Source organism: Apteryx mantelli, chromosome 4, assembly GCF_036417845.1.
Source record: "Apteryx mantelli isolate bAptMan1 chromosome 4, bAptMan1.hap1, whole genome shotgun sequence".
In the NCBI taxonomy this organism is placed as follows: domain Eukaryota; kingdom Metazoa; phylum Chordata; class Aves; order Apterygiformes; family Apterygidae; genus Apteryx; species Apteryx mantelli.
This window is the reverse complement of record NC_089981.1, coordinates 19,614,657-19,675,604: the sequence shown is the minus strand read 5'-3', so window position 1 is coordinate 19,675,604 and position 60,948 is coordinate 19,614,657. Positions and strand designations below refer to the sequence as shown.

General features: G+C 48.3%; 6 protein-coding genes and 1 pseudogene across 6 annotated transcripts; 5 read left to right on the top strand and 2 right to left on the bottom strand.

The window, feature by feature from the left end:
* Window positions 1–6,133: 6,133 nt before the first annotated feature.
* On the top strand, window positions 6,134–7,069 carry LOC136991838 (olfactory receptor 5G9-like). The gene has a single exon (XM_067295294.1). The coding sequence runs from the start codon at window positions 6,134–6,136 to the stop codon at window positions 7,067–7,069; it is 936 nt and encodes a 311-aa protein (XP_067151395.1).
* A 4,507-nt stretch (window positions 7,070–11,576) lies between these two features.
* Window positions 11,577–12,512, top strand: LOC136991837 (olfactory receptor 5J3-like). The gene has a single exon (XM_067295293.1). It carries the CDS (start codon window positions 11,577–11,579, stop codon window positions 12,510–12,512), a length of 936 nt encoding a protein of 311 aa, XP_067151394.1.
* Window positions 12,513–25,434: 12,922 nt separating this feature from the next.
* On the top strand, window positions 25,435–26,370 carry LOC136991836 (olfactory receptor 5G9-like). Its single transcript, XM_067295292.1, has one exon. It carries the CDS (start codon window positions 25,435–25,437, stop codon window positions 26,368–26,370), a length of 936 nt encoding a protein of 311 aa, XP_067151393.1.
* Window positions 26,371–30,875: 4,505 nt separating this feature from the next.
* LOC136991835 (olfactory receptor 8D1-like) lies at window positions 30,876–31,811 on the top strand. Its single transcript, XM_067295291.1, has one exon. It carries the CDS (start codon window positions 30,876–30,878, stop codon window positions 31,809–31,811), a length of 936 nt encoding a protein of 311 aa, XP_067151392.1.
* Window positions 31,812–36,316: 4,505 nt separating this feature from the next.
* On the top strand, window positions 36,317–37,252 carry LOC136991834 (olfactory receptor 5J3-like). Its single transcript, XM_067295290.1, has one exon. It carries the CDS (start codon window positions 36,317–36,319, stop codon window positions 37,250–37,252), a length of 936 nt encoding a protein of 311 aa, XP_067151391.1.
* Window positions 37,253–47,030: 9,778 nt separating this feature from the next.
* Window positions 47,031–47,928, bottom strand: LOC136991833 (olfactory receptor 2B2-like). The gene is given in 2 exon segments (XM_067295289.1): window positions 47,031–47,471; window positions 47,473–47,928. Coding segments are annotated over 2 exon segments (801 nt in total). The 5' UTR covers window positions 47,833–47,928.
* A 10,171-nt stretch (window positions 47,929–58,099) lies between these two features.
* On the bottom strand, window positions 58,100–59,056 carry LOC136991832 (olfactory receptor 5AR1-like; annotated as a pseudogene).
* Window positions 59,057–60,948: the final 1,892 nt, after the last annotated feature.

Genomic DNA, 60,948 nt, shown 5'->3' with positions numbered 1-60,948 from the left:
CTCTGCTGGCAGACCTGCAGTCCTGGCAGGCAAGTCTGAGCCAGCAGTGTGCCCTGGCAGCGAGTGGAGCCTAGAGCATCCTGGGCCACGTGCACAGGAGCACAGCCAGGATGTGGAGGGCTGTGCTTATCCCCCTTTACTTGGCACTTCTTAGGCCATGTTTGGGTACCCTCTCCAGGTTTGGCCTCCCACAGCAAGAACGGTGTCAACAAACCTGAGCAAGTCTAGCAGGGACACCAAGACAGTCGGGGGTCTGAAGCACCCCACCTGTGAGAAGCAGCTGAGGGAAAAGTGCTTACTTAGCCTGGAGACCAGAAGGCCTTGGGAGGACCTAAGAGCAGCCTCACAGTGCCTACACACAGATTATCAAGAAGCCAAAGCCAGGCTCTGCTGAGGCGCACAGCAGAGAGATGAGGGACAGTGGTCATAAACCGAAATGGGGAGGTTTGACTGGATAGAAGACTGTTTTTCCCCCCAGAGGACAGTCGGGCACTGGAAGAGGGCCCAGCAAGGCTGTGCAGCCTCCATCCTTGGAGATTTTTCAAGCCTTGACTGGAGAGGGCCCTGCGCAATGTGATGTGAATTCAGTGTTGATCCTGCATTAAGGAGGAGGTTGGACTAGAGGCCTCCTGAGGTCCCTTCCCACCTGAGTCCATGATTAGTCTGATTCAGTGATCACCTACGAAGGGGCTGAAGAGCCAGGACCTTTGTGCAGGCCTCCCTGGATAGTGTGTGATGTGGAGACAGTAATGCTAAACTAGGCAACATGTTGAATGAGACATCCTGGGTTTTTCCAAGCATCCTTAAAATACCACCGCTGCTCTCTAGTGGCATGAGTGCAGCAGAGCAGCTCCTGAACATGTCTTAATGGTGGCACATGGTATGTTTTAGGTTGGACAAGGCTTTTCTTTCACAGGTGCTCTCAGGCAACTCATATGCATCCCTTCCCCAGCTGTTTGCAGCCACTGTCCATTCCCATCTGCAAGTGTATCACTGCCACCAGGGAGCCAAAGCATACTGCCTGAGAGTCCTCCTCAGCTGAGCTGAGGGTTAGATATCTGCCCTGCTTCCCACACTGAGGCCACAGGCACACAGAAGAGGAAGGAAGGAAGGAAGGAAGGAATGCTGCAGAAGAAAAGCACTAGCTGAAATGCCACTTGTGACGCTGGCAGGGCCGTACAGCCAGCCCTGCATTGGCATCCATCAGAAGAAAGGTTGCAGAAGGCAGCGATCTGCTTGGAGGATGAAAGTGGTCTCCCATGGCCAAGAGCATCTTGTGGGGAGCAGCCCCAGAGGAGATGAAGGGCTATGTGCTTGGCACCCGGTTCTCCAGCTGTGGTAGGGCTCCGGTGTGGGGCTGCCCCCGGGCCCTGGAGCAGTGATCAGGTGGCTCCCGTGGCCAGAGGTGCTCCACTAGTTGTGGTGTGTTAAGGGAGTCCCCAGACTGAGCTGGGCTGGGGCACACTGCTTCTGGAGAGAACACATATCTCCATTTTGCCCTCTATGTTCTCCACAGGTTGAACTATCAGTGGAGAACTGGACAAACTGTGGAGTGTGAGGTGCTGTGGGGAAAGCCAAGCTTGATCCTCTTAGAAATGAATGCATTTGTGAGCAGAAAGAAGCTCAGGTAAACTAGCCCAGAGGTAGGTGTTACCACCAGAGTTGGAGGTAAATCCCAGAAAGAAAGACTTAGTAACAACAAATGTAAACTCACTGAGTGTGAACTCAGAGACTCGGTAAAACAGTGTCCTGGTTGGGATTCACCCGCCTAACTGCAGGTGTTGAAAAGTTGTTTCTGTAAGTCTGGCCTTGCTGTCCAGGTGTCCTTAATCCTGTACAGTGAGAAATAGGTGCTTCTGATGAGTGATATGTCCTGCAGAGGTGTCCAAAGCTAGCCTGAGTCCTTGAAAAGACTAAGTAAAGAAGCTGATATGGCACCCTGCTGCGCAATTGTATGAGGAAGGGCAATATGAAACTGCAAGTTGTCTTCAAACTGGAGAAGGGAGAATGGTAGCAGATTGATTTCTGTATTTTGCTATGCTTTTTCTTTAACAGGTGCACGTTCAATTCAAGCAAAAATATTACACAAATAAAAGTAAATTTAATGTGACTGGCCATGACAGAGATGAACAGATTTCCTTCAATTGAGCCAGTAGTAAGAAGTTACTTGCATGTGTTTCTCCAGAAACACAGGAAGAAGTTGTTCTTCTGATTTACATCCTTCCACAGAAATGCATTGTCTCGTGTCTAGTTCTTCCCTGCAAAGTTAAGTGCATCAGTATAATGACTTATCGTCTGCAGGCATTATTTCTGATATGTTTGGGGGATTTGCCAAAACATTAGCTGCAGAGAGAAATCTCTGCATGATGCAAGCCCAGGTCCTCAGGGGAAGCTCGCTCTGTTTACCAGGTGCCCTGGAGAACCTCTGATAACTTATCCCATGAGTATGGGATGAGTGGGACATCATTCTGGTTTCACAGAGACCGACAGAGCCTATATTTGGACTTCCGCTCAGTCCTCACTGAGTGGGAGTCTGCCAATAGCTCGGGGAGACCACTGAACGGAGCAAACGTGAGTGAATTTCCGAGACAAAGAGATGCTGGATGGTGATGTGTTGACTGTCCTCATATGTCTCTGAGAAGAACTGGATAACTTTGTGCCTGGAGAAAATCCTCTGTCAGCACCTGGCTGATGATCCTACCTGCCTGTAGTTTCACTGGGACGGAGGAGAACTGTGAAGAACTGCAGGAGCGCCAATGTAAGGTAGGAAAATTTTTTTTGTCAGCTTGTCTTGCCTGTGGCACACTTTCAAAACGAACGCTGGCCAAATACCTCACCATTATTATTCACTTTTCAAAGTTTGTCTGAATCATTACAGTTTGTCTGTATCCAGATAAGAGGCACGACAGTTGGAGATTTCAGGTTCTGCTGAAAACTCTGGAAGACTAATGTATGTTAAGAGGATGAGGTCCTGCGAGCGGGGCGATTTTGGATCATAATTGTTGGAAATGCCTGTTCAGGTGTCAATGCCTGCCTCTGAACACCATTCCCTTAATCATGGGGATCTGAAAAACAGAGTATGTACTGACAAAAGGCACAGTATGCAAACATACTCCTCAGGTATACTTCACTGCATCCCACCAGGAGTTGCAGGAGGAGAGATGCACAAATGAGTGAGAGAACAAGCACGCCTACTGTAATGTACAAGAAGAGATTTGGGGGACTGATGAGACAGGATACCCCAAACCTAGCAGGTCCCCCTTGCCTCACCCAAACACACAACTATCCCTGGGTTGGTTACACTTACTTTTCACCACGGGATGACACGTCTGTAGAAGAGCATCTTCCCCACCAGTGCTACCCGGAGTCCAGGGGACAATGTACCGGGAAGCAGAGAGCACACCGACATCCAGGGCACACTTGGACACAGCTCTGCTAGGTGCTGGTGGTGTTTCAAGAGTGTGTCCCAGGCTGTTGTCAGGTCCAAGCTCACCTCACATCTGTATTGTTCCTGCATTATGGAAACAAGTCCAGATGGGTTTGGGAGGAACAGCAGAGGAACTTGCTAGAAGGAGAGTTTGAGCCCATACTCCCCACTTGCTTGGGCAGGTAGCTGTGTCAGGCAAGGAATGAGCACACCTGCCCAGGAAAAGCTTCTGCCTTGGCCTCCTCAGGATGTTGCTGACACCCGGGGGAAAGTTGGCTGGGCTCAAGAGCCCCGGCATGCATGGTGGAACAGGGCTTTGCCGGCAGCTCTGCTGCAGGTAGCTGGCCATGACCAGTGCTCCTGTGCAGACAGTACTGGACCCCGTCATGAAGGTGCAAAAGAGAATGTAGCTTTCTGTCACTCATGGCTGCTCCATCCTCCTGTTTCCTCCCCCCCACAAATTAAGTTGTCCTTATCTTTTTCAGGACCTTCACTTGAGGCTCACGTGGTATAACATCTGGAGTACTGTGTCCATTTCTGGGCTCCTTAGTAGAAGAGAGACATGGAAGTATCGGAGAGAGTCCAGCAAAGGGCTACAAAGATCATTAGGGGACTGGAGCTTCTCTCTTAGGAGAAAAGGCTGCGAGAGCTGGGCCTGTTCAGCCTGGAGAAGAGAAGACCGAGAGGGGATCTTATCAAGGTATACAAATATCTTAAGGGAGGGTGTCAAGACGATGGGGCCAGACTGTTTTCAGTGGTGCCCAATGACAGGACAAGAGGCAACGGGCACAAACTGAAACACAGGAAGTTCCATCTGACCGTGAGAAAAAACTTCTTCACTGTGAGGGTGACAGAGCACTGGAACAGGTTGCCCAGAGAGGTTGTGGAGTCTCCTTCTCTGGAGATATTCAAAAGCCGCCTGGACGCGATCCTGTGCAACGTGACCTAGGTGACCCTGCTTGAGCAGGGGGGGTTGGACTAGATGATCTCCAGAGGTCCCCTCCAGCCTCCACCAGTCTGTGATTCTGTGATGAAGGCCACCCGTTCTCACTAGGTATTCTTCAGCAGCACTCTTGTTTCAATGGTTATATGCACTCAGTGATATCCTAGATCACTCCTTCTTTGCCCTATGTGCAGATCTCTGTCCTGTGCGGAATCTTCACTGACTCTTGGGCATCCAACCTTTGTAAGTTTAGCTCTACACGGGTGTCTACTTTCCCTTTAAAAGCAGGAAGTGAGCAGCTACAGGTGATGATTTACCCCAAATGGCTAAGACCTTTCTTTGGAGGGGATGAACTGCTCTGCAAAAGTGCCTGACTCCAATTTATTTTAGCAAGCAACTCCTCAGGTAAGGGGAGAGCTTTGCAATGAAGAGGTTAGTGGAAGTGTAAGGCAAGCATTGTATCATGCCCTGCGTTGGAGGAACATGTAGGCATTCTGTTACCCATTGGAAAATCCTTTCTAAAGCCTATGAAAATGACAGCTTAAGGCATGCCTTAGTATTCTGAAACGGCATTTGAAGGGTACTACTACTACTAGAGAAGTAGTTTGCCATTGTATAATTAAGCTGAGAGTAGTCTCGCTTGACTGAGCACAGAAGTTTCTAATTAGATATGTTTCATCACATCTATATTATTTAACGACAGTTGGTTCTGGACTTCTAACGTAACAATAGATATTTTAGATGTCTGCTTGAGCACTTTCACATCAGCTGTGCAAAAGAGACCAAACCCCTGAACTGGAAAGGAAATGATTAAGGGGAGATTTACCTTAAGATTTACGCACCTTGGCAACCTTTGTCAAAAGGTCTTGCGTCAAAGGGTTAAAAGTGAAAGCGTCTAGCTGAAGGAGTTGTTTGGCGTGCACGATGGCGTGCAGGGAGGCAGCTGGCCTTGGGCTCCTTTTCGACATCTACCGAGCAAGCCTCAAAGCCCGAGCATTTCATTTAAACCTCTCCCATAGTCAAGCTACCCTCAGAGGATAAGTCTTCTTAATCTAAGAGAAATAGTTCGTAATAGGTCAGAAGAGCCAATCCTCTACACCGCCAGGAAAGCCAGAGGGCCACTTTGGCTCCAGCTTGTCTATAGTGTGGTAGTCCAATGAATCTCACTTCTAATGAAGGAAACAAGACCAGAAGGAGAGACTCTGCCTAGTCTGTAGAGAGATAAAGAGGCCAGTTTCCACCCTGAAAGCACAGGTGTCTTTCCCCAGAACTTTAAGTTCCAGGATGCCCTTCCGCTTTGTGATAGGACCTTGTTTTAACTGGAGCCTTGAGAGGGATCTGCTTAGGCACTGTAGCTGCTGCATCAAAATACAGGAAAACATGAACAAGGGTGCATGATCCCCAGCTGTCATCATTATATTTATGAAACATCTCATGAGCCCCCCAGAATCTGCATGTAGATACTGGATTTGTGCCTGGAAGGGAATCAGGGGTCACAGAACAGGTTGTGACACCCTGCTTTCTTTGTTGGATGCTTATGGAAAAGAATTTCTAAGAACTGCTGCGTTTTTTTCTTCTTCTTCCAAAGAGGTTACTGTCACTGCAAGAGAATAATCAGCAGTTCTTTTACTTTTTTCCTTTTCCATTTAACCTCAAAGGCAGTGTCATCTTTTCACATTGATATTTTGAAGTGGAAATTGCATCCAGCATTGTTTTCACCCTCTTCCTTCCAGGTCTCTCTGCAGCGATTAAGGACAGTACAGATGGCAGATGAGAACTGCACCAGGGTGACCCACTTCACCCTCACAGGACTCACAGAGCACCCACACCTGAAGCCCTTCCTCTTTGCCCTCTTCCTGGGCACCTACATGCTGACCCTAGTGGGAAACCTCGGCATCATCGTGCTGGTCAGGGTCAGCCCCCAGCTCCACACCCCCATGTACTTTTTCCTCAGTAACTTGTCCTTCTTAGACATTTGCTATTCCTGCACCATCAGCCCCAAAATGCTGTTGGACCTTTCAGAAAAACACAAAGCCATTTCTTTTGCTGGCTGCCTCATGCAGTTTTACTTCTATGCTGTTTTTGCCACGGCTGAGATCTATCTTCTGGCTGCCATGGCGTATGACCGCTACGTGGCCATCTGCAGCCCCCTGCTCTACAGGGTCGTCATGTCTCCTGGACTCTGCACGTGCCTGGTTGCTGGGTGCTACCTCGCTGGGCTGCTGAATGCCACCATACACACGAGCGGCTTGCTCCAGCTCTCCTTCTGTGGCCCTCACATCATCAATGACTTCTACTGTGATGGGCCCCCATTGTTTGTTCTCTCCTCCACTGACACATGGCTCAACGAGGTTGTGATGTTTGTGTTTGTGGGCTCCAACATGATCACCACCAACCTGCTGATCATCGCCTCCTACACCCGCATTGCGGTGACCATCGTGAGGATGCGCTCTGCTGCAGGCAGGCGCAAAGCCTGCTCCACCTGTGCCTCCCACCTAGCAACTGTCATGATGCTCTATGTGAGTTTTATCCTCATGTATCTACGGCCCAGCTGTAGTTCCGCAGTTGATGAAGATAAGTTGGCTTCAGTTTTCTCTGCAGTAGTGATCCCTTTTTCAAATCCTCTGATTTACAGCCTGAGAAACAAGGAGGTGAAGGCTGCTCTGAGGAGACTTCTGAGGAGGAGAATGTGCCCATGAAGATGAGTTGTTTTTTTTAAACCTTCATGCCTCTGTCTTATTCCTGCTAGGTGTCTTCCATGTTCAGTCAGGTGTGACCAGGTTGTGATCCCATCTAAAGTGTTCATAGGAGCAGGGCAGAGTGACTTTTCAGTGGGCTGGTGACCTTCATACTCAACATCTCACTCAGCAGCCTAAAAGTAAAGAGGAGGTAGCTTCTCCTCCTCCTCCTGCTCAGGGACACTGTTTCCCAAAGCACTGATCAGTACTACTGAGGATGTGTGCCTTCTTTAGCAAGTACGTAAGGGAGATGCAATGCATCATCTGAATTGCTACATGAGCTTACTTCCTGACTTCACAGCCACCACTAGTCTCCAGGGTCAACCATGCGGCCTCCACATTTCTTTGTGGTGATTGTTGTAGCCCTGAAGGATGCAGCTGGCATTGAGGAAAGGAACTTCTGGCTGCCAGGTGGGACTGCTCCTGCTCCTTCTGTCCCTAGAGAACATAACTTGGGGCACTTGCTCCTGAGAAGCAGCTTTGGGACTCAAAGACGCATGTGAAAACCAGCAGGGATTTTGCAGAGGGAAAGCCTGAGCTCCGTGTGAGCGATCAGAGATGACACGTCGTACTGGTGCTGCTGGTTGCAGCTGCCCAAGGCCCATGATGTGACTGCTGCTCTCCACTGATGGCCAGAGCTGTTGGCCGTGTGTGGCAGGAAGGCTTTTCTGCCCTGCGATTAGCTTCCATCACAGGCAGGACTGCAAAGTTGGACCTCTCCAGGAGGAGAGGGAAGAGAGTCTGATGGCACTGCTGTGGTGGGCTATAATTTATTAGGGAGAGCAACAGAGAGTTGTTCTTTCCTTCTCCAGGGCCCTGAAAGTGATGGTGGAACAGCCTGGAACAGCATTTGGGACAGGTTGCCCAGAGAGGTTGTGCAGTCTCCTTCCTTGGAGAGGTTCAAAAGCCATCTAGGCACAATCCTGGGCAGCGGGCTCTAGGTGACCCTGCTTGAGCAGCAGGGTTGGACCAGATGATCTCCAGAGGTCCCTTCCAACCTCAACCACTCTGTGATTCTGTGGGGGAGGTGATAACAACCCCTCCATCCTTTTTAGCAACAACTTTGCTTGTTTGTATTTTCCTTTCCAAGAGGTATCGTTGGACAGCGGACTTAGCCCACATACCTTCAGGCAGGCTTGTAGAGCAAAGGGGAATGCGTAATCCAAGCTGAATAGCCTGGAAAGGCATCAAAGCACCTGTGCCTTTCTTCGAGCACCTTTGGAAAACACTGGGCTATGTCACATTCCCAGAGCCAAGGAGAAAATCCCCTAAGCTTTTGGAAAAGGCGTGGCTACTGCCAAGTAACTAAAAGCCACAGCCTGACTTGTGCTTACACATGTGGTAGTACAGCAAGGTGCCAGGGCAGGACCTAGAGCGCTGGCACAGATCACCCAGGCTGCTTAAGTGGTCTGACACCTTCCCTGGCACAACTTTGGACCCTTCCTCCCACCCCAGCAGGATGAGCTCAGCTTGGGCGGTGGCATATGCTGGGACTGTTTGCTGTCGGTGGTTTGGAGCAGGCTGTGCTGTTTTGGCCTGCTCCCTCCGGCACAGTCCTGCACCATCCCAGGAGACCCAGCGCGGCTGCCCTCTGTCTGCATGCACTGCTGCCATGCCCCTGCCTGTGCTCTGCATATTGGGCCCATGCTATGAAACCCACCGTAGCTGGCTTTGTGAAGCCAGGCCACAGGCAGAACTATTCAAAATGGTCTATTCAAAGTGCCCAGGAGGGTATGCGTGGTGCTGGGAGGGGATGGTTGGCCTTGATGCAGGTGCAGGCAGCATAGGTGTTGGGGGCGGCTGACTGGAGAAAATCTCCCTTTTACCTGTGCAGAGGTACCATCTGCTGGAGGAAGGCGGCCAACTAACGATGGCCATGCAGTGATACGATCAGCTGAAAAAAAAAGGTGAATGGGGCCTCCATGCAGGTCCAGGACACGGACTGCCCTTTTGGTCCATTCTGCGCAGAGCTGAGCTGGATGTTCATCTGGGCAATAATTGCAAGAGTGCATAATCCCGGCCTAGGAGTCATGAGCCCATCAACTGCTCCTCCTCCTGCTCGGTCGTCATGGTCAGGGCTGAGCACTCAGCCCTGGTGTTGAGGGAAATTCCCCTGTCCCTGCTGTTGCTTTTGTCCTGTCCATAGCTCCAGTGAGCGTCAGGTTGCTTTGTAATGGTTGGTGCCTGGGGAAGGGAGAGGCATGGGCGTATTCTGCAGTGACACTGACCAGGCTGTAGAGAGTCAGGAGGTGTGTTCTGGGTGATGGGGGGAGAGGAGGAAAGAGGGAATCAGTCATGTCTTTGGCAGGGAGGGTCCTACAAATGCTGCTGGAGACAAAGCGGCGATGGCTGGGAAGCGCCTCTGCGTGGAGTCCTGCAATGTTGTTGTTCAGGTTACCTCCCACCTACACATGGCGTGGATGCGGCCACCCCCATCACATGTTTTCTGAAAAAGGCCAGCCCTGACAGGACATATACATAGCCATGTGCAGGCACATTGCCTTCCCAGACACCTTCCTCTCCCTGGCCCAGGCAGAGGAGGTGGCACCGTTTGTACTTCAAGCCCTCCAGACCTTGACTTTGAATCTCATTGCTGTTCCAAAGTGAGGTTTGCCACTGAAGGGAGTGACCAGCCCTGCACAAACATCTCTCTCTGCAGCCTGGTTAAGTATTATGTTGTGTAAGGCAAGAGCAGATGTTGCTTGGGTTGCTCATAGCCCACTGCCTGGCTCTGAGCGTGGACCCAAGGTCCTGCAGGAAGGCTGCGAGACCTTTTCTTTGCCCTGCTCAAAAACACTGCTGAAGAGCCGTAAGAGAGTCCATAAGCTAAAGCTGCATGAACGAAAACACGGACAGCAGTCAAACTTTTGAGATGGTGATGCTCTATTCAGGGGCCTAAGAGGAAGAATACTGACCTGAAATGTTACAAAACCTTGAGGGGAAAATCAGAAGAGCTGCCAGGAGGATGAAGGCTCAGCCCCTTCCCAGGGGTGAAAGATGCTGCATCTTCCCAGCCTGGCTGATGCCCACCTGGCCAGCAGCCTCAGTGGGATGGGGCAGGAGCACAGCAATGCTTACCTCAGTAGCCTGCTGGTCTGAGCTATCATCTTGTGTGTGCCTTAGCTAATAAATACTTGCTGTCTACTCTTAAGCTGTGTGTAACCTGCTTGCAGAGTCTTTGTGTGCATGGCAAAAGATGACCAAGCAAAACCAGCCCAGTAGAACATGGGTTATACTCATGCAAGGAACTGGTCGGCAGGACAGAAAAGCAAAGAGGAAATCTCCTGGATGCTGTTGGAGATTGAATCTCGGAATAAGAAAGCCCGTTCCCCGCTCAGCCTCTCAGGTGATACCCCCAGGAAGTCCTAGGCAGAGTGAAGAGAAATGAGGGGAACGAGCAGGAAAACCAGGGTCTGTGTGTGGGAGCGAGTGAAAGGCCTCAGAAGGGATCCCTTCCTCCTCTGCTGCCCAGTTACCTTTGGTGTCTCCAAGTCATAAGGTGAGCAACATGCATGCAGTTCAGCACGTCGAAGGGATAAGGCCGATGTGCCATGCGAACATTTTCTCTCCCTGAGAAGGAGTTTCTCTGAGTTTTAGATTTTGATATTACACTCAGTCTAAGGGGAAATGGCAGCTACCATGGGAAATGCAGAGGTGTTACTTAATTGCTTCTCCTCCTGCTGAGCTCCTGATGTGCTCCAGGGAGGCTGACCCAAGGCTACAAGTGTCTCATGTCCCTGTGCAGCATGCGCTAAAGCTTGAGGAGATGTTGCTGCTGCCCAGGTGTGTCCGGGAATCTTGTCTTTCACTCCACAGTCTCTTTACTCTGTTCCTGCTGCCATGGCTCTTGCTGAAATCCCGACACCGAGGTGGAAGTGGCAGCTGCAACATGCTTAGAGGAAACTCAGCACACGTTAACTAAAGCTTGTGTCTGCCTTTCACTCTACCTTGAAGTTCATTGAACTCTGATTCCTGCAACCAGTGAAAGGGACTGCAGGATAGAGTGCCTGGGGACCTGCACAGGTAAAGCTGCCTAACAAGACAAAGCAAGGGAAACCTCAGCAATGTTGAGCCTGCGAGAGAGAAAAACCAGGGGGAAGGGAGGTGATGTGTGTGCTGAGAAAACCTAGGGCTGTCCTCAAGGGTGTGAATCATCTCTTCCTAAGCTAGACAGCTGGAATATGTTGGAGGAATACACACTCAGGAGAGCCTATTTCTCTCACCTTGGATTAAAAAGACAGCCTGGACAATTAGGGCAGATGAATCGCTGTCAGTTTGTCAGATTACACTTGTGTTCACCAGAAGACATTTGCATGTATGGATTGTCCACGCCTTCTGCTCACGCTGCCTCAGATACTGAGAGAGCTTTCTCAAGGTGGACAACAGTGAGGATGTTAACACAAATTTCTCTCACTTCTTTGCTCTGTCTTCCTTCCACGTCTCTCTGCAGCAATTAAGGACAGTACAGATGGCAGATGAGAACTGCACCAGGGTGACACACTTCACCCTCACAGGACTCACAGAGCACCCACAGCTGAAGCCTGTCCTCTTTGCCCTCTTCCTGGGCACCTACATGCTGACCCTAGTGGGAAACCTCAGCATCATCGTGCTGGTCAGGGTCAGCCCCCAGCTCCACACCCCCATGTACTTTTTCCTCAGTAACTTGTCCTTCTTAGACATTTGCTATTCCTGCACCATCAGCCCCAAAATGCTGTTGGACCTTTCAGAAAAACACAAAGCCATTTCTTTTGCTGGCTGCCTCATGCAGTTTTACTTCTATGCTGTTTTTGCCACGACTGAGATTTACCTTTTGGCTGCCATGGCGTATGACCGCTATGTGGCCATCTGCAGCCCCCTGCTCTATGGGATCATCATGTCTCCTGGACTCTGCACGTGCCTGGTCACCGGGTCCTACCTTGCGGGGATGCTGAATGCCATCATACACACAAGCACCTTGCTCCAGCTCTCCTTCTGTGGCCCTCACGTCATCAATAACTTCTACTGTGATGGGCCCCCATTGCTTGTTCTCTCCTCCACTGACACATGGCTCAACGAGGTTGTGATGATTGTGTTTGTGGGCTTCAACATGACCACCACCAACCTGCTCAGCATCGCCTCCTATGCCCGCATTGCAGTGACCATTGTGAGGATGCGCTCTGCTGAAGGCAGGCGCAAAGCCTGCTCCACCTGTGCCTCCCACCTAGCAGCCATCACCATCTTCTACGTATCTGCTGCTTTCAATTACATGCAACCCAGTTCAATGAACTCCACGGAGAGCAAGAAAATTTCATCCATCTTTTATAGCATTATAGTCCCCATGCTGAACCCCTTGATTTACAGTCTGAGGAACAAGGAGGTGAAGCATGCCACAATCAATATTATCAGGAGGAAAGTGTACTTCTGAAAGGCATTCTCATTTTATATGGTTTTCCTTAGTTTTTCTTCTTTGGAAAGAGAATGTTTCACGCATGTTTCTGAGATTGCTGCTTCCAAAACTGTTTGAAACCTCACAGATCAGGACTGGAGAATTAATTAGCCATCCCTCAGACTGATTGTGCCCACTGACATAGCTACATCTTTCTTGTCTGAAGAACAAGCTTCTTCTCCAGTTACTCTATTCCCCACACTGTCACAGTTATACTGCCACTGTGCAAAACGGCAAAAGGTGAGTTTATGAGCTGGAGATGGTGATGCTGTGGATCTGCACACAAAATCACAGAAGGGTTAAGGTTGGAAGGGACCTCTGCAGCTGTCTAGTCCAAGCCCTCTGCTTAGAGCAGGATCAGCTACAGTGGGTTGCTCAGGACTGTGTGCAGTCGGGCTTTGAATAGCTGCAAGGATGCAGACTCCACAACCTCTCTGGGCACCCTGTTCCAGTGTGTGACCACCCTCACCATCAACACTTTTTTCTTATGTTTAAATAGCATTGCCTGTATTTCATTTTGTCTTTTCACTGCGCACCACCGAGAAGAGTCTGGCTCCATCTTCCCTACCTCCCCCCATCAGGTATTTCTATACATTGACAAGATCCCCCTTGAGCTTTCTCCTCTCAAAGCTGAACAGTCCCAGCTCTCTCAGCCTCTCCTCACAGCAAAGATGCTCCAGTCCCTTAATCACCTTCACAGCCCTTTGCTGGACTCGTTCTAGGAGCTCCATGTCTCTCTTGTACTGGGGAGCCCAGACCTGGACACAGCACTCCAGGCTTTATGGGAGAAATGTCTTTTCACAGGCCCTCTTAAAGTATAGGAACGTTGAAATTCCCCTCAAAGCTTTTTCATCTGCTTTGCACCATCTCTTTTAGCCTGTTAGCCAAAACTATTTGTTTCTATTTTCCAATTTTGTCAAGCAGTCTCACCATGTTTCCAGAATGCCTATGCTGAGTGAACGGGAGTTTGAAGGTACAGTGTTCAATGAAGACTATTTAAAAGCTGTGATATAATGTAAACCTCAATGAATGATGAACAAGCTTATGTTACATTTCTATATCTGAATAGTTTGAGGCTGAATCATGAAGTGTTGTGCTATCTGATTTGCTGACCACCACTATCCTCCTAGGATATTAAAGGTATAACTTCATATCCTTGGACTGACTATACTCTTCTGTATGTATAAAGAACACATTAAATGAGCCTTTCAAATTCATATTCTGAGTCTTCCCTTAAAGTAAGTTTTTTTCTCTAGATTATATTGAGAGCCAGAGGCACCTTTCCATTTCCTGCGCTCAGCATGGAATATGAAACCGTGGCTGAGTACAAAACTGGGGGTTCTGAGCTGAAGTTAATGATTTCTTTATTTCCTCCTGCGCACTGCTTTCTCTATAGGTATGCTGACTTTCACTTGCCATCTTCCTGCCCAGCACCTTCTTGTGCGTGGCTTCTTTGAGAGCCCCTCGGGGTGCAGGTCCCTGCCTTGTGCTCTGTGTTTCTTGACTCTCCCCATGCCCACGCTGGTTAGCTCTGGATCACATTGCGGAGTGGTCCTGCAGCATGCGCCATACACCCCTGCTACAGAACACAGAGCTGGAAATCATGTGCTGACCTCAATCACCACCAAGGAAATCAAAGCTTTTTAAAATTGTCAAGCAGAGAAACCGAGGGGACGGTTGTTTGTCCCCCTGCAAGGCTCACACCACTTCCCTTTTCCTTCTCCGTCCCTTGGCTGTGGTGGTGCAGGCATCACTCTGGACTCAGGTGCCAACCTGTGTGTCCTGAATGCTGGCGGGCCCTCCGCATGCAGCTGCTGGGGGAACTGGTCCCCATTATCCTGTCAGGGCTTGAGGGCTCACCTGCATCCTTGCCGAGACCGACAGAGGCATCGCTGGCAGACCCTGCCTCGCGGACAGGGGAACATCGCCTGCCCCTGGTAGCACTGCCCGTGCACCAAGCGTGTGGCTCAGCTGGACACACGCTACCTTGCCATCTGATGGGTAGGGCCTGATGACCCAACTTGAAGGGACTACATAATCTCTGCTGACTCAGGCAGACGGTGCAATGCCATGAAGTTCTCTAAGAGAAACCATGTGCTAATGTCCCCTTTGAGTCTGAGGTGGGAGGTTATCGACTCCCTGAAGGCTGCCAAGATGTGGGCCTGCATGAATAGCTGAATTCACTTGGACTAGCAGTGCTTTCATATCATTCAGCGTTTTTTAACATGTTAACCAATTTAATAGCACATCCATTTGAAGTGTGGTTAAGCAGCTGCACATCTCAGAGAGATGCAAGGCTGCACCAGCAGTCAGCCCTGTGTTGGAGAGGACTATGGTTTGACATGCATTGAAGAGGGAGGGGCAGGAATCGCAGGCGGGAAAAGCCTGGCATTGCTGCACATCAAGGCCTGCTTTTGCTGATAGAGCTGGCCGTGGAGGAGGCCACCTCACAGACTTCAGTCCCTCAAGCAGCAGAAAGCAACTAAGAACCACCAGCACAGTTAGCATCCATGAGCTGGGGTAGTAGCACTGTTTGAGTCAGGGCCCTGAAAGCAATAATAGGCCTTGATGGCCCTGAAGAGCCTCACCTGGACCTCCACCCAGCCCATAGCCTAGGACCTCATTTAAGCTCAGCCCAGGGGTTTGAGCCCTTCTCTGAGATGTTTGGTAGGCATGACTGGCTCCTGCCTTGTCTCTTGGATTGGCCTCAGACCTGCACTGCAGGTAGCTTCCCTCCTAGATGGACCCTTGGAACATACATTGTGGCTGGTCTCTGGACCTGCCTGGTCTCCTTTTGCTCCTGATGGGAGGCCCTGGATGGACTCCGCACCTGCTTCTTCACTTGTGGTGCCTGGGGCTGCTGATGGGCCCTATTACTGGCCCCTGATGCTTGCTTCTAGTGTGTTGGGGGTCTCCTTCATGCTGAGTTTTCTAGCTCTCCATGCTGCAGCCCCTGTGAGGCCCCAAGCACCTGCTGCAAGGTGCTAGGTGACTTCTGCCAACCCTTGGTGGCCAGGGGAAGCTGCCTTCTCAGCTGCTGGTGGCAAGCTGCATGGACTTGGACCTCTGGTGGTAACCTCCGTACCAAAGGAGTGGAGGACTGGCGAGGCATATGCCAACGTACTGACCCGTAAGCTCCCTAACCACAGGCTTCAGGGCCGAGGTAGTTGTGACAAACCAAACAGCTTTAGAAGTGCTCGTTGCCATTAACAAAGAAGAAAGTTTCCTTCTTGATAGTCTCTCTGAGGTTGTCCCGCAGTGGCTTGTTAGGAAGAATGAGGTAAGGTGAGTGTGAGCTCTCCAAGAAGGTTTCAGGGTCATTAGGGACTTTCTTCCTAATGCCCAGAAGGGCTTGTTAAGCTGATGACTCCTGGAAGGCTGGCTGGCTGGCCCCCAGAGTGAGCTGCTTGTTTTGGGAAGCAGAACAGTGCCATTTGTGGCAGAAATAGATTTAACCTAGCCTAGCGGCCTAGCGTAGCCTAGGTGATGAGAGCTTGGAGTTCAGGCCAGCCGAGAGGCTTCCAGTGGGTCAAGCTTCAACTCTTCCCTCTGCCTGCTGGTGGACAAGGCCTCTCATTTGGTCTCCTTAAAGAATAAGGCATCTCTGGTTCTCACTACACGTACAGTTCATATGCATTTGTTGGCATTTGCTAATCAGATGCTTCATCTTTGCCTGTTTTTCACTCCATAGAAAATCAAATAAAAACTTGAGAAGTCCTTTAGATATTGTGGGAGCCTGGGTTGGTCAAGGAGAGGCTCGTGTCTAGCTCTGGCTGTGCTCCCCCTTTTCTGCCTTACCCTGTATTTGTACATAGCTGCTAAAGGCCTCATCTGTCCTAGGGGCTTTGACTGTTTCAGGGGAGTCTGTGGGAGATGTGGGTTTCTCCAGTACCTAGGCCAGTACATAAGTACGAAGGACAGGCTGAAAAGCACCAGCTTGTTGGTGCGGGTGTGCGAGGAGGAGCAGGGGATCACTGTGGGGATATCGCAGAAGAAGTGACTGATCACACTGGGCTTGCAGAAGCGTATCTGGAAAGCAAGGCTGCTATGTGTCACGGCATTCACGATCCCCACCATGTAAGGGCCAACTATCAGCTGGGCACAGATTTTGGGTACATGATGACAGTGTAGAGCAGAGGTTTGGAAATGGCCACGTATTGGCCACGTAGCGGTCCTAGGCCATCGCTGCCAGGAGGTGACACTTGGTAGGCACAAAGAGGCTGAAGAACCACATGTGCGTGGCTCACTGCAGAAGTGAAATGGCTTTCTGCTGAGCAAAGAAATTGGCCAGCACCTGGGGGGTGACCACGGAGGAGCAGCAGAGGTCTACAAGGGACAGGTGACTGAGGAAGAAGTACGTGGGGGTGTGAAGTTGAGGGTCAACCCCAATTAGAAAGATCATCCCAAGATTCCCCACTAATGTGATGACGTAGCTCACCAGGAAAACCAAGAAAAGGGGAATCTGTGTGGAGGGTCATGACAGGGTTAAGTTGGAGGAAAGTTGCACACCGTGGGAAAAGGGGAACAGGGGAAACTGTTGCTAGCTCGAACAAAGAAGGGTCTGAACAGGGGCAAGTATACCCAAGGACACTGGTGCAGCTGGGAATGATACATCTTGAGAAAGTACAGATAAACCAGCAAAAGCCAGTGGGAACCAAGGCTAAGAACAAGTCAGTGTTTCTCCAACAAAGAAGCAAACAAGACATGATCACTGCGTGCGTGATTGGTGCAATGATTGGCTACCTGTGACATAATCTGCATAATGATTGGCTTAGCAAAGTGTATCTGTGAGTTGCTGAAGTAGCTAACTTTTTAGTATAAATATGTGTCAGAATAAACAATAAATGTCTCAGGACGCAAACCTTCCTGAGTCCGTGCCATTCATCTGCCACAAATCTGCAGTTCCAGGCAGTCTGAAAAACCCTCAGGAATGAACTCTATTGCTTCTGCGCAGTTTTCTACCATCCCTTCTTCCCAGCCTGAGTGAAGAAAGAAAAAGCCAGGAGAGGGGCTAGTGTTAGATAGCTCGGTAGCCATGCCCTGGTAGTCCTAGGAGATAATCTCATGGGGCTGGTGATTGCTTTTGGGCAATGCTTGTGGGCAGCTCTAGCAAATCCTTCTTTTCAGGAGCTAATCCAGCTCCGTTCAGGCATTAGTTGCTTGCCACTTCCTTTCTTACTGCAGAGTTCAAATCAGCTGTGCTGTGCTGGGTGGTCAAAATGTCTCCTTGTCAGATGGTGTCCAGAACCGATAAATGATGTTTAGAAAAAGGTCGTTTATTGGGGAGAGAGGTGCCCGCCTGCCCGGGGAGAGGCTCTGGAGGAAGGAAGGGGGGCTGCTGGCTCTGGGAGGGACTGAGCATGCATTTGGGGAGACGGCTGGCTCAGGGGGAGCTGGCTGGGGGTGGCAGGGAAGCAGACTTGAAGCTCCAGGAAAAGAGGAAGCCTTTCCAAGGTCTCTGGAGAGCCTGAGGGATCTGTGGACTCCAAGAAGGTGTGAAATCTACCTGGAGTGGAGACACGGGCTGGTAGAAGGCGTTTGCCCTGCAAGACTGCTATGATGGGCACTAAAGGTGTGTTCAAGCCCTCCCTCACCCAGCGCGGCTCGACTCCCCCAGCCACCTAGTTTGCTTGTTTCACATCAGTATCTTTGCACTCCTACAGAGAAAAGCTTTCAGGACTGGAGCCTTTGGTGTCCATCACTGTGCTCTTTCCAGGCGAGAGCAGGGAAGATGGCAGTCCCAACTCAAGGCTCGCGGTTATTCATATTGTTCCTTGTGAGTTCGCAATCAGTCTCAACTTACAGTTTAGAAAATCTGTGCTAGTGGAGACCTTGAGAGATCACCTAAGCCATCCCCTGACCTAGGACCAGTGCAGCCTGGCAGATGCTCTCCTGCGGCTTGAGGGCTCAGCCAGCTGCCCCAGCAACATCGCTGCACAGTCACAGGCTGATCACCAGTTGGGAGCTTCCCTGTTACAGGCGATGAAGCCCTCCTTGCCATTTGGAATAAGAAATCAAGAGTAGGAGTAGAATTTCTGCCTTCTCTTCCTTTGAATGGGCAGCTTCAGTGTTGCCTTACCCTGCCTGTTGCGCAGGGTGAGGCACCCCACCAAACACGTGCTGGGCCAAGCAGCTGCAGAGCTACCCTGATCTTCAGCTTTTCACTGGCGCGATTTCTCATGGAAACCCAAAGTCCTTTTGGTCTGCTTGCCCCACTGTCCTCTGACCACGAGGAACCTCTTTTGTCCCAAATCCTCTCCCTGGGAGAAGAGAGTTATCCTGGCACTATGCATCTCTTAAAAAAAAAAAAAAAAAGTTCCTGTGTGTTTTGAAAGGATGGTCCTTTCAGTTAAGCTTACTGTGCTGGGGGACATGATTATCGCCTTGTTTTCACTTCTGTGTAATAGAGGAGCACATTGCTGGGGAATGGTGGACTCTGTGATGCTGGACCAATACCTCTGCTTTGCAAGTGTCCCAGCGACCTCAGTTTTGATTGCAAGGTCTGTTCTGCCTTAGCTTATCCTCAGGGTAGTGGGAAGAATGCTAGGGGACTTGGTTCCTTTCCATCTGTACACATATACATATGTACATTTGCCTCTCTTTATATGTATATATATATGTGTGTGTGTGTGTGTGTGTAATCAAGACGAAACACTGAAAAGTGCATTTCTATTGGACGCAGCATGAAGTTTATTCGTTTGCAATTTACTTAAGCCATTTAAAATAAAGATCAATCTTTAAATGAAAGGTGCCTTTTCATAATGCAGATGAAAAGGTCCAAGCGTATGTGCCAAGATGGTATACTTCCACGTCCGACAAAAAACATTGCTTTCTGAACTGGTCAAAATGTTTCTGTTTAATGCCTTCTCTATCCCTCCTGGGATGGCATTCATTGTGCATTTTAGTGCCCTGAGGGCAGCAAGGGGGCATAATAGCCCTGAGGAGCCTCACCTGGAGCCCCACTCACACCACCCCTTGCCCATGGCCCAGGAGCCCTGTTTAAGCTCAGCCCAGGGCCTTCAGCTTCTTCCTGAGCTATGCTGTAGGTGTGCTTGTCTCCAGCCTGGTCTCTGACTCCTGGGTGGACCTCAGACCTGCACCATAGGTCGCCTCTGGATGGGCCCCAGACCTGGCTCCTTGCTTGCCGTGCCTGGGGCTGTCAAGGGAGCCTGTTGCCAGCCCCAGGCTCTGCCTGCTGGGTCTGTGCCTGTGGGTCTGTGTCCCCATGGGGAGGTCCTGCCTTTGCTGAGGTCCCAGCTGGCTCTTGCTGCTCCCCAAAGTTTTGTCCTGGAGCTGTCCTGTTTTAGATTGTTGTTAATGCATGGAGGAGATGGAGTGCACCGTCGTCAAGTGTGTGGGTGATGCCAAACTGTGGGGCTGGACCAGCTGATATGCTTGTGGGCAGGGTGGCTGTGCAGAGGGACCTGGGCAGGCTGGGGGAATGGGCCACTGGGAACCTCATGAACTTCAGCAGGGACAAATGATAAGTGCTGTGCCTGTGACAGACTGGTGTGTGCTGGGGAGCATCTCTGCTGGGAGACCTGCAGTCCTGGCAGGCAAGCCTGAGCCAGCAGTGTGCCCTGGCAGCGAGTGGAGCCTAGAGCATCCTGGGCCACGTGCACAGGAGCACAGCCAGGATGTGGAGGGCTGTGGTTATCCCCCTTTACTTGGCACTTCTTAGGCCATGTTTGGGTACCCCCTCCAGGTTTGGCCTCCCACAGCAAGAACGGTGTCAACAAACCTGAGCAAGTCTAGCAGGGACCCCCAAGACAGTCGGGGTCTGAGGCACCCCACCTGTGAGAAGAAGCTGATGGAAAAGTGCTAACTTAGCCTGGAGACCAGAAGGCCTTGGGAGGACCTAAGAGCAGCCTCACAGTGCCTACACGCAGGTTATCAAGAAGCCAAAGCCAGGCTCTGCTGAGGCGCACAGCAGAGAGATGAGGGACAGTGGTCATAAACCGAAATGGGGAGGTTTGACTGGATGGAAGACCGTTTTCCCCCCAGAGGACAGTCGGGCACTGGAAGAGGGCCCAGCAAGGCTGTGCAGCCTCCATCCTTGGAGATTTTTCAAGCCTTGACTGGAGAAGGCCCTGTGCAATGTGATGTGAATTCAGTGTTGAAAACCTGCATTAAGGAGGAGGTTGGACTAGAGGCCTCCTGAGGTCCCTTCCCACCCGAGTCCGTGATTAGTCTGATTCAGTGATCACCTACGAAGGGGCTGAAGAGCCAGGACCTTTGTGCAGGCCTCCCTGGATAGTATGTGATGTGGAATCAGTAATGCTAAACTAGCCAACATGTTGAATGAGACGTCCTGGGATTTTCCAAGCATCCTTAAAGTACCACCACTGCTCTCCATGAGTGCATGAGAGCAGCATGAGTGCAGCAGAGCAGCTCCTGAACATGTCTTAATGGTGGCACATGGCATGTTTTAGGTTGGACACCTTTTCTTGTGAGCAGAGGGAACCTCAGGTAAACTAGCCCAGAGGTAGGTGTTGCCTCCAGAATTGGAGGTAAATCCCAGAAAGAAAGACTGTGCTTTTTCTTTAACAGGTGCACGTTCAATTCAAGCAAAAATATTACACAAATAAAAGTAAATTTAACGTGACTGGCCATGACAGAGATGAACAGATTTCCTTCAATTGAGCCAGTAGTAAGAAGTTACTTGGATGTGTTTCTCCAGAAACACAGGAAGAAGTAGTTCTGATTTACATCCTTCCACAGAAATGCATTGTCTCGTGTCTAGTTCTTCCCTGCAAAGTTAAGTGCATCAGTATAATGACTTATCGTCTGCAGGCATTATTTCTGATATGTTTGGGGGATTTGCCAAAACATTAGCTGCAGAGAGAAATCTCTGCATGATGCAAGCCCAGGTCCTCAGGGGAAGCTCGCTCTGTTTACCAGGTGCCCTGGAGAACCTCTGATAACTTATCCCATGAGTATGGGATGAGTGGGACATCATTCTGGTTTCACAGAGACCGACAGAGCCTATATTTGGACTTCCGCTCAGTCCTCACTGAGTGGGAGTCTGCCAATAGCTCGGGGAGACCACTGAACGGAGCAAACGTGAGTGAATTTCTGAGACAAAGAGATGCTGGATGGCGACGTGTTGACTATCCTCATATGTCTCTGAGAAGAATTGGATAACTTTGTGCCTGGAGAAAATCCTCCATCAGCACCTGGCTGATGATCCTACCTGCCTGTAGTTTCACTGGGACAGAGGAGAACTGTGAAGAACTGCAGGAGCACCAATGTAAGGTAGGAAAATTAAGGCTCTTGGTAAGGAACTACTGATAAAGAATGCAGCAAAGATGCAAACGAAGAGGTGGGAAATGGCAGGGCACATGGAATAATGCTTTTACACATGGTGTCGGATTAACCTTACTAGACCTGTGCTGCTCACTAGAATTCACGAGCAGGAAGAATGTCATAGTGGACAAGCAACACGGCTAAGGGGGATTCTTAGTTTAGCACTGTGTTTAAGTCAGGTGCTAAAGTTAATTTTTTCCACGTCCCAGAATAAGGCAGAACCTTTGTCAGCTTGTTTCGCCCGTGGCACGCTTTCAAAATGAGCGCTGGCCAAATAGCCCACCATTACTATTCACTTTTGAAAGTTTGTCTGAATCATTACAGTTTGTCTGTATGCAGGTAAGAGGCATGGCAGTTGGAGATTTCCGGTTCTGCTGAAAACTGTGGAAGACTAATGTATGTTAAGAGGATGAGGTCCTGCGGGTGGGGCGATTTTGGATCATAATTGTTGGAAATGCCTGTTCAGGTGTCAATGCCTGCCCCTGAGCACCATTCCCTTAATCATGGGGATCTCAAAAACAGAGTATGTACTGACAAAAGGCATAGTATGCAAACATACTCCTCAAGTGTACTTCACTGCATCCCACCAGGAGCTGCAGGAGGAGAGATGCACAAATGAATGGGAGAACAAGCACGCCTACTGTAACGTGCAAGAAGGGATTTGGGGGACTGATGAGACAGGATACCCCAAACCTAGCAGGTCCCCCTTGCCTCACCCAAACACACAACTATCCCTGGGTTGGTTACACTTACTTTTCACCACGGGATGACACGTCTGTAGAAGAGCATCTTCCCCACCAGTGCTACCCGGAGTCCAGGAGACAAAGTACCGGGAAGCAGAGAGCACACCGACATCCAGGGCACACTTGGACACTGCTCTGCTAGGTCCTGGTGGTGTTACAAGAGTGTGTCCCAGGCTGTTGTCAGGTCCAAGCTCGCCTCACATCTGTATTGTTCCTGCATTATGGAAACAAGTCCAGATGGGTTTGGGAGGAACAGCAGAGGAACTTGCTAGAAGGAGAGTTTGAGCCCATACTCCCCACTAGCTTGGGCAGGTAGCTGTGTCAGGCAAGGAATGAGCACACCTGCCCAGGAAAAGCTTCTGCCTTGGCCTCCTCAGGATGTTGCTGACACCCAGGGGAAAGTTGGCTGGGCTCAAGAGCCCCGGCATGCATGGTGGAACGGGGCTTTGCCGGCAGCTCTGCTGCAGGTAGCTGGCCATGACCAGCGCTCCTGTAGACAGTGCAGACAATCCTGGACCCCAGCAGGAAGGTGCAAAAGAGAATGTAGCTTTCTGTCACTCATGGCTGCTCCATCCTCCTGTTTCCTCCCCCCCACAAATTAAGTTGTCCTTATCTTTTTCAGGACCTTCACTTGAGGCTCACGTGATATAACATCTGGAGTACTGTGTCCATTTCTGGGCTCCTTAGTAGAAGAGAGACATGGAAGTATCAGAGAGAGTCCAGCAAAGGGCTATGAAGATCATTAGGGGGGGACTGGAGCTTCTCTCTTAGGAGAAAAGGCTGCGAGAGCTGGGCCTGCTCAGCCTGGAGAAGAGAAGACCGAGAGGGGATCTTATCAAGGTATACAAATATCTGAAGGGAGGGTGTCAAGACGATGGGGCCAGACTGTTTTCAGTGGTGCCCAGTGACAGGACAAGAGGCAACGGGCACAAACTGAAACACAGGAAGTTCCATCTGACCGTGAGAAAAAACTTCTTCACTGTGAGGGTGACAGAGCACTGGAACAGGTTGCCCAGAGAGGTTGTGGAGTCTCCTTCTCTGGAGATATTCAAAAGCCGCCTGGACGCGATCCTGTGCAACGTGCTCTAGGTGACCCTGCTTGAGCAGGGGCGTTGGACTAGATGATCTCCAGAGGTCCCCTCCAGCCTCCACCAGTCTGTGATTCTGTGATGAAGGCCACCTGTTCTCACTAGGTATTCTTCAGCAGCACTGTTGTTTCAATGGTTATATGCACTCAGTGATATCCTAGATCGCTCCTTCCTTTGCCCTATGTGCAGGTCTCTGTCCTGTGCGGAATCTTCACTGACTCTTGGGCATCCAACCTTTGTAAGTTTAGCTCTACACGGGTGTCTACTTTCCCTTTAAAAGCAGGAAGTGAGCAGCTACAGGTGATGATTTACCCCAAATGGCTAAGACCTTTCTTTGGAGGGGATGAACTGCTCTGCAAAAGTGCCTGACTCCAATTTATTTTAGCAAGCACCTCCTCAGGTAAGGGGAGAGCTTTGCAATGAAGAGGTTAGTGGAAGTGTAAGGCAAGCATTGTATCATGCCCTGCGTTGGAGGAACATGTAGGCATTCTGTTACCCATTGGAAAATCCTTTCTAAAGCCTGTGAAAATGACAGCTTAAGGCATGCCTTAGTATTCTGAAAGGGCATTTGAAGGGTACTACTACTACTAGAGAAGTAGTTTGCCATTGTATAATTAAGCTGAGAGTAGTCTCACTTGACCGAGCACAGAAGTTTCTAATTAGGTATGTTTCATCACATCTATATTATTTAACGACAGTTGGTTCTGGACTTCTAACGTAACAACAGATATTTTAGATGTCTGCTTGAGCACTTTCACATCAGCTGTGCAAAAGAGACCAAACCCCTGAACTGGAAAGGAAATGATTAAGGGGAGATTTGCCTTAAGATTTACCCACCTTGGCAACCTTTGTCAAAAGGTCTTGCGTCAAAAGGTTAAAAGTGAAAGCGTCTAGCTGAAGGAGTTGTTTGGCGTGCACGATGGCGTGCAGGGAGGCAGCTGGCCTTGGGCTCCTTTTCGACATCTACGGAGCAAGCCTCAAAGCCTGAGCATTTCATTTAAACCTCTCCCATAGTCAAGCTACCCTCAGAGGATAAGGCTTCTTAATCTAAGAGAAATAGTTCGTAATAGGTCAGAAGAGCCAATCCTCTACACTGCCAGGAAAACCAGAGGGCCACTTTGGCTGTAGCTTGCCTGTAGTGTGGTAGTCCAAAGAGACATGAATCTCACTTCTAATGAAGGAAACGACCAGAAGGAAAGACTCTGCCTAGTCTGTAGACAGATAAAGAGAGGCCAGTTTCCACCCTGAAAGCACAGGTGTCTTTCCCCAGAACTTTAAGTTCCAAGATGCCCTTCCGCTTTGTGATAGGACCTTATTTTAACTGGGGCCTTGAGAGGGATCTGCTTAGGCACTGTAGCTGCTGCATCAAAATACAGGAAAAATGAACAAGGGTGCATGATCCCCAGCTGTCATCATTATATTTATGAAACATCTCATGAGCCCCCCAGAATCTGCATGTAGATACTGGATTTGTGCCTGGAAGGGAATCAGGGGTCACAGAACAGGTTGTGACACCCTGCTTTCTTTGTTGAATGCTTATGGAAAAGAATTTCTAAGAACTGCTGATTTTTTTTTCTTCTTCCAGAGAGGTTACTGTCACTGCAAGAGAATAATCAGCAGTTCTTTTACATTTTTTCCTTTTCCATTTAAACTCAAAGGCAGTGTCATCTTTTCACATTGATATTTATGAAGTGGAAATTGCATCCAGCATTGTTTTCACCCTCTTCCTTCCAGGTCTCTCTGCAGCGATTAAGGACAGTACAGATGGCAGATGAGAACTGCACCAGGGTGACCCACTTCACCCTCACAGGACTCACAGAGCACCCACACCTGAAGCCCTTCCTCTTTGCCCTCTTCCTGGGCACCTACATGCTGACCCTAGTGGGAAACCTCGGCATCATCGTGCTGGTCAGGGTCAGCCCCCAGCTCCACACCCCCATGTACTTTTTCCTCAGTAACTTGTCCTTCTTAGACATTTGCTATTCCTGCACCATCAGCCCCAAAATGCTGTTGGACCTTTCAGAAAAACACAAAGCCATTTCTTTTGCTGGCTGCCTCATGCAGTTTTACTTCTATGCTGTTTTTGCCACGGCTGAGATCTATCTTCTGGCTGCCATGGCGTATGACCGCTACGTGGCCATCTGCAGCCCCCTGCTCTACAGGGTCGTCATGTCTCCTGGACTCTGCACGTGCCTGGTTGCTGGGTGCTACCTCGCTGGGCTGCTGAATGCCACCATACACACGAGCGGCTTGCTCCAGCTCTCCTTCTGTGGCCCTCACATCATCAATGACTTCTACTGTGATGGGCCCCCATTGTTTGTTCTCTCCTCCACTGACACATGGCTCAACGAGGTTGTGATGTTTGTGTTTGTGGGCTCCAACATGATCACCACCAACCTGCTGATCATCGCCTCCTACACCCGCATTGCGGTGACCATCGTGAGGATGCGCTCTGCTGCAGGCAGGCGCAAAGCCTGCTCCACCTGTGCCTCCCACCTAGCAACTGTCATGATGCTCTATGTGAGTTTTATCCTCATGTATCTACGGCCCAGCTGTAGTTCCGCAGTTGATGAAGATAAGTTGGCTTCAGTTTTCTCTGCAGTAGTGATCCCTTTTTCAAATCCTCTGATTTACAGCCTGAGAAACAAGGAGGTGAAGGCTGCTCTGAGGAGACTTCTGAGGAGGAGAATGTGCCCATGAAGATGAGTTGTTTTTTTTAAACCTTCATGCCTCTGTCTTATTCCTGCTAGGTGTCTTCCATGTTCAGTCAGGTGTGACCAGGTTGTGATCCCATCTAAAGTGTTCATAGGAGCAGGGCAGAGTGACTTTTCAGTGGGCTGGTGACCTTCATACTCAACATCTCACTCAGCAGCCTAAAAGTAAAGAGGAGGTAGCTTCTCCTCCTCCTCCTGCTCAGGGACACTGTTTCCCAAAGCACTGATCAGTACTACTGAGGATGTGTGCCTTCTTTAGCAAGTACGTAAGGGAGATGCAATGCATCATCTGAATTGCTACATGAGCTTACTTCCTGACTTCACAGCCACCACTAGTCTCCAGGGTCAACCATGCGGCCTCCACATTTCTTTGTGGTGATTGTTGTAGCCCTGAAGGATGCAGCTGGCATTGAGGAAAGGAACTTCTGGCTGCCAGGTGGGACTGCTCCTGCTCCTTCTGTCCCTAGAGAACATAACTTGGGGCACTTGCTCCTGAGAAGCAGCTTTGGGACTCAAAGACGCATGTGAAAACCAGCAGGGATTTTGCAGAGGGAAAGCCTGAGCTCCACGTGAGCGATCAGAGATGACACGTCGTACTGGTGCTGCTGGTTGCAGCTGCCCAAGGCCCATGATGTGACTGCTGCTCTCCACTGATGGCCAGAGCTGTTGGCCGTGTGTGGCAGGAAGGCTTTTCTGCCCTGCGATTAGCTTCCATCACAGGCAGGACTGCAAAGTTGGACCTCTCCAGGAGGAGAGGGAAGAGAGTCTGATGGCACTGCTGTGGTGGGCTATAATTTATTAGGGAGAGCAACAGAGAGTTGTTCTTTCCTTCTCCAGGGCCCTGAAAGTGATGGTGGAACAGCCTGGAACAGCATTTGGGACAGGTTGCCCAGAGAGGTTGTGCAGTCTCCTTCCTTGGAGAGGTTCAAAAGCCATCTAGGCACAATCCTGGGCAGCGGGCTCTAGGTGACCCTGCTTGAGCAGCAGGGTTGGACCAGATGATCTCCAGAGGTCCCTTCCAACCTCAACCACTCTGTGATTCTGTGGGGGAGGTGATAACAACCCCTCCATCCTTTTTAGCAACAACTTTGCTTGTTTGTATTTTCCTTTCCAAGAGGTATCGTTGGACAGCGGACTTAGCCCACATACCTTCAGGCAGGCTTGTAGAGCAAAGGGGAATGCGTAATCCAAGCTGAATAGCCTGGAAAGGCATCAAAGCACCTGTGCCTTTCTTCGAGCACCTTTGGAAAACACTGGGCTATGTCACATTCCCAGAGCCAAGGAGAAAATCCCCTAAGCTTTTGGAAAAGGCGTGGCTACTGCCAAGTAACTAAAAGCCACAGCCTGACTTGTGCTTACACATGTGGTAGTACAGCAAGGTGCCAGGGCAGGACCTAGAGCGCTGGCACAGATCACCCAGGCTGCTTAAGTGGTCTGACACCTTCCCTGGCACAACTTTGGACCCTTCCTCCCACCCCAGCAGGATGAGCTCAGCTTGGGCGGTGGCATATGCTGGGACTGTTTGCTGTCGGTGGTTTGGAGCAGGCTGTGCTGTTTTGGCCTGCTCCCTCCGGCACAGTCCTGCACCATCCCAGGAGACCCAGCGCGGCTGCCCTCTGTCTGCATGCACTGCTGCCATGCCCCTGCCTGTGCTCTGCATATTGGGCCCATGCTATGAAACCCACCGTAGCTGGCTTTGTGAAGCCAGGCCACAGGCAGAACTATTCAAAATGGTCTATTCAAAGTGCCCAGGAGGGTATGCGTGGTGCTGGGAGGGGATGGTTGGCCTTGATGCAGGTGCAGGCAGCATAGGTGTTGGGGGCGGCTGACTGGAGAAAATCTCCCTTTTACCTGTGCAGAGGTACCATCTGCTGGAGGAAGGCGGCCAACTAACGATGGCCATGCAGTGATACGATCAGCTGAAAAAAAAAGGTGAATGGGGCCTCCATGCAGGTCCAGGACACGGACTGCCCTTTTGGTCCATTCTGCGCAGAGCTGAGCTGGATGTTCATCTGGGCAATAATTGCAAGAGTGCATAATCCCGGCCTAGGAGTCATGAGCCCATCAACTGCTCCTCCTCCTGCTCGGTCGTCATGGTCAGGGCTGAGCACTCAGCCCTGGTGTTGAGGGAAATTCCCCTGTCCCTGCTGTTGCTTTTGTCCTGTCCATAGCTCCAGTGAGCGTCAGGTTGCTTTGTAATGGTTGGTGCCTGGGGAAGGGAGAGGCATGGGCGTATTCTGCAGTGACACTGACCAGGCTGTAGAGAGTCAGGAGGTGTGTTCTGGGTGATGGGGGGAGAGGAGGAAAGAGGGAATCAGTCATGTCTTTGGCAGGGAGGGTCCTACAAATGCTGCTGGAGACAAAGCGGCGATGGCTGGGAAGCGCCTCTGCGTGGAGTCCTGCAATGTTGTTGTTCAGGTTACCTCCCACCTACACATGGCGTCAATGTGGCCACCCCCATCACATGTTTTCTGAAAAAGGCCAGCCCTGACAGGACATATACATAGCCATGTGCAGGCACATTGCCTTCCCAGACACCTTCCTCTCCCTGGCCCAGGCAGAGGAGGTGGCACCGTTTGTACTTCAAGCCCTCCAGACCTTGACTTTGAATCTCAATGCTGTTCCAAAGTGAGGTTTGCCACTGAAGGGAGTGACCAGCCCTGCACAAACATCTCTCTGCAGCCTGGTTAAGTATTATGTTGTATAAGGCAAGAGCAGATGTTGCTTGGGTTGCTCATAGCCCACTGCCTGGCTCTGAGCGTGGACCCAAGGTCCTGCAGGAAGGCTGCGAGACCTTTTCTTTGCCCTGCTCAAAAACACTGCTGAAGAGCCGTAAGAGAGTCCATAAGCTAAAGCTGCATGAACGAAAACACGGACAGCAGTCAAACTTTTGAGATGGTGATGCTCTATTCAGGGGCCTAAGAGGAAGAATACTGACCTGAAATGTTACAAAACCTTGAGGGGAAAATCAGAAGAGCTGCCAGGAGGATGAAGGCTCAGCCCCTTCCCAGGGGTGAAAGATGCTGCATCTTCCCAGCCTGGCTGATGCCCACCTGGCCAGCAGCCTCAGTGGGATGGGGCAGGAGCACAGCAATGCTTACCTCAGTAGCCTGCTGGTCTGAGCTATCATCTTGTGTGTGCCTTAGCTAATAAATACTTGCTGTCTACTCTTAAGCTGTGTGTAACCTGCTTGCAGAGTCTTTGTGTGCATGGCAAAAGATGACCAAGCAAAACCAGCCCAGTAGAACATGGGTTATACTCATGCAAGGAACTGGTCGGCAGGACAGAAAAGCAAAGAGGAAATCTCCTGGATGCTGTTGGAGATTGAATCTCGGAATAAGAAAGCCCGTTCCCCGCTCAGCCTCTCAGGTGATACCCCCAGGAAGTCCTAGGCAGAGTGAAGAGAAATGAGGGGAACGAGCAGGAAAACCAGGGTCTGTGTGTGGGAGCGAGTGAAAGGCCTCAGAAGGGATCCCTTCCTCCTCTGCTGCCCAGTTACCTTTGGTGTCTCCAAGTCATAAGGTGAGCAACATGCATGCAGTTCAGCACGTCGAAGGGATAAGGCCGATGTGCCATGCGAACATTTTCTCTCCCTGAGAAGGAGTTTCTCTGAGTTTTAGATTTTGATATTACACTCAGTCTAAGGGGAAATGGCAGCTACCATGGGAAATGCAGAGGTGTTACTTAATTGCTTCTCCTCCTGCTGAGCTCCTGATGTGCTCCAGGGAGGCTGACCCAAGGCTACAAGTGTCTCATGTCCCTGTGCAGCATGCGCTAAAGCTTGAGGAGATGTTGCTGCTGCCCAGGTGTGTCCGGGAATCTTGTCTTTCACTCCACAGTCTCTTTACTCTGTTCCTGCTGCCATGGCTCTTGCTGAAATCCCGACACCGAGGTGGAAGTGGCAGCTGCAACATGCTTAGAGGAAACTCAGCACACGTTAACTAAAGCTTGTGTCTGCCTTTCACTCTACCTTGAAGTTCATTGAACTCTGATTCCTGCAACCAGTGAAAGGGACTGCAGGATAGAGTGCCTGGGGACCTGCACAGGTAAAGCTGCCTAACAAGACAAAGCAAGGGAAACCTCAGCAATGTTGAGCCTGCGAGAGAGAAAAACCAGGGGGAAGGGAGGTGATGTGTGTGCTGAGAAAACCTAGGGCTGTCCTCAAGGGTGTGAATCATCTCTTCCTAAGCTAGACAGCTGGAATATGTTGGAGGAATACACACTCAGGAGAGCCTATTTCTCTCACCTTGGATTAAAAAGACAGCCTGGACAATTAGGGCAGATGAATCGCTGTCAGTTTGTCAGATTACACTTGTGTTCACCAGAAGACATTTGCATGTATGGATTGTCCATGCCTTCTGCTCACGCTGCCTCAGATACTGAGAGAGCTTTCTCAAGGTGGACAACAGCGAGGATGTTAACACAAATTTCTCTCACTTCTTTGCTCTGTCTTCCTTCCACGTCTCTCTGCAGCAATTAAGGACAGTACAGATGGCAGATGAGAACTGCACCAGGGTGACACACTTCACCCTCACAGGACTCACAGAGCACCCACAGCTGAAGCCCTTCCTCTTCGCCCTCTTCCTGGGCACCTACATGCTGACCCTAGTGGGAAACCTCAGCATCATCGTGCTGGTCAGGGTCAGCCCCCAGCTCCACACCCCCATGTACTTTTTCCTCAGTAACTTGTCCTTCTTAGACATTTGCTATTCCTGCACCATCAGCCCCAAAATGCTGTTGGACCTTTCAGAAAAACACAAAGCCATTTCTTTTGCTGGCTGCCTCATGCAGTTTTACTTCTATGCTGTTTTTGCCACGGCTGAGATCTATCTTCTGGCTGCCATGGCGTATGACCGCTACGTGGCCATCTGCAGCCCCCTGCTCTACAGGGTCGTCATGTCTCCTGGACTCTGCACGTGCCTGGTTGCTGGGTGCTACCTCGCTGGGCTGCTGAATGCCACCATACACACGAGCGGCTTGCTCCAGCTCTCCTTCTGTGGCCCTCACGTCATCGATAACTTCTACTGTGATGGGCCCCCATTGTTTGTTCTCTCCTCCACTGACACGTGGCTCAATGAGCTTGTGATGTTTGTGTTTGTGGGCTTCAACCTGACCACCACCAACCTGCTCATTGTCGCCTCCTACACCCGCATTGCAGTGACCATCGTGAGGATGCGTTCTGCTGAAGGCAGGCGCAAAGCCTGCTCCACCTGTGCCTCCCACCTAGCAACTGTCATGATGCTCTATGTGAGTTTTGTCCTCATGTACCTACGGCCCAGCTCTAGTTCAGCAGTTGATGAAGTTAAGTTTGCTTCAGTTTTCTATACGGTAGTGATCCCTTTTTCAAATCCTCTGATTTACAGCCTGAGAAACAAGGAGGTGAAGGCTGCTCTGAGGAGACTTCTGAGGAGGAAAATGTGCCCATGAAGATGAGTTGTTTTTTTTAAACCTTCATGCCTCTGTCTTATTCCTGCTAGGTGTCTTCCATGTTCAGTGAGGTGTGACCAGGTTGTGATCCCATCTAAAGTGTTCATAGGAGCAGGGCAGAGTGACTTTTCAGTGGGCTGGGGACCTTCATATTCAACATCTCACTCAGCAGCCTAAAAGTAAAGAGGAGGTAGCTTCTCCTCCTCCTCCTGCTCAGGGACACTGTTTCCCAAAGCACTGATCAGTACTACTGAGGAGCTGTTCCTTCTTTAGCAAGTACGTAAGGGAGATGCAATGCATCATCTGAATTGCTACATGAGCTTACTTCCTGACTTCACAGCCACCACTAGTCTCCAGGGTCAACCATGCGGCCTCCACATTTCTTTGTGGTGATTGTTGTAGCCCTGAAGGATGCAGCTGGCATTGAGGAAAGGAACTTCTGGCTGCCAGGTGGGACTGCTCCTGCTCCTTCTGTCCCTAGAGAACATAACTTGGGGCACTTGCTCCTGAGAAGCAGCTTTGGGACTCAAAGACGCATGTGAAAACCAGCAGGGATTTTGCAGAGGGAAAGCCTGAGCTCCACGTGAGCGATCAGAGATGACACGTCGTACTGGCGCTGCTGGTTGCAGCTGCCCAAGGCCCATGACGTGACTGCTGCTCTCCACTGATGGCCAGAGCTGTTGGCCGTGTGTGGCAGGAAGGCTTTTCTGCCCTGCGATTAGCTTCCATCACAGGCAGGACTGCAAAGTTGGACCTCTCCAGGAGGAGAGGGAAGAGAGTCTGATGGCACTGCTGTGGTGGGCTATAATTTATTAGGGAGAGCAACAGAGAGTTGTTCTTTCCTTCTCCAGGGCCCTGAAAGTGATGGTGGAACAGCCTGGAACAGCATTTGGGACAGGTTGCCCAGAGAGGTTGTGCAGTCTCCTTCCTTGGAGAGGTTCAAAAGCCATCTAGGCACAATCCTGGGCAACGGGCTCTAGGTGACCCTGCTTGAGCAGCAGGGTTGGACCAGGTGATCTCCAGAGGTCCCTTCCAACCTCAACCACTCTGTGATTCTGTGGGGGAGGTGATAACACCCCCTCCATCCTTTTTAGCAACAACTTTGCTTGTTTGTATTTTCCTTTCCAACAGGTATCGTTGGACAGCGGACTTAGCCCACATACCTTCAGGCAGGCTTGTAGAGCAAAGGGGAATGCGTAATCCAAGCTGAATAGCCTGGAAAGGCATCAAAGCACCTGTGCCTTTCTTCGAGCACCTTTGGAAAACACTGGGCTATGTCACATTCCCAGAGCCAAGGAGAAAATCCCCTAAGCTTTTGGAAAAGGCGTGGCTACTGCCAAGTAACTAAAAGCCACAGCCTGACTTGTGCTTACACATGTGGTAGTACAGCAAGGTGCCAGGGCAGGACCTAGAGCGCTGGCACAGATCACCCAGGCTGCTTAAGTGGTCTGACACCTTCCCTGGCACAACTTTGGACCCTTCCTCCCACCCCAGCAGGATGAGCTCAGCGTGGGCGGTGGCATATGCTGGGACTGTTTGCTGTCGGTGGTTTGGAGCAGGCTGTGCTGTTTTGGCCTGCTCCCTCCGGCACAGTCCTGCACCATCCCAGGAGACCCAGCGCGGCTGCCCTCTGTCTGCATGCACTGCTGCCATGCCCCTGCCTGTGCTCTGCATATTGGGCCCATGCTATGAAACCCACCGTAGCTGGCTTTGTGAAGCCAGGCCACAGGCAGAACTATTCAAAATGGTCTATTCAAAGTGCCCAGGAGGGTATGCGTGGTGCTGGGAGGGGATGGTTGGCCTTGATGCAGGTGCAGGCAGCACAGGCGCTGGGGGCGGCTGACTGGAGAAAATCTCCCTTTTACCTGTGCGGAGGTACCATCTGCTGGGAGAAGCGGGCCGGCCCACGATGGCTGTGCAGTGATACGATCACCTGAAAAAAAAGGTGGATGGGGCCTCCATGCAGGTCCAGGACACAGACTGCCCTTTTGGTCCATTCTGCACAGAGCTGAGCTGGATGTTCATCTGGGCAACAATTGCAAGAGTGCATAATCCCGGCCTAGGAGTCATGAGCCCATCAACTGCTCCTCCTCCTGCTCGGTCGTCATGGTCAGGGCTGAGCACTCAGCCCTGGTGTTGAGGGAAATTCCCCTGTCCCTGCTGTTGCTTTTGTCCTGTCCATAGCTCCAGTGAGTGTCAGGTTGCTTTGTAATGGTTGGTGCCTGGGGAAGGGAGAGGCATGGGCGTATTCTGCAGTGACACTGACCAGGCTGTAGAGAGTCAGGAGGTGTGTCCTGGATGGTGGGGGGAGAGGAGGAAAGAGGGAATCAGTCATGTCTTCTGCTGTGAGGGTCCTACAAATGCTGCTGGAGACAAAGCGGCGATGGCTGGGAAGTGCCTCTGCATGGAGTCCTGCAATGTTGTGGTGCAGGTTGCTGCCAAACATACACATGGCGTGGATGCGGCCACCCCCATCACATGTTTTCTGAAAAAGGCCAGCCCTGACAGGACATATACATAGCCATGTGCAGGCACATTGCCTTCCCAGACACCTTCCTCTCCCTGGCCCAGGCAGAGGAGGTGGCACCGTTTGTACTTCAAGCCCTCCAGACCTTGACTTTGAATCTCATTGCTGTTCCAAAGTGAGGTTTGCCACTGAAGGGAGTGACCAGCCCTGCACAAACATCTCTCTGCAGCCTGGTTAAGTATTATGTTGTGTAAGGCAAGAGCAGATGTTGCTTGGGTTGCTCATAGCCCACTGCCTGGCTCTGAGCGTGGACCCAAGGTCCTGCAGGAAGGCTGCGAGACCTTTTCTTTGCCCTGCTCAAAAACACTGCTGAAGAGCCGTAAGAGAGTCCATAAGCTAAAGCCGCATGAACGAAAACACGGACAGCAGTCAAACTTTTGAGATGGTGATGCTCTACTCAGGGGCCTAAGAGGAAGAATACTGACCTGAAATGTTACAAAACCTTGAGGGGAAAATCAGAAGAGCTGCCAGGAGGATGAAGGCTCAGCCCCTTCCCAGGGGTGAAAGATGCTGCATCTTCCCAGCCTGGCTGATGCCCACCTGGCCAGCAGCCTCAGTGGGATGGGGCAGGAGCACAGCAATGCTTACCTCAGTAGCCTGCTGGTCTGAGCTATCATCTTGTGTGTGCCTTAGCTAATAAATACTTGCTGTCTACTCTTAAGCTGTGTGTAACCTGCTTGCAGAGTCTTTGTGTGCATGGCAAAAGATGACCAAGCAAAACCAGCCCAGTAGAGCATGGGTTATACTCATGCAAGGAACTGGTCGGCAGGACAGAAAAGCAAAGAGGAAATCTCCTGGATGCTGTTGGAGATTGAATCTCGGAATAAGAAAGCCCGTTCCCCGCTCAGCCTCTCAGGTGATACCCCCAGGAAGTCCTAGGCAGAGTGAAGAGAAATGAGGGGAACGAGCAGGAAAACCAGGGTCTGTGTGTGGGAGCGAGTGAAAGGCCTCAGAAGGGATCCCTTCCTCCTCTGCTGCCCAGTTACCTTTGGTGTCTCCAAGTCATAAGGTGAGCAACATGCATGCAGTTCAGCACATCAAAGGGATAAGGCTGATGTCCCACGCTAACATTTTCTCTCCCTGAGAAGGAGTTTCTCTGAGTTTTAGATTTTGATATTACACTCAGTCTAAGGGGAAATGGCAGCTACCATGGGAAATGCAGAGGTGTTACTTAATTGCTTCTCCTCCTGCTGAGCTCCTGATGTGCTCCAGGGAGGCTGACCCAAGGCTACAAGTGTCTCATGTCCCTGTGCAGCATGCGCTAAAGCTTGAGGAGATGTTGCTGCTGCCCAGGTGTGTCCGGGAATCTTGTCTTTCACTCCACAGTCTCTTTACTCTGTTCCTGCTGCCATGGCTCTTGCTGAAATCCCGACACCGAGGTGGAAGTGGCAGCTGCAACATGCTTAGAGGAAACTCAGCACACGTTAACTAAAGCTTGTGTCTGCCTTTCACTCTACCTTGAAGTTCATTGAACTCTGATTCCTGCAACCAGTGAAAGGGACTGCAGGATAGAGTGCCTGGGGACCTGCACAGGTAAAGCTGCCTAACAAGACAAAGCAAGGGAAACCTCAGCAATGTTGAGCCTGCGAGAGAGAAAAACCAGGGGGAAGGGAGGTGATGTGTGTGCTGAGAAAACCTAGGGCTGTCCTCAAGGGTGTGAATCATCTCTTCCTAAGCTAGACAGCTGGAATATGTTGGAGGAATACACACTCAGGAGAGCCTATTTCTCTCACCTTGGATTAAAAAGACAGCCTGGACAATTAGGGCAGATGAATCGCTGTCAGTTTGTCAGATTACACTTGTGTTCACCAGAAGACATTTGCATGTATGGATTGTCCATGCCTTCTGCTCACGCTGCCTCAGATACTGAGAGAGCTTTCTCAAGGTGGACAACAGCGAGGATGTTAACACAAATTTCTCTCACTTCTTTGCTCTGTCTTCCTTCCACGTCTCTCTGCAGCAATTAAGGACAGTACAGATGGCAGATGAGAACTGCACCAGGGTGACACACTTCACCCTCACAGGACTCACAGAGCACCCACAGCTGAAGCCCTTCCTCTTCGCCCTCTTCCTGGGCACCTACATGCTGACCCTAGTGGGAAACCTCAGCATCATCGTGCTGGTCAGGGTCAGCCCCCAGCTCCACACCCCCATGTACTTTTTCCTCAGTAACTTGTCCTTCTTAGACATTTGCTATTCCTGCACCATCAGCCCCAAAATGCTGTTGGACCTTTCAGAAAAACACAAAGCCATTTCTTTTGCTGGCTGCCTCATGCAGTTTTACTTCTATGCTGTTTTTGCCACGACTGAGATTTACCTTTTGGCTGCCATGGCGTATGACCGCTATGTGGCCATCTGCAGCCCCCTGCTCTATGGGATCATCATGTCTCCTGGACTCTGCACGTGCCTGGTCACCGGGTCCTACCTTGCGGGGATGCTGAATGCCATCATACACACAAGCACCTTGCTCCAGCTCTCCTTCTGTGGCTCTCACGTCATCAATAACTTCTACTGTGATGGGCCCCCATTGTTTGTTCTCTCCTCCACTGACACATGGCTCAACGAGGTTGTGATGATTGTGTTTGTGGGCTTCAACATGACCACCACCAACCTGCTCATCATCGCCTCCTATGCCCGCATTGCAGTGACCATTGTGAGGATGAACTCTGCTGAAGGCAGGCGCAAAGCCTGCTCCACCTGTGCCTCCCACCTAGCAGCCGTCACCATCTTCTACGTATCTGCTGCTTTCAATTACATGCAACCCAGTTCAATGAACTCCACGGAGAGCAAGAAAATTTCATCCATCTTTTATAGCATTATAGTCCCCATGCTGAACCCCTTGATTTACAGTCTGAGGAACAAGGAGGTGAAGCATGCCACAATCAATATTATCAGGAGGAAAGTGTACTTCTGAAAGGCATTCTCATTTTATATGGTTTTCCTTAGTTTTTCTTCTTTGGAAAGAGAATGTTTCACGCATGTTTCTGAGATTGCTGCTTCCAAAACTGTTTGAAACCTCACAGATCAGGACTGGAAAATTAATTAGCCAGCTCTCAGACTGATTGTGCCCACTGACATAGCTACATCTTCCTTGTCTGAAGAACAAGCTTCTTCTCCAGTTACTCTATCCCCAACACTCTCATAGTTATATTGCCACTGTGCAAAAGGGCAAAAGGTGAGTTTATGAGCTGGAGATGGTGATGCTGTGGATCTGCACACAAAATCACAGAAGGGTTAAGGTTGGAAGGGACCTCTGCAGCTGTCTAGTCCAAGCCCTCTGCTTAGAGCAGGATCAGCTACAGTGGGTTGCTCAGGACTGTGTGCAGTTGGGCTTTGAAAAGCTGCAAGGATGCAGACTCCACAGCCTCTCTGGGCACCCTGTTCCAGTGTTTGACCACCCTCACCATCAACACTTTTTTCTTATGTTTAAATAGCATTGCCTGTATTTCATTTTGTCTTTTCACTGCGCACCACCGAGAAGAGTCTGGCTCCATCTTCCCTACCTCCCCCCATCAGGTATTTCTATACATTGATAAGATCCCCCTTGAGCTTTCTCTTCTCAAAGCTGAACAGTCCCAGCTCTCTCAGCCTCTCCTCACAGCAAAGATGCTCCAGTCCCTTAATCTCCTTCACAGCCCTTTGCTGGACTCGCTCCAGGAGCTCCATGTCTCCCTTGTACTGGGGAGCCCAGACCTGGACACAGCACTCCACGTGTGGCCTCACCAGGGCTGAGTGGAGGGGAAGGATCACCTGCCTCGACCTGCTGGCAACGCTCTGCCTCATACAGCCTGGGAGGCTGGTGGCCGCCTTTGCCACAAGAGCACATTGCTGGCTCACAGTCAACTTGTTGTCCACCAGGACTCCCAGGTCCTTCTCTGCAGAGCTGCTCTCCAGCAGGTCAGCCCCCAGTGTGTCCTGGTGCATGGGGTTATTCCTCCCCAGAGGCAGGACTGTGAACTTCCCTCTGTTGAGCTTCATGAGCTTCCTTTCCGCCCCTTTCTCCAGCCTGTCAAGACCCCTCTGAATAACAGCACAACCGTGTGCTGTATCAGCCACTCCTCCCACTTTTGCACCATCTACAGATTTGCTGAGAGTGACTTTGGTCCCATCATCCAGGTCTCTAATGAAGTCGTCAAACAGTATTGGCCCCAGTGTCTACTCCAGGGTACACCACTAGTGACTGGCCTCTGGCTGGACTTTGTGCTGCTCTTAATGACAGAGCTGAAAGGAAGAGACTCATTATCCTAGTGACCCATGAAGATTTTTATTCCCCTTGACCATGCTAGTGAACACCTACACTGACCACTACGCCAGTAATCTGCAATGATAGTGTTTCTAGTATAGCACCAGGAGGTCACAACAAGGATGGGAGAGGAGAGGGCATCACATGCTGGCCAGTACATACATGTGTGGCAACAGCAGAGAACAGTATGTAACATAGTCAATCCAAAGGATAGAGGGGCAGTAAGAGAAGAAAATGGTGAAATGAATTGGAGGAGATTATAAGAGGAGGAAAAAATAAGAGAGTCCTCCAGGAACACAGGCTTTATGAGTGAAATGTCTTTTCACAGGCCCTCTTAAAGTATAGGAACGTTGAAATTCCCCTCAAAGCTTGTTCAGCTGCTTTGCACCATCTCTTTTAGCCTGTTAGCCAAAACTATTTGTTTCTATTTTCCATTTTTGTCAAGCAGTCTCACCATGTTTCCAGAATGCCTATGCTGAGTGAACGGGAGTTTGAAGGTACAGTGCTCAATGAAGGCCATTTTAAAAGTCGGGAGAAAATGTAAACTTCAATGAATGATGAACAAGCTTATGTTACATTTCTATATCTGAATAGTTTGAGGCTGAATCATGAAGTGTTGTGCTACCTGATTTGCTGACCACCACTACCCTCCAGCATATTAAATGTATAACTTCATATCCTTGGACTGACTATACTCTTCTGTATGTATAAAGAACACGTTAAATGAGCCCTTCAAATTCATATTCTGAGTCTTCCCTTAAAGTAAGTTTTTTTCTCTAGATTATACTGAGGGCCAGAGGCACTTTTTCCATTTCCCGCACTCAGCACGGAATATGAAACCATGGCTGAGTACAAAACTGGGGGTTCTGAGCTGAAGTTAATGACGTTCTTTATTTCCTCCTGTGCCCCGCTTTCTCTATAGGTATGCTGACTTTCACTTGCCATCTTCCTGCCCAGCACCTTCTTGTGCGTGGCTTCTTTGAGAGCCCCTTGGGGTGCAGGTCCCTGCCTTGTGCTCTGTGTTTCTTGACTCTCCCCATGCCCATGCTGGTTAGCTCTGGATCACATGGCAGAGTGGTCCTGGAGCATGAGCCATACACCCCTGCTACAGAACACAGAGCTGGAAATCATGTGCTGACCTCAATCACCACCAAGGAAATCAAGGCTTTTTAAAATTGTCAAGCAGAGAAACCGAGGGGATGGTTGTTTGTCACCCTGCAAGGCTTGCACCACTTCCCTTTTCCTTCTCCATCCCTTGGCTGTGGTGGTGCAGGCATCACTCTGGACTCAGGTGCCAACCTGTGTGTCCTGAATGCTGGCGGGCCCTCCGCATGCAGCTGCTGGGGGAACTGGTCCCCATTACCCTGTCAGGGCTTGAGGGCTCACCTGCATCCTTGCCGAGGCTTACAGAGGCATCGCTGGCAGACCCTGCCTTGCGGACAGGGGAATGTCGCCTGTCCCAGGCAGCGCCGCCTGTGCACCAAGCATGTGGCTCAGCTGGACACGTGCTACCTTGCCATCTGGGTAGGGCCTGATGACCCAGCTTGAAGGGACTACACAGTGTCTGCTGACTCAGGCAGACGGTGCAATGCCATGAAGTTCTCTAAGAGAAACCAGGTGCTAATGTCCCCTTTGAGTCTGAGGTGGGAGGTTAGCGACTCCCTGAAGCCTGCCAAGATGTGGGCCTGCATGAATAGCTGAATTCACTTGGACTAGTAGTGCTTTCGCATCATTCAGCGTTTTTTAACATGTTAACCAATTTAATACCACATCCATTTGAAGTGTTGTTAAGCAGCTGCACATCTCAGAGAGATGCAAGGCTGCACCAGCGGTCAGCCCTGTGTTGGAGAGGACTATGGTTTGACATGCATTGAAGAGGGAGGGGCACGAATCGCAGGCGGGAAAAGCCTGGCATTGCTGCACATCAAGGCCTGCTTTTACTGATAGAGCTGGCCGTGGAGGAGGCCACCTCACAGACTTCAGTCCCTCAAGCAGCAGAAAGCAACTAAGAACCACCAGCACAGTTAGCATCCATGAGCTGGGGTAGTAGCACTGTTTGAGTCAGGGCCCTGAAAGCAATAATAGGCCTTGATGGCCCTGAAGAGCCTCACCTGGACCTCCACCCAGCCCATAGCCTAGGACCTCATTTAAGCTCAGCCCAGGGGTTTGAGCCCTTCTCTGAGATGTTTGGTAGGCATGACTGGCTCCTGCCTTGTCTCTTGGATTGGCCTCAGACCTGCACTGCAGGTAGCTTCCCTCCTAGATGGACCCTTGGAACATACATTGTGGCTGGTCTCTGGACCTGCCTGGTCTCCTTTTGCTCCTGATGGGAGCCCCTGGATGGACTCCGGACCTGCTTCTTCACTTGTGGCGCCTGGGGCTGCTGATGGGCCCTATTACTGGCCCCTGATGCTTGCTTCTAGTGTGTTGGGGGTCTCCTTCATGCTGAGTTTTCTAGCTCTCCATGCTGCAGCCCCTGTGAGGCCCCAAGCTCCTGCTGCAAGGTGCTAAGTGACTTCTGCCAACCCTTGGTGGCCAGGGGAAGCTGCCTTCTCAGCTGCTGGTGGCAAGCTGCATGGACTTGCTTTTCTTCAACCTCTGGTGGTAACCTCTGTACCAAAGGAGTGGAGGACTGGCGAGGCATATGCCAACGTACTGACCCATAAGCTCCCTAACCACAGGCTTCAGGGCCGAGGTAGTTGTGACAAACCAAACAGCTTTAGAAGTGCTCGTTGCCATTAACAAAGAAGAAAGTTTCCTTCTTGATAGTCTCTCTGAGGTTGTCCCGCAGTGGCTTGTTAGGAAGAATGAGGTAAGGTGAGTGTGAGCTCTCCAAGAAGGTTTCAGGGTCATTAGGGACTTTCTTCCTAATGCCCAGAAGGGCTTGTTAAGCTGATGACTCCTGGAAGGCTGGCTGGCTGGCCCCCAGAGTGAGCTGCTTGTTTTGGGAAGCAGAACAGTGTCATTTGTGGCAGAAATAGATTTAACCTAGCCTAGCGTAGCCTAGGTGATGAGAGCTTGGAGTTCAGGCCAGCCGAGAGGCTTCCAGTGGGTCAAGCTTCAACTCTTCCCTCTGCCTGCTGGTGGACAAGGCCTCTCATTTGGTCTCCTTAAAGAATAAGGCATCTCTGGTTCTCGCTACACGTACAGTTCATATGCATTTGTTGGCTTTCACTAATCGCATGCTTCATCTTTGCCTGTTTTTCACTCCATAGAAAATCAAACAAAAACTTGAGAAGTCCTTTAGATATTGTGGGAGCCTGGGTTGGTCGAGGAGAGGCTCGTGTCTAGCTCTGGCTGTGCTCCCCCTTTTCTGCCTTACCTTGTATTTGTACATAGCTGCTAAAGGCCTCATCTATCCTAGGGGCTTTGACTGTTCCAGGGGAGTCTGTGGGAGTTGTGGGTTCCTCCAGTACATAGGCCAGCTGGTCCAAATTTAATACTTCTGGGCTCCCTCAGCTGACATAAGCTGAGGCTAACTAATGCTCCTGGTGGGCAGCTGGACAGTCTCGGACTGGGACAGGCAGGGTGGTGCTGAGCAGTAGAAATGCCTGCCAGCACTGCATGCCTCTGCCGAGGATTGAAAGAAAGGCTCGTTTACGGAAATGCCAACAGGTCACAGCCCAGCAAGGGCCTGTGCCAGGTGTCAAACCCCAATCTTTCACGTGGCTACCTTCAAACGTGGCATATGGTAGCAGGGGCAGCCATCTGACCCGGAAACCCAGACAACCTGGAGTTGTCCTTGTATCTGTTTTATACGTTACGGGGCATAAGAGATGGAGAGCAGCTGAAGATGCATCACTGAATGCCAGAATCATGCTCTGGGGTTTCTTCTTTTCACGCCACAGCGAGAAAGGCAAGAGCCACAGCCGGGGCAGTAGTAGGACAGCCCAGACCTGTCTCCCCAGGGCGGGCACCTGGGTTCAGGCTGTCTATGCCTGATACAGCCGTAGGAGCTAGGGTCGGGATTATTTCTTGGTTAGGTCCTTTCCTGTGCGGGATGGGGTTTAGGACTGCTCACTTCTGGCACGTAGGATACTAATGAACGATTGCAATTTCTGCACCTCAACCTCCAGGCAGGGTCAGGATGCACCAGCCTCACTCAAAACATCTTTCTAATAGCTGCTTATTCAGTGCTGTGCTCTTCCTTAGGCAGGGCCAGGAAGCACCAGTTTCGCTTAAAAAAAAAAAAAAAAAAAAAAGACAACAAAAACCACTTTACTCGATGCTGGGACTCTTTCAACTAGCTTGCAGAGGAAACCACATCAGTACGAATACTGACTATTAAGGCTTTTGCTTTGTTTTGTGTGGGCAAACATTAAAATAGAATGTGCACCATGAAAGTTGTAATTACAAATTTGTATATCTGGAATGACCTCTATTTTTAGATATGTTGTTTAAAAAAAAAATCATTTGGGTGTGGGGGGGGGAGGGGGAAAGTGTTTGCCTGCCTGGGAGATTACAGGCATACTTGCATCTGTAAAGACTGTAATTCAGCTTACTGAAGTCTTGTAGTCTGAAAACTAATTGTTTAGCCTCATCTTAAAATAGGTGTCTAAATTGAGCCAGTTTTCCTGGACAGATACAAAGGCAGAAAAATAGAAACAAATACCACATCACAGATGCCTGCAACAGCATTGTTTGTATTTTACTTTATTTTTTCTCCCAAGCATATTTCCACTATTAGTCTTTTCGGAAAAATGAGATTTTACGATGAGAACTATTTTCCTAGTCTTTTGTTCACACGTAAAACATCCAAACACTGTGTTCCTCCGGCAACAGCTGGGGCCTGATATGCTTTTTATTACAGCTGTAGAGTTCAGACAGAATTCCCTCAGTCTTAGGCTGGCCATGAATGAGCTGTTTCGTCCAGCAGCTGAGTTGTTTGGAAAACAACGGGCTATGCTTCCCAGACCCACATCTGGCAAGCTAGCTGGCGGCATGCCTTGTGCTCTTCATGGATGTGCCCTCTTTATAGCCCTCTGAAGCTTTTCTGCCCCTGCTTGAAGCAGGTTAAGGAAGCCTTTGCTCTGCTGTTTTATATCTTGGGCAAACAAATTTCTGTCTAGCTTTTGGACTTTGAGAGTGCCTTACGGAGAATTCACTGGTATTCAGACATCTATGGTAGCATGGGAAGAGTTTTCTGCCCATGGACTGTAGAGGGAGCCCAGAGAACCACCTCAGGGCCTAGGGAGCTAGCTTGGACTTGGGATGCTTAACTTCATGTTTTTAAAAACACGTGAGACGAATCTCATCTTTGGAGACCAGAAAGTCAGCTGTATCCCGCTGTGCTTTGTTATAGTTTTCTATATGCCTGATGCCGTTTTCCTGACATGTTCCTCAGAGGATTCTGGTGCTGGTTGTTTGTTAGGGATTGAACAGTGGGTTTGATGGACTTCTGATCTGGCCTAATATGGTGACTCTTCTATTTCCACTCAGGCAACATAATGACAGAGAGCAGGAAAATGGGACCAGGCTGGAGTAAAATTAGTTTTCTTGAGGGCAGCTCTGGTTAGGCACTGCCCCCCTTACTCTCCCCCCCCCCCAAAAAAAAAGAAAGAAGCACCAAAATTTCACTCGAGAAAGATTCTCGATGTAGATTCTCTTTTTAGGGAAGATTTTGGGCAATGGCAAATAATAATAGTAACAAGAGATAGCAACGACGGGTTTCAGCATGCCGGAGCTCTCAAAACAAACAAATGGAAAATAGCTATGTAAATCATTGCACAGGCAGGAGAATTAAAGTTCCTGTCTTCCCAACCACAGTAGGACCTACCGGTAGGTGCCTTTTTGTCCTTTGTACTCAGAGTTGTCCAACACTGCACTGATTAGAGATTGCCAGAACAGAGGCAGCAATAATGTGTTCCCTGCAAAATCCCTCTGCTACTTCACCCGGCAAAGCACAGGAAGAAGATACTTTCTCACCTTTCCAAATGTTGGCAAGACTGGGGACGTTTATCCATTCTCTTGTTCTGAGGATCCTTTCAGACCTGGTCCCCGAGGTCGGTAGTTCAGCTGTTTGGTACACCGTTCGGATAGAACAGAATGTTTCTGACAATACTTTGTTGAGTAAATATATGATTGCGCATGCAAATTAAATTTTGTTTTGTCCTTGTATCCTAGAATTAGACTTTCCAGAGCTCTCCTGGCTTTCTGTGTTTTGTGAACACATCCCAGCTTTCCTTAACACACCTACCTTTTTCAGCAGAGTTGTTGGAAGAGGTAGGAGACAAGCAGAGAGAGGAATAGCAAGTACAGCCACAGTTCCTTGAGGAAAAGAACGATGGAAACAAATCTGAGCTAACCAGGCCATCTGAAAGAAATCTGCCGGAGAAATTTTTGTGGATGTTATCGTGGAGGCCAAGAAACTGTCCATTTGCCTCTTGTATACAAGAGGACTAAACATGGCTACCCTAAATTTCACCTAAATCCCAAGTTAGACAGGACTTAGGTGCTTAAGTCACCCAGCCGCTTAGCTTCTATTTCACCTTAGATACCACAATCGACAGATCAGTCTGAAGGTTTCTAAGGCACCTAAAACAAACTTTTCTTTACTCCCTCGGAAGTACAGTGGTGTTGACACCTATTACTTGCATGGTAGCGGAGTTGCACTGTGAGTCACAGGGCTTAGCCTATGAAATATGAAAGCAGTTGTCTAGGCTCCTTCTATGGGAAGAGAACTGCATTACTGACAAACACTGACCTCAGGAACAACAGATTATTTTAAGAGATCCTCCAAAAATTTCTCGCTGACTGTACTGCCCCAAACTTCCAGCAAAATCATAGTACTTTTGAGGCATGTATTTACAGAGTATCATAACTGACAGCGATTTTACGTGTATTGCTGAAGAAGACCTGCTGCTCAAAACCTTGGGTTTAGGTTGATTTTGTAGCTGTTTTCACCTCTCTAATGCTCAGTATCAGTTTGCCTTGCCCAGCCTTTGCAGTGAATTGAGATGGGATGATGCCATTTTGCTCATCCTTGCAGTCATGAATTTTGACCTGTGTTTCAGGGTTTTGGCAAATATGTAGGTTGCCTTCCAGATCACCTACCAGGAGAATATCTCCCAGGCAGATTTGTGCCAGGTGATAACTTCTCAGAGCAGAACACTTTTTGCCACAAAACTGAAGGGAGAAGACAAGATTTTTCCCTTAAAGACACTCCGTCTGCTTTGCCTCTACATGTCCTAGAGATGCCATAGGGATTTGTGCTTGCTTTCTTCTTCCAGCATTGGTTTATTTAGACTTTAAACTCCATGGTGCAAGAACTTTCTGTAGGTTCCTCTAGGTTTGGATTATTCCCATCTAAATTTAATCATTGAAGTGATATGACTAAATGAGGAAGGCTGATCACTGGAGAGGCAAACTCCCTCTACAGTCAGTGGGTGATCTAGATCTGAGGTTGGAATAACTTTGCAGGTCTGTCCTCTTCAGAGCAGGCAACTCCTAATGCAGGCACGTTGTGGCACCCAGATCTTGGCGAGAATGTCACTGAGTAGGAAACAAATCCACACTGAAGAAAGGAGGAGGCACAGGTGTCTGTGACTGAAAAAGCTATTATGGGGGGAACAAACCCACCAGTTTTACAGGAATATGAGCACAAAGCACATCTTCCAAAAGGCTAATTTAACTGTCAGTAACCTCAGGGGTATTTTGAAACATTCTTCATACTTCCTGGGTTACTTGAAACCTAAAGAAGATCTGTCTTGAGTTAAAGAAAGAAAATCCCTCTCTGAGACTCATGTCTGATTCTATCCTACTCAGATCAGAAAATGAAAAGCTATTGGTCAGCTGTCCCCATGACACAGTAAAATTGAAGGCTCTTGCCCCATCAGGATTCAGAGGTGGACCAAAACGCAACAGAAACTAAACGGGCAGAAATCAGATGCAGAAGCAGCAAAGTCAGTTGCAGAAGCAGGGTTGAGAGAATACCCACAGCACAAGGAAATAAATACTAGTTGCAAACACCTGCATCATTCATTGGAGAAGATGGCAGTTTTGTTTGCTAACCAGCTAACCAGCAGTCTTCAAGCAAACCTTGAAATGAGAAGCGAGGCTGTTACCCTTCCTTACGCTTGTGATAAAACACAGAACAGTACAACAGAGGTTGACAAATCTGGAAGTCTGAAGAGAAGTCACAGCAGTAGTTAATGATAGCATGGCTTACCTTTGCTCGTATTTTCTATTCTACTTTAAATGAATTACTGGCTTGAGACAGGCTGAAGTCACAGTGTCTTTATTTATTTATTTTTTTAAGCTGAATTCCAAAAGCTATTTAGAAAGTTATTTATAGTAATTCCTTTTTTGTTAGGCCCTGTTGAATTTAGCACACTTATCTCAGTCTTTGTAAAAGAAATCTAAAATAATAATTGCAATTAGGGAAATAACCTCATCTGAGCACATCACTCACCTCAGAGCTAAATGAAATACTACCACCCTTGTAGACTCTTCAGACAAACAGGGATTTGGGTCTACTGATTGCCCTTCTCAAAGCACGCTTCATGTCCTTGTTCCTGAGGCTGTAGATCAGGGGGTTCAGCATGGGGGCCACAATAGTGTAAAACACTGCCACCACTTTGTCCCCGTCCCGTGGGGACCTTGACTTAGGATGCATGTACATGCAGATTTCTGTCCCGTAGAATATGGTGACCACCATCAGGTGGGATCCACAGGTGGAGAAGGCTTTGGATTGCCCATGGGCAGGCTGAATCTGCAAAATGGTCAGAAGAATTCGGCCATAGGAGATGATGATCAGGAGAAAGGGGATGAAGACGACGAGGATGCTGAAGGTGAAGACCACCATCTCTGTGAGGGCGATGTCGGCACAGGCCAAGGCCAGCATGGCTGGCACTTCACAGAAGTAATGGTTCAAGGTGTTAGGCCCACAGAAAGACGAGGCTGTTGATGACCACGGAGCTCAGCAGGCTGCTGGTCCAGGAAGCCACAACCATGTGAGAGCAAAGCTTCCTGTTCATGACAGTGGTATAGTGCAAGGGCTGACATATCGCCACGTACCGGTCATAGGCCATGACTGCAAGCAAGACGCACTCTGTCATGCCAAAAGCCAGGGAGAAATACATCTGAGCAGCACAGCCAGGGAAAGAAATGGTCATCCTCTTGGTCAAGAGGTTCACCAGCATCTGTGGGATGTTGGTGGAGACATAGCAGATGTCTAAGAAGGATAGGTTGGCAAGGAAAAAGTACATGGGTGACTGCAGCTGGGGACTGGCTCTGATCACTGTAATGATCATGGTGTTCCCAACCACTGTGAACAGATGAAAAAACAGGAACACTACGAAAAGAACAGTCTGTGTCCTTGGTTGGCTGGAAAGGCCTTGAAAGATGAATTCTGTCACTGTGCTTTGGTTTTCCTCGGCCATTATTATTCCAATGGTTAGCTGTCAAGATAAGAACAAGATAGTAACAAAGTCAGCTCAAATCTGTTGCAAGAAAAGTGTAACAATAGCTCATATTTTACCACCTGAAAAGGGGAGAGAATCTGCCACGGAGAATCATGCATCTCAGATGCAGCACAGCATCCATTTTATATCATGCACTGTGTTGAGTAGAGAAATGAAAAGAAAATGTTGAAGTTTTCTCCTGGTAGAGTTAGCTGAATACCAGTTCATAGTGGTTGTGATTTAATTACATTTAACTGAAGAATACCTAATTAATGAATTTTAATTCCCAACAGACTGACTCTTTTTTTTCTTAAAAAAAAAATCAAAATTTTCTGTTAGAGCAAAAAATAGTGTTAAAAGCTTGCTTACTTAATATTCTTTCTTAATATGGGAAGAAACATGAAAGACTTCTTCAGTGAAACTGGCCTTCAAACATTTTTATTATGGCAAAACTCCACATTTTCAGACAAATATGCCTAGATCCTTATCCTTTTTCTGCAGTAAAGCCAAAATATTCAGCATGCACACCATACTTAACAAAGCAATATGTCCCACCAAGTTCTATATCTAGGATTGTATGGCATTCTCATTACTATATCTTCTCATGTTCATCTTCTGTATTTCCACTATGTTGTCTAAGATGTACTTAAACATCCGTTATGATTTGAAAGTTTCAGAGTAATATGCTCATGGCTGCTGGATCCTGGAGCTTTGCACAGTAAAAGGAGAGTAGCAGAATGCCTGCATTAATAATGCTGTAGAAGACACTAATAAATGCCATTTGATATGCTGTAGGTTATCTGAGGCACCTGCAGGTGGCTATCAGATATGATGCACGGATTGGGAGCAAGCTGGGAGACTTGTGCTCCTCTGGAATGAAAGCCGGACAAATGACAGGGCACACCAGGGTGTCCCACATAGCACCAGACAGCTAGGATGCCTACTCAGTACACTCAACGGACTCCAAGGGGTGATTCAGCTGACCAGCTAGTAGGTGATAACTTTAGGTACCTCAGCTGCCCCTGAGAAGCTGAGCAGCCTCCTGGGCTCCCTTGAGACTTGACTTGTTCCTCACTGACTATAATGCAAATGCAGATGTGTAACTCGCATATGGATGCCTATACATAGACGCCTAAATCGGATGCATTCATCTGAAACTGAAACCTGTCCTTTGGGCTCAAGACCAAAAAGACCTGAATTAGCAAATACACTGTCAATGGAAAGTGTTGATAAATGAAGCACGTCTGCAAGGCAAACTGTTCTTGTGGGGAGGTGAAGAAATAAGCGTAAGAAGCTCATGTCTAAGAGGTGATTTAGCTCAGCCCAGGATCAGCATCTCAGGCGGGTGAGGCCATGGCTGAGCTATTATCCCACTCAGCATGACCAGAGGCCTCTGTCTCCACTGCAGCCCGAGGCACCTGGACTGCCCACCACCTATCTTTCAGTCAGCGAAGGCCAGGTGCCTCTCTCCTGACTTTGAAGGTGGGATTAAGGTGCCTAAGCATTGATGCCTCTTGCCATTTGAGATGTGTTATGGTATCCAAGACATCTGTAGGGGACAGGCAGATATGATACAAGCGCTGCAGGAGACTTTCTGCTGTCTGGAGCTACTCCTGGATCCCAGCGGGATGGCCTGTGCTGTCTAAAGTGACAACAGGTGCCCGAGCCCAGTTCCCTGTGTAACTACGCTTGAGCCAGTTGGCTAAGCTCCCATTATAGTCAGTGAAGATGTAGTCAGGAGGGTTGAAGGAACAATTCCACTAACATTGTTAGAAAGAAATGAGTTGTTCTCTAGACTCTGACCAAGTCAACTAGATCTTCACTGACAACTGTGCAAACGTGGCAAGCAGCTCATCTCATATATAGACACCTAAAGTTAGGTGACGCTAGTCTGATTGCTGATGTTTAATGAGATTAATCCTATCCTTATTTAAGACATGAACTCTCTAGACCAAGTGGGCGCTTTATCAGTTTTGATGCCAACTATGAGAACCTGCGTAGTGTGAAATTCAATATCTTAACATGGATGCAGAACTTGCAACATGATCTCTCTCTCTCTCTCTCTCTCTCTCTCTCTCTTTCATTCTTTTCAGCACACAAGCTGACAGCACACAGTACACACACAAGCTTTTTAAAGCCTGTGCCAACAGAAACAGCTACGTTCAACTTCTGACTCTTCAGGCATTTACAATTACACCACAGCACTGTGTAGGCACAGAACAATTCAATTTTGCCTTCAATAAACAAGTTATGGTCATGTTTCAGATGTATATCATATGGTCATGTTTCAGAGGTATATCATACCACATTAAAAAAGAAACCCTCAGGCTCTGAAGACTGTGTAAGCCTCTGGGAAAAGGGAAGGAAATCTACTCTAGCAATAGTATAAATTACTAGAGTGGAATTTTCTTTAGGATTTCTTTTCCTAAATTCTTTGGAGTATCTGAGACTAAGCGGCTCACAAGAAGAAGTTCTGTGCGCTTGAGATTTGCACTCCTAAGTCACTTAACAATTTTTGAACACCCTTTCCTTATAACATATTATTGACATGAATTTATAGCAGCTCTGAACTTTTACTCTTTTGCTTCTGAAGCACTTTAAAGGATGAGAGTCATCTGTTTAGCAGGCGAGGAAAACGTAGGCAAAAGCAAGGTTAAGTATTCCGCTCAAGGTTAAAAGATGTTTTTTGAAGTAACTATCACCTCATCACTGCTTATCCACCATCAGTGACAAACACACATTGGACCTATGTGAATTCTCATACAGACTAAAATACGTCGAAATCATCCTGACACATCTCAGTGATCAAGATTTGTAGAACTAAAGAATGTTTTTTCTGTACCTGTAAACGCCCAATCTGCATGAAGGTTGAAACCCATCCATAACAGGAGTACTGATAGCAAAATAATCAAAAGGAAATCGCACCCCCCCCCAAAAAAAAAAAATCTCAAGAAGAAATGTGTCAGATAGCTGTAGATGAGAAATAAATGTGGAGTGGCTTGGTCCTTCCCAAAGATTTAACTCACTGAAGTGATAGCAAAGAGGTGGAAGAATTGAATTCACATCATTTCAAAATTTTCCTACTGAGACACAGACACAATAATTTTAATGCCAAAGGGAAGTGGTCCCAGGGGTAACATTGCAAATACTTCTTGTAAGCACAAGCCCAAGTATAATTTTATTTACATCACAAACAATTGTAGTTTTGGTAAAAGTTTTTAAAATTGCTTCTTCTCTGTTCAAGACGTTTTGTAAACGGTACATTACAGTGAAATTCTCAAGAGACCAAATATTGTAATAGATTTTTATGTGGAGAAGGTTGTCTAAACATGGAATTTTATCCAGTTATTCTGACTTTGAGCCCAGTGACTTCTGGAAGGGTGAAACACATCAATACTTGAGTTTTGGTCTGAAGACATCGGGAACCAGAGAATCTGAGACATCTCACAAGGCAAACTCCTCATCAGATGTCTAAAAGTTAGGTAGGTAGGGCTAAGGTACTAACTCGGTGTAATAATGGGGGAAAATAGTGACTTTCAGAGCACAAGGGAAACAGTACTTCCTTCATGCTCAACTCAGAGGAATCAGCGCTTCTGGAGAGTGATTAATCTCAACTGTCTGGAAAGATGAGGCTACGTGCCTATATTTGCTCAAATGACTCATCACAAAGGCTGGTGGTGTGGGAAGGTGGCTGTGGGATGGACAATCAGGAGGTTCCCCCTTGCACCAGGCATTCGTCCAGTTCCCGTCTGCCTGGACCAAAGACAGACGTCACAAGAAGCTAGAAGAGTTTTGGAGAGAACTGTCTTTGATTCAGGAAATGTTGGGGGTTTTTGGAACATCAGCTGTTTCAACTGCAAAACTTTGGGCTTGGAGCCTGGGCTTGTTGCATGATGCGTTTTTCATCAGATGTCAGTTCTGGATGAGCTGTGCTAAAGGTTCACGCAAACTTTTGGGGGCCGAAGGAGAAGTGAGAATCCCTTCAGTGCAATCATACCTGGCTCAGACATTCTGAGGGGATTCATCCTACCTCTCTTTGGCATGTAAAACTGAGTTTTCAAAGTGTAAGCTAGTCTTTTATGCTACCCCACTAGACAATAGAGAAATCCAAGCACCTATAGAGGCTGATTTGTTGGATCCATTGGACTTAAGTCCCATAGTCTTAACAGTGTCTGCATCTCTGGGTTAGCCATTTAGGCTCCCTGTGCATGAGGAGAAGTAGGTAGCTAGAAAAAGAGCTTGCAGATGCTGTAATACTGGGAACAGACATATCTAATGCAGACAGTCATTTCAGTCCAGTTTCCCCTAGGAATATAAGCATCTCCAACCAGGAGGAAGAGCTGCACCTATCTCTGGGGAGAAGTCACTACCTACAACCCTCTCTTGGAGCTAAGTGCCCATCCAAAGCCTTCCTCAAAAAAACAGACACGTGTTCTCTTTGTTGGTCTTCTGACCAAGTGGCTACAACAGTAGAAAGGGGAACGCTGTCCCAGAGCCGTGATTTTGTCCTATCCATTTCCTCACTCGCACTGGTGATTCTTTGCCCTATAAACTGCTCGCTGCCAGAGTGGGAAAAGCACATCAGAAATGGACCATATTATACTCAGCCACTTTCTTATATTCTTTCTCTGAATATCTATTTCCGGCTGCTGTCAGAAATAGATACCCCCGGGCTGGCTGCCTGGTGTCCCACTGCAGAGCTATTCCCATGCTCCCAGAAGTGGAGCTGCCCAGCTAGAATAGCAGGGTGAGGATACAGACTGAATGGCCAGCTGAATGGCCAGCTGGAACAGGCGGTAAAATGTTGGCAAGCTCTGTCCGATGAGCCTTTTTTCACACGCTGCTTCAGGAATATTCCAGTCCTGATTTCTCTGCAGCTGCTCGCTCCCATCTCCACAAACACTGTCTTCTCTGACATGCTCTTTTGCACCAGGATGCTGGGAGGAGAAGCTGCATTTCTGGAACCAGTTTCTCTCTCATAAAAAGTCATCCCTGTAGTTGAATAAAATAAGGGGGGGTTCAAAATAAAGTGAAAAAAGTACCTTATGTCAATGAAATCCTCATACTAATCATCACTGGAAGGTGTGCACTTCACATTTGCCACTGAAAATCAGACTTAATCTATTTTCATAACTGGCTAATCTCATATAACCGCTGAGGGATAAAAATGAAGTTTTTTTCATTTGTCTAATCCCACATGTCAGGGATTCCTGAAATTCTGGATGAGCCTTCAAAAATTTTTGCATGCGTCTTCGCGGTTGAACTTCAGTTGACACCACCACAAAGACACCAACTTTCACTGCTTAATATAATTACATAGACCCATTGTAGATTGTTTAATGTCTCCTGAGCCACTCTGAAACTCGCTGCTATAATTCATTTCTCATGTCAATGCCTTGTATTCTCAGAAAGTGTGTGTTAATCAAAACATACAACCGGAGCACAAGAATACAGTGAAGTTGTGAATATTCATCTCATGGCTCACTTCTCAGTACTTTTGCTGTGGAGAAGGGGTTTCTTAAGATAAACGAGATCTTTTTTCCTCAAGAAAAATCAAATACCTTAGAAATGTATTTTTCTTTATTGTTTGCAGTGTAACCAGGGCAGCATTTCCTGTCTGTCTTTTGTATGCTGCCAGATTTGAAAATGCACAGTGGGGAAGAGGTTGTGAATGATTTATTTTGTTCCTTAAAAATACCATCTGGCTGTGAAATTCATGTTGTGGTATAGTTCTGACTTTAGAGTTATTCCAAGACTTTGGGGATCAAGAAGAGTTAGGTTCAGTGTTTTAGTGCTGTTCTCTCTTTCATTTCCTCTATATGTTTTACATTCTGTATACAAAAGGGGCACATATCTGTCATGACCACATTCCTTATTTATATGGAGGACTATAAATTTGGAACCAAAGAAAGACATTCAAAACTTCAAAGCAAAAACTCCTACTGAAGAAGTTAGCAGAATGACTCTAAGAACGCTTTGCTGTGATAGCTTGTTTCATCTAAGTATGCAGTTTTCCAAAGAAAGTTTTCTTCATTTGCTTAAATACTTGCGCACATAAAATATGTGAGATGAACTGTTTAGATGTGGTGCCCAGATGCAATTCATAGGGTCAAATACACACACCGAGAACAAGGAGATTATAGACTAATAAGGAACTATCATTCACCTCAGACTGTGCACATACACACATATACATAGGCACACACACACACACACACACACACACACACACAGAGTAGCGTTTATTACTTTGTGCTACTTTGCATCTTCATATATTATAAAATATATTTCCTCTCCTTGAGAAGCTGTGGATCCTTGAAGACTTACTATCACATAAGATGGATGTTTCTGGTGATTCAGAGTGAGCTTCATGGTTAATTCTTTCAACCTCGAATGCAAAAGGAGGGGTTAGATGCCTCAGGACAGCCCTTGTCAAGGGAGTCTTTATGGATTCCTTGACATCTCCAGAAGGATCACCCCTCTTACAGAGATTCACTCTCTTGCTAGTACCAGTCAGTCAAAACTCAGCTTCCTGCTACTATTTCTGGACCCAGCTAGAAGTTGACAGGGCTCTGAGGGCATTAATGGACCTTAATGGCCCTGAGCACCCTCACCTGAGCTCCCCTGCCCACAGGCCCAGGAGCCCTATTTAGGCTCAGCTCAAGGCCTTCACTCTTTTCCTGAGCTGTGTCCTAGGTATGCCTGTCTCCAGCCCTCTCTCTCTGCCTCCTGGAGGGACCTTGGACTTACGCTGCAGCGAGCTCGTCTCCTAGGCGGATCCCTCAGACATACGTTGTACCTTTGTCCCTGTTTTTGGTCCCATTTCCTTTTACTCCTGATGGGACCCTCTAAACGGACCCTAAACCTGGTTTATTGCTTGCTGTGCCTGGGGCTGTCAATAGACCCTGCTACCGGCCTCTGGCTCAGCCTGCTATGTCTAGCCTCTGTGGGTTTGTGCCCTGTCGGAAGGGCACTGCTTCATCTGGGGTTCCCTTGGCTCCCTGTCCCTTCCCCTCCCTGATAGTAGCAACATGGACGTGTTGCATGAGTGCGCCTCTACTTCTGAAGCCCCTTGGATGCTGAAGGAAAACACAACTTGGCCTGTCTAACCCAGGTCTGAAATATCCCTGACTATCTTCAATATTAAGTCTTTTTCCTTTTCTTCATCAAACTTCTTGTAGAACAGATTCAGGGTTGAACTCTGTTCTGCTCCATCTCTCCTTGAGGCTGTTTTCTTTCTATTTCCAGCCTATCAGATGCAGTATAGATGACTAGGAACCCTCATCTTACTAAGTGCATGCGTTTTCTGCTGTTGCTGCATTGCCCTTTGGATAGATGCTTTTCAGTCAGTCCAGTCCCAGCTGACCGTATGGTGAAATAATTGCGTTGCTTATACCTAGTACGTAGTCATTACTGGATCTCTTTCCCATATCTCTAAGCTCTAAGTCCCAGCTGCTAGCAGAAGTAGTCACAAAGACAAAAGGTTACCTCTGTTTTGAAATGAGAACTAACAGTCGTGAAAAGGAACAGATTAATTGGACTCTGAAGTCCCTGCTTTATTTTGTAGCATAAGCCCAGCACAGAGAATGGTCTTTCGGGGGGATATCCTGGACCGGAAAACAAAAAACCTGGTGGAAAGTCCCAGTTGCTTCACTGTCTCTCTCGGCTTGTTGCCTCACGAGTCTCTGAACTACTTTTTGGGGAGCTGGGTCCATTGGGCCTCGGGACCTGGACAAGTTCTCCTTCCCAGCCTGCTGGATGCCAGGCTGTTCCCAAGTCCAGCTGGCAGTGAGGCCAAGCACAGATCCCCCAGTGCCTAGTTAGGAGTACAGTCTTACAAGAAGATGGGAGTGGCTGCAGTGGTCAGGCACAGCGCTTAGCCTGGCAAACTCCCCGGCAACTGGTCCCTTTTAACCTCCCTTCTCATCCAGGATGCTGGGATAACCTCTCTTATCTCCATTTTCCCCTGCTTGCTTGTGGAGGAATGGTTAAGCGAGAGAGGGCATGATCTGATTGGGATGAGCAATCCCGTTCTCAGGGTAAGGGAAGGAATGTAGGCCAAGGCGAGCAAGCCTTGCAGCGACCTTGAGCACTACAAAAGAAGGTATTCACAAAACTGGTAAACAAGTCTGGACGGAACTAGGTTCCATAAATGTCAATGGAGCGTGGACAGCAACCTTGCACCAATCATATATCCGCTTTATGCGCGTGGACAGAAACTGTAACCAATCATGTAACTATTGCTAGCGCATGCGTATTGCTTGTCGATATATATACTTTGTATAAGCTCTAATAAAGAGAGAATGACCATACTCATATTGAGACTCCGTTGTTACTCCGGGCCTGTCCCCCCACTCCGACACTTGCTCTTCTCCAATCCACGGTGGTGCCTCAGTTTCTCCACCATTGCATCCTCCCAAACACTCCCCCGCTATTGGCTCTGGTTTTGCTACATCTGCACCCAAATCTGCTATTCCTGATACCATCACCTAGGTAATCTAGGCCTTATATGGTGTTACTGATATGGTTCCTAGGCACTGCTGGCCTTGTGAGGGTCTGCTCCCCAAAGGGTCCCCACTACTCCTCTTCAGTCATGTTGAAGCCTGGCCATCTCTAGTACAGCTTCTTAATCACCACTGAAAATCCGGCCATCCATCGTGGTGCTCTTATTTGCCAGCTTCTCACACTGTTTGTTACTGCCAGTGGTTTCTCATGCCTTGTCCAGTCATCTCGCACGTTCTGTTCAGTTAGCTTAACCTCAGGCCAGGGGCTCCTAAATACTTTTACCTTTTCTAAGATGAAGATAGCGTTGCAGGTGAGTCTGAAACACTCTGATGCTTCTACATGGATAAGATCCATGCCCCTGATTTTGTGTGCCTAACAGGGAGATGTGCAATTCATAGTTACTTGCCTCTGCTCGCTTTATTATCAAAGGGGTGAAATATGTCTCTCCTAAGGTGATTCCTCCTAAGTGTGGTGCACGAGAAGAGCTTCTCTGTGAGCATTTTGAGACAAAAACCCTCCTTTTTTCTGCTGCTCCCTAAGGGCTTTGGGTGATGTGGTCTGCATTGACATTGGTTCTGCTAATGAATAAATATTTGAGAGCACGGTGACCCCTCAGAGAGAACATTTTTCCATTTAAACCCACAGCTGGGACTTGCAAATTTTTTTTCTAGTTTTTAAACTAGATGGATTTCCTGTGTCAGTAAAGGATCCTAGTAAAAAACAAAAACCTCCTTGCTTTCAGACCTCCACAAAGTCAAATTATCTCCAAGTAGTACTGCAATTTTATTGAAAATAAATTTTATTGAAAATAAATCTTATTGAAAATAAATTTGCTCTCCTTCTATGAAGGTTTCCAGTCAGCTTTAGAATAACCAATAAAAGTCTCTCTCCTTCAGGGCTGTTTTCTTGTCTACTCACTACCACTGACTTTGCCTTAGTTACCAAATCTGGATGATGACCTTTAGCTAAAGATGTCATGTATTACAATTGATTGCATCAAGCTGTGTCTGCTTGCTCAACCCTATCTGGGGAATGCACATGTGCAGCTTTCATTTATTTCAACTTAAAAAGAGCATTGATCATTAGTAATGTTAAACTTGGCTTCTGCAAACTCAACAGTTGTGGTCATACACTGCCATTGGAAATGCTTCTGGTATCACACCTGTTAGCCCAGGTTTATTCTTAGCAAACATTCATGAGGATCTGGATCTTTGCCCCATCATTCCCTCCTGAAGAGCTGTCATTGTGTCAGAAGAGGAACTAAATAATGTGAGGGATGCTTCCCCATCTGAGAAACACAGCTCCTTATGGAGTGACACCAGGAAGATGACATCTTTGAAGTATGGCATGTGGGAAAGGAGAACAGGTGAGACTTTGAGTACAATTCGGGGACTAAGATTAAAGGGCAAAATCAAACAGTATAGCTGCATCCTGACAGGCTAGAAAGGAGGCAGTGGCTCGCTAGCTCTTGGCAGCAATGACACTCGCAGGCCTTTAGGTCCTCGTGATCGCTGTTTTCTCCTGTTGCCTTTTAGTTTAAATGGTCAGTAGCAAAATGGAGACTAAATTTCAAGAATGTCCAAGTCTATTTTGTTTAATTTATGACATCCCTTTACCAGCTTGATTTTTTTGGAAATGAGACAAGAACTCTTTCTAGGAGCCTCTTGAGAGCATTCTTCACTTCTGTGTTCCTCAGGCTGTAGATGAGGGGGTTCAGCATGGGGACCACCAGGGTGTAGGCAATGGACACCACTTTGTCCTGGTTCAGGGAGTAGATAGAACTGGGGCGGAGGTACATGAAGATCATAGTCCCAAAATAAACTGAGACTGATATGAAGTGTGAGGCACAGGTGGAGAAAGCTTTGTACCTGCCCTCTGAGGAGTGGATCCTCAGGATGGTTGAGAGGATATAACCGTAAGAGACAAGGATGAATGTTAAAGTGCTAAGTCCAACAAAGGTAATACAGGTAAAAAGCACGTGTTCGTTAACAGTGGTACTGGAGCAGGAAAGTTTCAGTAGTGGAGGAATGTCACAGAAGAAGTGATTGATGACATTAGGGCCACAGAAGCGTAAACTGAACACTGAGCTGACATGCGCTATTGCAATCCCATGGGCTATCATGTAGGATCCCACAGCCAGTCGGACACAAACCTTTTGAGACATGGTGACCCTGTAGAGCAGAGGGCTACAGATGGCCACGTACCGGTCATAGGCCATTGCAGTCAGCAGGTAACACTCAGTGACTATGCACATCGCACAGAAGTACATCTGAGCTGCACACCCTGGCACAGAAATGGCTTTCCTTTCTGCAAAGAAGCTCACCAGCATTTTGGGAGCAACTGCTGAGGAAGTGCCTAGGTCTAGCAGAGAGAGGTGGCAGAGGAAGAAGTACATGGGGGTGTGGAGTCAAGAGTCGAGCCTGATTAATGCAATCATGCCAAGATTCCCCACCAAGGTGGTGACGTAGATCAGAAGGAACAGCACAAAAAGAATGACTTGCAGCTCCCAAATATCTGTGATTCCCAAGAGAATGAACTCATCAATGGTTGTCCTGTTTCTTCTGATCATTCCCTTAATCAACGTGTGTCTTTGAGAGGGACAAAAAACAAAGAACACAAATCAGTTCCAACTCTAGATAGAAGGATAATTGACAGTGACAGTGGGAATGCATTGCATTTGACAGGAATGTAGAAAAAGAAAATTGGATGCTGCTTTATTTTAATAGAAACCTACCTGTCTGTTAGTACACCGGAACTGGGCGCTTAACTCAGTTCTCTTGAAAAGTTTGCTGTTCTTACACCTTTAACACTCTTGGAATGATAGCCTCAAAGAAAGATTACTTTAGTTCCACTACTGAGATTGTTCCAGGAAAGAACATAAACCTGTTATATTTTGATATTTCCTGCTCAGTTCTATTTTTAAATTTTTCTCAAAAGCTCGTCTTGTGTCCATGGTGCCTAGGAGGGATAAAAGGATGATTCTGGCTATTTACTCTGCCATTGCTGAACAGTGGAGTAGTTAATTGCTCTCCACTTTCACGGATGATGTTTAAACTGGCCAGTGAGTTCTGAGGAGGGATCCTTGTAAAAAAAAAAAAAAGCAAAACCCTCAGATTAAGGAAAAAATCCATATAGAAAGGCAGCGTATATTAAAAAGCAGATGATAATTTCATCAAAGTTTATTTGCTGATCCCAAATATAACAACTCAAAGGAGAAGATGGGGCAGTGGAGCAGTGCAGTCAAACCGCTCTGTCACATGGCTCTTCCTCCTTCTGCAGCCAGGAGTGCGTTGTCTTATTAAGCAGTGCTAACAGCAAGACGAAACTCCTGTCCTGACAAAATCACGCTTGCATTGTCCAACACGAAGAAAGGAGTCGCGTATAAATAGCAAGAAACACAGGAGCTGACACTGAAGACAGAATCCATCTCGCCTAACGTTACCCAATTATCAAGTGGATGGCTACATTTTGAGGTAGTCATTTAAGGCTTCATTTACAGTCAAGGGAAAGAAGTAGGAACCCTAAGGCAAAATTCACGTCAGCTGCTTAGGATGTCTACTTACTTGGGGAAAAATGCATTGCCTCTTAGGGGGGCCTGTTTCTCACCACTGATTATAAAGAGTGAATGATTAGATCAGCTGTAGAAGTCTGTCTCTGTAGATGATAACATTTAGTCAGACTAATCAGAGCTTCAGAGTTAACTGACATGTTAAATAAAAGCATATAAAAATGTCAATAGATGATATAGAAAGAAAAATGCTATTACCCCATAATTGCCTTTTCATTTCTCTTAAATGTTGATTTCAAGAAGAATGCCTCTCATTTTCAGATTATGGTCTTGTTTTGGTATTTCTTTTTAGAGTTCTGTAGAAAATGAGAAGTGCTAATTGCAAGTATATTAAAGGAATGCCTGAGTTAGCATGGAGGTGCTGCTTAGGGAAGCACACGAATGATTTAAATGCTTTTTCAGCTGCTGTTGTTTGTATTGTATTCCAAATAATTAAGAATGCACTTCTGGGTCATTACAGTGATTCAGCTGGGGAGCAGAAGCTTGCAGAGCCCAGCAGCGTGATTGCTAATGAAGTGTGCTCATAATTTTCTTTGCTGTAGGGAATTCTGTACAAGTCAGTAAGACCACTTTTAGTGACCAGCACTGTGGTCTGTGTCACCTCTTGATGACGCTAAATGATTCTTCTTATGCCTTATCCGCTTCTCCTTTCTTTTTTTTTTCTTTTTTTGAGGAATTCAGTGCTCATCTGGCCTATAGTATAACTTCCATGAATTTTGGTGGTTTGAGATTAAGATTTAAACACAGTTTATGAGCACATTCTGAACAGCTCTGCATCTGCTGCAACCACAGAGAACAGCTGACTTGCAGCTATCACAGATCAGCCCTGGCCGAGGGTAGAGTCCCCTGTTGTTATGTACTTGCCCAAATGTCTTTTGTTATTCTAAATAAAA

Bases quoted from the DNA above. Each gene is read 5' to 3' on its own strand.
- LOC136991835 (XM_067295291.1), top strand. From the start codon at position 30,876: ATGGCAGATGAGAACTGCACCAGGGTGACACACTTCACCCTCACAGGA.
- LOC136991837 (XM_067295293.1), top strand. From the start codon at position 11,577: ATGGCAGATGAGAACTGCACCAGGGTGACACACTTCACCCTCACAGGA.
- LOC136991836 (XM_067295292.1), top strand. From the start codon at position 25,435: ATGGCAGATGAGAACTGCACCAGGGTGACCCACTTCACCCTCACAGGA.
- LOC136991834 (XM_067295290.1), top strand. From the start codon at position 36,317: ATGGCAGATGAGAACTGCACCAGGGTGACACACTTCACCCTCACAGGA.
- LOC136991838 (XM_067295294.1), top strand. From the start codon at position 6,134: ATGGCAGATGAGAACTGCACCAGGGTGACCCACTTCACCCTCACAGGA.